Consider the following 64,963-nt stretch of genomic DNA (forward strand, 5'->3'; position numbering starts at 1 on the left):
TATAAGCAGACCAAAGCTGGCAACATTATTTGCACGCATGTTTGTTTATTCTATCGTTGTCGGGCTTTAACCTCAGTCATTGTTTCACTCTACCTTTTTATTTGAATATGAGCACGTGAACAAAAGATCAGGCAATCGAATATTAAATAGCCATTCCCTTGTGTAATCGACTCTTTAACAGCGAAGAAATGTACGTATCGATTTTTTTTCTTATGGCCATTAGTTAGAAGATATACATACCCCTAAGAAGAAGGAATTTCTTTCTTTCTTTTTAACGGATACTAAGAAGAAAGAATTAATTTCGACTGACGTGCACAGTGTTTATTTGAAAACCTCTTACAAGTTATTTGTCCAAAATGAACACTTAGGACTTGTTTGGTATGAAAGAAATGGAAGTGAGAAGAGGAGAAAAAATTTTAATGAACTCGATTTAAAAAATTAAAGAAGTGGAGTTTTAAAATTTTAATAAAGAAAGATATAATATAAAAGAATAATAAGAATAATTAAAAACTTTTAACACTACCATTTTTTTTAAAAAAATAAACTCATTAAAATTTTTTCTCTCCTCCCCTCCGTTTTACTCATACCAAATGGACCTTTATTCTCCATTTTCGTAAGTATTTTTATAATCCACAAACTACCAACCATTGTTATATATCATCGTGACTGCATGAATTAAATAATGGAGCTAAGCATGAGAAAATCTTACTAATGATATTTTCCATGATCAAGAATCCAAGAAACAACCAATTATATATGAGTACCAACTGTCATTCTCCTTAAACAGCAACTAGAATTCTATTATAATATATATCTCCTCAACAACAAAATCGATGAAACAGGCTTACAAGTAGATTCTGTTGAAGACTGTATTTGCCACGTAGTCTACTTCTAATCGATCAAGCTTTGTCTTTTTCCGATCGTAAGTTTGAAAACCCTGAAGATGGCTGATCTCTCTTCTTTTTTCTATGGTCTAAATGAGTTGTACAAGAAGACAACCTGATTCCTTTTATATCTTTTCATGTTCTTCATCACTGCCCACGACTCTAGCCATATAACAGATTTTGGTCAATGAACTATATTTTCACATGCAAAAGGTTCGATGAACCCCCCATACACACACACACACACACGGGTAATTAAGTAATAGTTAACAATGTTTATATAATTAACAACTCACCAGACAGCCAATCACTTTAAACTAGCAAGCTACAGTGCTCCTTAATTAAGCACCCACTTAACGTGAAAACAAAAGTGACCTGTATATATATTAGAGTAGCTAGCTATTAGACTAAAATGTTCCAATTTCTGGCAAAAAAAAAAAACATGTTTCAATTTACACGCTCTGTGAAGTATATTTACAGCGGGTTTATCGGCTAGCCATCGCACGGAAACAAGCTGGATTTCACATGTGTGTGTTTGTGCGTGTGTAATCTGACAATGCTCACCCACAGAGATTGCATCTCTAATATATCTTCATTAATTATATTAATTCTTGACTGATTCTTCTGGATGGCTTTGATTTTCCTGGATTTATCGAAAAAGACAAATTAATGAATCAGTTGCGAGAAAAAGCCTTTAAAGCTCTTTAATTTCCTAGCGCTGTCTGAGCCAGTTGTATTTTTCCTGGCACCTTAAAGATCGGACGTACGTGATGGATTGTAGCTTTATCTCTTCTATGTTCGTTAATAAAATAAAAGAAAAAACAAGAACGTTCGATAGAGCGAAAGAGATCTGATTTCTTTAAAACAAGATTAAAGTTTTGAACGTGAATTAAAATAATTATCATCAACTGATGCGTCTAACAATTTTTTTTGGATTAAGGCGTAAACTTGCGCTGAAAAAGCTTTCACTCAAGAGCTCTCAGCACCCAATAGTTTTTTTTTATTTATACTAATACGATTTTAAGCTTCTGAAATAAATTTCCACCTTCATCATTTTTAAAATTTAGACCTTAACCCTTTTTTTTTTTACCACAGCGATGGCGAAATTCCGTTGATGAGAATCTGACGATTCTTAATACTCCTTGGTCCTAATCCTATAAGACCCAATTGACTTATTTGAGGAGATTAAGGAAGTAAGTTAAGTTGGTTATTTATAATAAATAAGTGTTGTCATTCCTAAAATATCCTTACTAATTAAGTATATTGGTTAAAACTATCATTATTAGAAGGATTATCTTGGAAAAAAATGCATAAATATAAGAGAGAAAATGGATTGGGTCTTATAATTAGGACCAAATAAAAAGTCAAATTGGGTCTTATAATAAGGACCGGAGGAGTAATACATTTTCGTCCGCGCGCGCGCACATAAATAACGCATACACGATGAAGTTACCCACCTACGTACTTGAAAAACCCAACTAGCTAGATGTTTTTGGGGCATCAGCAAGATACAGACTAACGTTAATATCTAAACTGGGCTCGTGAGTACTTCGATTTGTTTCATGATCTTATTTGAATCAGTTAAATGTTTATAAGTTAAGACAGCTTGTGCTATAAAATATTGATCCTTGGATCGATTTTAAACGTATATATCCATGCAAGCATATTATATTGTCATTGACGAGAGTTTGGACTGGGAATTCAAAAAACAATTTATTGTAAAATAAGTTTTTTTCATATGTTTCAAGACGGAAGATATATTGGAAAAGGTGGAGACAAATAAGTATTGAAAAACTTTATTGCCTTATTATTTATCTGAACGTACGAGTTACTCACTGAGAAGTTTATTTTAATCTTAGACATAAAACTTTAATATTCTTTATTTCTTGCATTTATTATTAGTTTTCCGAACTATATATACTTGTTGGATTGCACACATTAGAATAATTCCCAATGTAAATGATTAAAATTATGGTCTTACAGATATGTTAAAAAATTAAAATCAACACATATTTTTAATAAATTAATAACAATTTTATTACTGTATATGAATTAATTATCTAGCTTATATATTTGGAACTGCAAGGAGTATATATACATGACATTTTTGCTTTTCTGTTCAAAGTGGGGGAATAAAAAAGAAGAAGAAGAAGAAAGTGGCTTTGAATGATGAAGGTGGTGGGTGAGACGAGATATCTAATATGCTAAGCACCCCATATATATTTAATTTCTATTAAAAAGCAGCAAATTTTCCTGATCTCCAAAAAGGACAAAGCTTAGATTACATTGCTGTGTGACCACCCTACAAAGAGCCGCTCGACTGAACCGATGAACTCATGAAACAGTTCACAACTCACAGGAATCAAGATCAACGTATCTTGGGAAAAAACCAGTAGGTACAACAGAAACTAATAGCGAGCCATTGATCTTTATTAATTAGTGAGAATCCCATAAGATTGGTCTTCTCTAGAATCTCACAGTTAAATCAAAACACGTTACTTGAGTTAAAACAAATGTGTTTTTCCCCCTTTAATTAGTTTTTAATATAATGTTGCACTGGCCACTAAGTCATTATATATAAGTAGTATTAATTGGCATTGGTCCGTGAAAAACTAGTATTTCTTTTTCTTCAAGTGGTTCAGAAGACTACAAAGTGTTATCTGTTGGTGAAGGTGGGGGAGACAGCTATTCCAATTATATGTGAGACGTAAAAGCGTGTTGTTGTATACTGTATAATTTAAACTAGTTCGACCAGAAATAATGCTCCCAATTTGAGGCATAAATTATCGGGAGGGACGACTTTATAATTCTCACGCACTCAATTTTATAATTGATTTTAATTTTATCGGCAAGTTAATTCGGGCACCAAAATTTATTCGACCCGTGCAAGTTTATAGGAGTTTATAGATTTTTTGTTTTGGAATGCAAGATTATTTATGGACTTGAAACTGTCTATAAAACATCATCAACATCGAAGGAATCACACACACACACGCATGTCCATATATAATTAGAATTTAAATATTCTAAATCTTATTATTCGAAATTTATAAAATATGATGGTCATTTACATCTAAGATTCTGAGTAACACGTACCATTTAGATGATCCGAAATATTGATATATAATGTATCACGGCCTATACTTGGAAAATTTCCATAATTACGTATCATCTGTGTAAGTTATTTGGTTTGTATGGAGACTACTTATTATTTATCCATATAATGTGATAGGATGATAGTGATTGATAGTTATGATCATCTGAAGATCTGTAAACAACATTTCGTCCCAGACTGTGCAAAAGTGGAAGGAAAATTTTATAATAGAAAGGGCAGCAACATTTGTTACGTTAATGATGATGAGAATAGAATTTAGATAGGAAACATATATAAATATATTGGGTTTATTAATTTTGTGTATATATGTTGTTATATTTGTAGCCATGCGTGATATTACTATTATAGTATTTTTGTGTTGGGCGAAATGTTATTATTAAAGCATTCAATCACTTGATAATGTCTCTGAAAGGACAACATCCGTTGACATTTTATACAAATAATAACAGAATTATCAATATATGATTGCAAACCTATCATTATTATGGCCCAATTTTTTTTTATATATGACTCGTTTTATTATTGCAGAAATTAGTGAGAAGAATTGGATTTTGATTTAAACTAAATCCATTATCTAGAGACACAAAAACTTGAAGATTTGGATCAAATTCAATAATTTTTTTAATCACAAATCATTTAGAATTTCAAGTGTTTAAATCTACCTGAGTTATATGTTTTGAATTTTAACCGTCCACTTTCTCGTTTCAACCCTCGTGCCTCCTCTTCCCGTTTCGCCTTCGTCCTTTCGATGTCTCGCCCTCGTATCTTTTTTTGTGCTAAACCGTTCTCTTCCATGCACCAAAGATTCGAGTCGAAAGAAAGGAATGGAATTTAAAATTATTATGGTGCAGTTTTACATCTAATATTATTTCTCATGCACATTCAATACCCTGATATTTAGTGGTGCAACTCTACTTATAATTTTTTTGTGCAATTCTACCCATGATATTTTTATTCTAGTACATGAAAAATAAAAACAGGGAAAAAATTGCACCTAAAACAAATTATCGATAAAATTGCACCAAAAAGTTATTAATAAAATTATACCACTAAAAAAATTGAGAAGGTAATATGCATCTGAACACTGATATTAGGGATAAAATTGCCTGTCTAACTTAAAATTATTTATACAATGTAACCAAACAAAACATTTTAAATGTAGGATTTTAAATCATCCCAGTGCAGCAATGCAAAGGTGTTCTGCTTTCTAGTTAAATTTATAAAAGAATGGAGAGAATGCGAAGAAGAAGCAGACGACGACGAAAGTTTCCTTCGTTTAATTTGACAATTGACCATTTCATGGCAAAAGGCAACCACTGAATCCATTTGAATTGCACGGACACATGTATTGACGAAATTCCAACACATATGTACCTGTTTCTAAGACTATTTTGTTCTCTTACAACAAGTTGGGAATTCACGTGTGGCGTCATGTTCCATTGACTGCACGAAATTCCAACACCTGTATCCCTGTTTCTTATATCGTTTTCAAACTCAATATTTCTTCAAATTGTGAGTTGGGTGGGCTATGGGTGTATAAATGTGTTATTATTTCTTAATATAAGTACTACTAAGCTAATTTGGATAGACTGAGATAAAATTAGATAAATCAATTAATTAATTATAACTTGTATGACCTAATCTTTTTAAAATATTTATGTGTAACATTACAATGTACATTAGTTGATAAGTTAGATGTATTAGTTAAGAAAAATAATAAATATAAAAGATAAAATTGATTGACATTGGTTAAGAAAAAATGATAAATATAAGAGATAAAATAATTAATATTTTATATTTATGATTAAATTAAATTCTTAACCAGCTTCTATATTAAGGAGCATAGGGAGCGTTAAGTTATTTGATATTGTGTTTTATTTAACAGTTATGCAAATTGTGAGAGGCTCTTAATTAAAATTTTGTGTCGATGAATTAATAAGCAATTAAAATGAACATCTGAATTCTTGTTAGCTAAAATTTCTTAATAAAATTTTAAGCGCAATTGAGGTATTTGCATTCGTTATTAATTTAATTTAATTACCCTATAGACTAAAACTCCACTAGCTCCATTCTGATAAGCTGGGTTACGAAACGACGCATATATTTCATGCAGTTTATTATTTTTTTTGAGCAAAAATTTCATGCAGTTTAATTGCCCCCACTTTCATGAGTGAAATTCCCGATAAATAAAGTGATGAGAAGCCAGAAACCATGCATGGTACAATGCATCGATCTGTCAACATTACATTAGTTGGCCCCCATTGACGGTGATTGCCTATCTTTGGACACCCCCCCCCCACCCCAAAAAAAACACTGTATCAGCAAATCCCCAAATGCCTAAACGACAAAACATTTTAGTCTTGTCTGATATGACAACCGTGAAGTTTCAAAAAACCAAGTTTCTTTTAATGATTTGGTGTTATTGACCGAGTCCACACATCGCCCCGTTCATTATATTCATGCAACACCTCTAATTCTAATTATAAAAACTAATTAATTAATTTGATAAAATTAAAAAAATAAATTGAGTTAGTTATTTATTCTAAATAGGTGTTATTTTTTTTAAAATATTCTTACTAATTAAGTGTATTGGTTAGAACTATCATTATCAGAAACACTACTTAAAAAAAAAATAAATATGAGAGATAAAGTCGATTAAAATCTTATATTTAGGATCAAAATAAAAGTCAAATAAAATTTATAATTTATCTTCACTTATAACGTATATCAATGTGTGTGTATGCAGCAAGTCCCTGATTATTAATGGTAAAGTTCGGTCTAGGCATCACAGACTTAAAACCTGTTTATAAGCAGCTTTTCATATAAAATTTTTTTGTCTCGACGGCTTGCATATACACATTTATTGATCATAAATCCAAACAAGTTTTCAGAGGAACTTATGTTATAACCTGTCTCGGAATATAAAACGACACAGCCAAATGGATTATTTCAATTGAATATACCATCATTTTCTTTTAAATGAAGGCAAGCATGTAAATATAAAAAGAGAAAGGACATTCACCGGGGGAAAAAAAACAGAGAAAGAAGGGTGGATTTGATTGAGATATTGTGGGCTGTGAAAGGTGGTTTCAATAATACCACCAGGAAACTGCCCATGCTCTCTCTCTCTCTCTCTCTACGTACGGACCATTTTCAGCCACGTAATGTCCCAGCCATAGTTTTTCCCACTGTGCTCCTCGTGCTCTCTTCGATCTTGTCTTCTCTTCATTTTTTTTCCCCTACTTGATCATTCTTATTTCCTCATGTGTCCGTCAACCCTTCCAACTTTTTCTCTCTGATCAATGTACCTGCACTTTGTTTCATCTTTCAAGCAATTCAAATTGATGTTTGTACTTCATTTCGTGTCTTAATAATTGAACACAATACAATATGACATTAAACTCTATAACTAAATGACTAAATGTCATAACGGCAAAGAAAAAGACACGTACGTCCAAGATACTCTTATATGTACTATATATATATTTAATATAATGCATATTTGAAAATTAACACGTAAAAGAAAAACAGGGGGAACCACATTGGATTTGGCAGATGGTTTTCTGTGTGCGGCTTCTTGAGAGAGTACATGCACATAAATAGTGTATGCATGTGTGGGCATTAAGTTATATATAAATAGACTAATATTAAATCTCGAAAAGCCTCCATTTTGTAGGGTCTCTCTATATATATTATTGATATGAACAGGCGACAGAGATGAGAGAGGAAAGCAGTATAATGGCTGTTTATGGGTTTGAGCGATGAGTCATTTGTTGTCGGCTTAATGAAAATCTGCAATGAAACTTTTGGTGGTTTTTGAAGGATATAATGTCATCAATCTTCTCTTAATTAAATATCACTAACATGACAAAACGGAATTATATTCCTCGCAGCAATTTATAAGGAGATTCCCTGAAAAACACACCCTGCATTCTCTTTCTCTCGTTCCTTATTTTCTGCGTTATTCTTCTGAAACAAAACAGCCCATCCAAACTGGCAAATTATAATTTGTTTTTCAATAAAGCTGCTGTTATTTTATTTGTCCACGTCTGTGAGAATCTGTCTGTTCACTGAGTTATTATTAGGAGATCGGCTTGTTCTTATTTGTAAAATTTTGTCACTTACAGGGGATTACTATACGATACGTAATTTATTTTTATTTTTATTTCCAGAGAATGAATGTTGCCGAGAACTATCAGCCCGGCCTACCGTTGATTAGTTAAATATTTGCATTGGTCTGTTGAGTTAAATGATTGACTTGAAGACTCCCATTAATTACAATCATTATAACAAATAATGGAGCTGGCTGCTGAGGAAAATTCACAGGAAGCTACGGGAAAGTCACGAACTAGACAAAACACAATGACCATTTAAATTCCAAACTATTACTAATTAATTAACAAAAGTCGAAACATGAAATGCATGGTAAAATCGAGAGGCATCACATAACTCCCCACTTTCCTTACTTAATTTTTTTTGAAGCGCTGAAATTAATTCCAGAAAAGCAAGTTCGCATCTAATCATTTCATACTCTTTTTCAACAAAGTTTTCGTGAAATCCGTTGTGTGTCCTGGTTATTTATTGCTACAGCAGGTTCCCTTAGCTTGCTTTTCATCATTTCGTTTAGTCTTATATTTTATGCATAAATAAACAACCACCACTCATATTGGACTTTTCACGTGCCCGTCATTTTCTCGTACGATGTTCATTATTTAAGTAGCAGGCAAGGGACGTTCCGAGGTGGAATATGAATTCTTTTCCTATTTATCGACTATGCACAACTCTGTGTGTGTTAGAATATGATTCATTTACTATATACTTATGTCATTTTACTGAATAAAAATACGATTATCTCTCTCTCTCTCTATCTATCTATCTATATATATATATATATATATATGAGGAAAGATGAATATATAACAAAATTCATGGCTAATTGTTTATATATGCATGGCTAGCTAGTGTGATTCCTGTAGGCACATATTCTACCTAAACAATTCTTGTATGCCCGGTATTTATGAAGCCATTTTCACATGCCAGCTAGGTGAGTATATAGACTTAACCCCACGCACGTGGTAGAAAATGTTAACTTATTCGCAGGAAAATTACCCAGTTTTACACACCAAGTACGGTTGGGATGAGCCTAAAGAAACTATGAAAAACGAAACCAAATAAAAAATAAAAAAAGAACAAACGGGGCTTTTATTTTTATTTTTTTTTGTTGTATAATGTGGTTGGCATTATACTAACTCAAATCATTTGCTGGTAAAAAAAACTCAAATCATTATTATAAGAGCTAATTCAGGGTTGAATTTAGTTATAGACACATGATCTCAATTTACCCTATTCTGTCTTTCGTATTTAAAATATTCTTATAGATCATTTCTGTTAAGAGAACTTTTATCTAAGTATCGTAATGATTAAAAACTGTATTTTATGAAAATTAACTTATATATTTATTGTAAATAACTTAAAATTAATTTATTTCCTGATTAAGTATTTAGGAGTAGTGGAGATAGTATTAATTTGCGAAATGATTTTTTGTTAGGGAAGTCTACAAATCAATAGCACGTGGCTCAGATTCCTCCAGGTTGAAGTTATTCCCAAAAAAAAACAGAGAATTTGGGTTTTATCTTTTCCTGAGAATGGCATTTTCAGAAACATCAGAACCTTGAATCGTTTTCGTCACCGAGAAACCCGAGAATTCTATCCTCTTCTCCAATAATAAAGCTACAACCATAGCTCCATTAAGAAATATCAATGACATCTCAGAGATTAGGATGCTCATCCAATAGTCAGAAATATTCATGTTGCAAATCAGGGATCCTAGCATGGTATAGGATGATAGACTTCTCCGTATATGTTATAAAAAAAATCTAAGGCCAAAACGCCTGTGAAATCACTTGGATTTTAATTTTGTGAATAATACTACCTCCAATCTTTAATATAAGCGTAAGTTTGACATTTAATTTGATCTTGAATATAAGATCTTAATCCACTTTATCTTTTATATTTATCCATTTTTCCCTTCTAAGGTAGCCAATGTTTTATCAAACGGTAGATCTAGCTAATACACATGACCAACAATAGTATTTTAAGAAAAACAACACCTATTCATTACAAATAGTTAACTTAACTAATTTTTTTAATTTATTCAAATTAATGAATTAGCTTTTATTTTATATTAATGATATGAGATAGTATGGTCTAGAATAAGAATCGATTCCGTCAGTCCATAATTTACGTGCAAATCAAGAGGCTTGTGCTTCAAAGAGCGATGTGGAGGAGTCAAATTTGTAAGGATGTGAAAGAGGTTTATGTCTAGACGTGGTAGTTAGTTTTAGAAACCCTAACAACCGAGAAAAACCGCTATCATTACAACGGCGATAATAACAACAACGACGATAATTAGTGTTTTTTGTCTTCTACTAGGTGGGAGCGACAGGAGCTGAAGAGACGCAGAAAAGCTACCTACAGAGCAGAGAGCCCTACAAGAAGACAACTTGTCGATCCCCATTGGTTTCACAACACGAGCCAAAAGGCAAATCTATAGAATTGACTTGTGCGCTACTGTTTGCTTATTCGTTATACGAAAAATCCACATACATAAGCCAGACCTTGTACATTTATATATGAATTTACTTTATTATTAGTATATTGCTGTGTGTATGTATATATATAATCTTATTATACGCTGAGAATGAAGGATATATAAATAGATTGTTGTGTAGATTTTTTCTTTCTTGTATAGGGGATAGCATGAACAAGTTGCTAAAGTATAATGGATAGGAAAGGTGGGAGTGCAGAAGGAACAAAAATAGATCACCAACTCATTTGAATTTGTGAGCTAAGCCAAAGTTTTGTGGCAATGAAGGGTGGGACCCAACTCAGAAAAACTTCTTCCTTTCCTGACTATTTATATCTGAGAGCTTTTAACATACAAAGAACCTGCCAAGGCGAGGGTAATAACTCCATGCTTTTGGGTTCCACACAGATGCGAGGGTCAAAGTTGTCTTTGAAAGTTTGTCAATTAAATATTTGGTTTAATTTTTTCATGATCGCTCAGATTTCGGTGAAAAAGACACAATGAACGACCCTTCCCGAAGAGAGAGAGAGAGAGAGAGAGAGAGAGAGATGATAGAAAGCAGATTCCATTTCAGACATAGGCAAGTAGGTGCTAATAGATACAAAATAATACGTAATACATAATGCATACAATATTAATCAATTTGGCAGAAGCGCTACCCTGAGCCACTATAAATCTCCAACTTGGCCCTGCGTGTTCTCATAGTGTTCCCTAGACAAATCAGCAATTTCAATAGCCAGAGAAACACAGACCGCGAGAGAGAGAGAGAGAGAGGAGGAGGAGGAGGAGGAGAAGGACAAGAGGAGAAATGGAGGTGTCTGGATATGATTTCTTGGAGGAATTACTAGCTCTAAGAAGAGAAGCATGGGACACAATTCCAAGTCCAAATGAAGAAAACCGGTTCTTCTTCCCCAGTGCTTATAATAGTTTGGACTGCTTTGATCCAAACTCTTTTGCTTTTCTCCCAAATTCTTTCTCTGATCAACAGCTACCTCAAAACTACAACAACCATAGTACCTTCAACGAAATCTACAGCTCATTACTTGATGAGTTCTCTGCACCCCAGATCATCGATTCGTCACCGCCCTACACCACTCTCGATACTACTACTTCACTTAGCCCCCCTTCTTTTCCGGTTCAAGAAGAGAATAACCCCTTCTCGTCCATGATGGAGGAAGAGGGTTTGTTTGGAGAAGAGTTTCAGAGTTTGGATCTTAAAAGGACATGTAAGAGAGAGCCTATCAGCCATTCTCCTGAAATGCCAGTTTTCAACATGGGCACCTGTAATTTGGAAGGAAAGAATCGACCCGCCAAGAAACTGCTGCGACAGCCTTCCAAGAATCTAATGGCTGAGAGGAGGAGAAGAAAGAGGCTAAATGATCGTCTCTCCATGCTAAGATCTATTGTCCCCAAGATTAGTAAGGTGAGGGAGCAGTAAGTTAGCTAATGTTCAAAATTTTTCGTTAAACGCATTATCCCACTGGTGTCGTTTTGCAGAACTAATAATCATTGCTTTTGCTCGATGTTCTTTACAGATGGATAGAACATCTATACTTGGGGACACGATAGACTACATGAAAGAACTTCTGGAGAAGATTAAAGATTTGCAGCAAGAAATAGACTTGGATTCAAACATGGTGGGCGTTTTGAAGGATGCGAGACCAAATGAAATCACAGCAAGAAATTCACCCAAGGTACGGACTTTTAGTTCCAGTATTCACCGCCAACATCCTTGTTTAGTTTTAACGCAGTCAAAATCTGCATTGAAAGATCCCAACTTATTTATTTCACTTATCACAGTTTGATGTGGAGAGAAGGAATGTGGACACGAGGGTTGAAATATGCTGTGCAGGGAAGCCAGGCTTGTTGCTATCTGCAGTGAACACCTTGGAAGCCTTCGGGCTTGAGATTCAGCAATGTGTTATCAGCTGCTTCAATGATTTCACGATGCAGGCTTCTTGCTCAGAGGTACATTACTTACTTATTTATTTACGTGTGTTACTTTAATTTAACATCCTTTAGTATTCCAGTAACACATTTAAATATGGAACAGGAACTGGAGCACAGGACGATACTGGGTTCGGGAGATATAAAGCAAGCGTTATTTAGAAGCGCGGGATATGGAGGAAGATGTTTGTGAGGACAAGAAGTATATGAAGAAAGGAAAGACAGAAACTACTGGACTTCATAGCTTTTATGCATTAGGAGAAGGGACTTTTGACTATTTGATTCCGAAGAGGTTTATGAGTGAAAGGTATAGCTAATTGAATTCTTTTCTTTCTTTGATCCATAAAAATGGTAGATCATCATTTCTTCATCAGAAGCAACATAATGCCTTCTGTTTTAGTCGGCTTTTCTCTCTCATACGTCCGTTTTTGGTCAATTGGGCAGTGGTTTTGAAGGACTCATGCCAATGATTTCAATCTAAGACTGTGGGGGGAATTCGAATTGTATCTGTTTATGTGAATGTGATGAAATTTATGAATGATAAAAAAATAGTTATTGCCCGTGAATTCCGTTATGTTTAGCACTATGAGATTTATATGCGAAGGGACGGGCCACGATGATCTGCATATACTGTAACAAGAGTAAAGTTCCATTTTTTTCCTTCTTCCCTTTTACATGTGGCTCTTCGTCCTTCTTTTTTTTTTTCACCCTTATTATTTAGTGCAAGGACATTCTTGAACAGTATGTTGCCATCAAAATTATTCAGTGAGCTTCAAGACCCAACTAGCTAGAATCTGAGTTATATATGACGAGACCTGACTCAAGAAATGCGGGAGCTGTATACACGTGAGCTCAACTCCAAAGATACAGCCAATACAATTGACCGGGCATAATGGAACTTACTTATAACTGAACTTCAAAACTTATTGTAACTCATCCATAAACAATGGCATTATCAACATCAGAACACATATGTGCCGTAATTACCCATGTTCATTTACTCGATATGGTATCAAGTTTAATTAGCCAGCACTGTCATTTCTTAGAGATGTATGGCCTTCGTTTGGTTGAACGTCAGCCAGTTCCATCTTAATTATTGGAGGCTGGTGTTATGATTATTCATGGTCTCAAGTTAAAAGTTATAAGATGAACTGCAGCTATATTGTTGGGTTGCTCAATCAAGTTCTTACATATCTTCAAACCCGCAAGAAATGAACAGAAAAATTTAGTAAAATGGGATTCGAAAACCATAAGTTTTTCGAAAGTAATTAGCGACGACCATCCAGCATATCTGAGAAAGGTTTTCTTCCCCCCCCCCCATACAAAGGAAAGTCTCCATGCCATACCATTTGGAGCAAATCTCACAAATTTAGTTGTAAACACAGAAAAAAAATAATTGTAAATATATTATGAATTATGAAAATTTTATAAATTATACATATCCGAAACTCGGTTATAAATACCAAAAACTTAGTTACATATGAATTCGTAGGATCTTGCACTTAAGTTTTAAGCATTTACAATTGAGTTGCCAAATTTATAATTAATTTTTTAAAATTTGAAAAACTTCCATAGATCATGAAACATTCGCAATTAATTAATCTTTTAAATTTTGTAATTAAGCTATTTGTTCTAATCACGGGAGGGTATTTTATTCATTAACCTTATCCTTCACTGTCATTTTATAAATTCATGGTCTTCAATATTATTTTTCTCTTCCATTGGTCCCTACATATCCTTCTCTTCTCTCCCTACGCATTTTGCCTGATTGAAGCGAAAGAGGGTGCGTCTCTGTGCAGAAATGAAAAGCCCATGGGATTCTGACGATGGAAAGGAGCACTACCAAAAAGCTTTATTTAGCAAAGAGGGCATCCTGATTATAATGCTTTCCACCTCAGAGTCCCAAACTTGATCGATATAGACCATGACGACCTAATTTCAATGTACACTCAGCGCATGAAAAAATTGCTGGTTTATTTAATTTATTAAATATTAGAAGCTCAGGTCAACAAAAGGCAATATATGGCATGAGTGATATTTGCAATAAAAAATGGTATGATTTGGGGAAGTAAAGGATACGTTGGCGCAAAATGAAGGGGCGAGGAAGGAGAGGCTTTTTTATAAGTGGCCGTGCTTAACACTTGTACACCCCTCCACTTCCCCGAAAGCTATGCGCTTGTCAAAAGTCTCACCTCTCACGCATCCACCCACCACTTTGTGACTACCACCATACCCAACATCACATTTACACATGTTGCCATTTTCACAAGGCCAAAACGCAGGTCCTGCTCCTACATCACTCGTTCCGCTTTCCAATTCCATTCTCCCAATATGCTCCCTTCTTATGCAGACTTAAGTTTAAAGTGGGAAAACTTTGATCCAAACAGTGTGTGAGTCTTGTATCGAGGATCTTCACAAGTGTGGTGTGGTTTATAAGTCAATAGTTATTTCTCATTATACGTCAGTCTTTTGGGATTATACTCTCCTTTTGAACTTGTGTTCATGATAAAAAAATTTTATCAACAGAAGGTCGAGTTAAGTGCCCTGATATGGAGCTGTTAGGAATATTGACTCTCAGTAAAGATTTTTCTTTTTAATAAGTTGGTTTTCTGAGATTTAAGTTTATGACAATTTAATTCACCTCTCATCTTCCTCTTATAGCTTAATGACAGGGAAGGTGATTTTAGAGTTGACGAGAATGTTTTGTTGCAAATTCTGAAGGCTTTAATTAGCTTTGTTTTCTTAGCTTATCATCATGTACTTTCTGTTCCATTATTAGCTAATTAGTAATCAATTAATTAGGCTCAGGTGGATATCTGCCTCCTATACATTAAAAGAGACAGCTCTAATCAATTCCCCAAGGCTCTTCCCCTCCAACTCATTAGGCCATGAAAATCTTAACAAGCAAGACAAGCCAGCCTTAGAGAGAAGGCAAAATTTTCCCCTTAACTAAACATATAAAACTGTCGTACATAGGCAGGACTACGAAGACTCTTTTCTTCTCCGTACGAAACGGAAATTGTACCATTCATATTGCCATGCCTGATCACCACACGCGCTCATCAAAACACACGCACACTCAATAATAAATAAACATGTCACACTCAAACCTCCACTAAACCACATAGTGCCCCATCATCGTCATCACATCAGGCAACAGCGCCATCAATGTAAAGCAACTCCCTTGCTCTCTTTTCTCTTTTACTTTGGTCTCGTTTGGCAGAGCAGTAGAAATCTCTTATAAGGGGGTGTTTGGATAGAAACACAACCATGGTTTCAGAAGTGCTTTTATGAATTACGAAGTAAATATGTGGAGGAGGTTACCTCGTTTTGCAGAAAAGTACTTCTGAAACCACGGTTTTGGAGCACCCAAACAGAGCCTAAGTACATTTCACGTAAATTGAGATAAAATTCATCTCACATACTTACCTCATATTTCGTAAATCACTATTGAAAGGCAGCTTATAAACTATTTATAAGCTGTTCCAAACGGGTCCTTTATGAATCTTCCTCTTTTATTTAACGCCTTGTTGTCAAGCATTTGACATGAGGAGGATGGAGATTGACGACACATCATCGGCCAGAGTCTCCATAGGCTTCCCTCTGGGTTTGGCTCTTCTCTTCACCTTGTTCTTCTTCATTTGCTGCTTCTTCTGCTGCTGCCTGCACTGGGATAAAATTCAAGCTCTGCTTCGTTCTTACGGCCTTATTTACACCACTCATCACTCTCACTCATCTCCAGATTTACCTTCCTCTCACCACAAACCTGCGCCTCCTCCTGTGGTATATCCGTGGTCCTTTTAGTATCATCATTGGTTATTACTTGATAATCTCTTGTTCATGCCCAGAAAAAGAAACAAAAACGTTGTTGATTTTTGTGGCAGGTGATGAAACAGAGCGAGGTTCAGAGCTTGCCTGTATTGATGCCAGGAGATGAGGTTCCAAGGTTCATAGCCATGGCGTGTCCTTGTAATCCTCCCAAACACGAAAAGATTACGATTCAAGTTCACAAACATGATCCTACTGATCTTTGCAGTGGCGCTTGAATCCAGACTCGGGATTTTCTTGAAGATGATATAGGTCACGGAAGTTTAAAGATTAAGCCCAACAAACGCCAAGAGTTCTTCTACACATGCTTTACCGTAAGATAGCTCTGGATCACTGTGACCAAGGCAGGGAGGTTAATGCAGGAAGTGAGGAAAAAAAATTTCTGAAGGGAAAAATTGTCATGGGGTGGATGAAACAACATGATGTTGCCCCAAATCTACCTCGATCTCTTTTCCGTTTGCCAAGCTTTACAGCACTTTTATGTAAATAAAAACTATTGCTGTTTGTTTTGTAGTTCTGGGTTGATTGCTCAGAATTATAGATATTTATACACAATATAATTCTTTGATGCGAGACTTAAACGTCGCCTTTCTGAGAGAGTTGAGCGCAAATACGCAATTGAAATACTAATGGCGGCAAAGCAAGAAAAAGAGCTTTCAGTGGTGTTATCAGATTGGAGACTAATTTGATGAAGATTAGGACCTGTGTGGTAGAATTTTTATGAGTCTGATTATTTATCTGTGAAGTTCGCACGAATCATTTTCCATAATCACTTGTTTGAATTCCAGAATCCAAGTTTTAGGCCAGACCAAAAAAGAAAAAACTAAGTCGACTGTAGTGGGTGCAAGAGAAACAATCACCCTGTTTTCTCTGTACAGAACAACGCGTTATGTTTTTATGGTTAACCACGGCCACTGCTCCATCCAGTGAAATATGAAATTCATTTAGAACTGACAATATAATTTTTTTCTACTCTAATTTTGATTCTCGCTGGCCAATAAGACATTGTCATCATTAAAACTTGAAATTGATTTGGAATCTTCAGCAACTATAATGCAGGGTGCTTGGTAAAACGTTGATTCTGGTCAAAATCACATCTTGACCAGATGATGTACCGGCGAATTCACCACAATTTCAAATGCTTCATGATAAGTTTACTCCGCAGAAACCCTAAAGTGGGCAAAATCTGTCAATTTGAGACTTGTGATTGCCATACCTTTCAAATTCAAGACTAAACACACCCGGTTAATTTTGAAGAGAAGGGGGATTAAAATCAATATAGCAAATATGAATAATGAATAATGTAAAGCTTGAATAGTATTATGGTCTTAGCCGCAACTATGTTCCTTACTTCTAGTCTCTTTAGGCTAGTTAATTTCGCTTGAGTAACTAATAGGAGTTGGATCTAACGGACAGAGTTAATTCCTTATAATATGACAAATTAGGGTTTGGATTCATGTTGGGAAAGGTGATACCAGACAATACTTGAAATAAAATTGATTTTAACATGGATATATTTGTGCCTAACAAGAGCAAGTAAAAGCAAAATTCATCAAGCTCTTCTATCAAAAGAAGAAGAAAAAAATAATAGAATGAAATTCAATTTTGACATTATTAAAATCAAAATAGTCCCAAGTCCCACAACAAGTTAACTCAAACATCAACAATTCATATCACAATTCACAAATACGAGCAATCATAGCGAAGTAGTTTAGTCATTGATGATTTTCCGCTTTGGTGAAGAACAAATTAAACAAGGACAAGCCTTGTATACAATTTATTCCCATATTTATTATCAGACCAATTCACCAAGATATAACAAATGTTTGATCTCTTCCATTAACACAGCGGGTGTATGATCCGAATAGAGACAATTTAATTTATAAATGGAAAAAAATATGTATTCCTCACATTTTAGCCTTTTATTTCACCAGGCATATGTATTCTTTTATAGGAGGCGCCTCTAAAGAGAATTCGAATAGCTCCTTCCACTAAATAGTTGATGAATATAAAGGTCTCTTTTTGGAGGTATTTGGATATTTCTAGAAGTGCTTTTTAAAAGTACTTCTTTGATCAAGACAAACTTCTTCACATATTTACTTTGTACACCGTAAAATTATCTTTAAAATCATTATCTGGTTTCTATCCAAATATCTTTTTAGTTGGAAGACTTATGCTTCATTTGAATGGAAGGAAAAGTTAGGAGGAAAGAAAATAGAAGGAGAGAAAACAGAGAGAAGAAAAAACTAGAAAAAAATTATCTTTCTTTCTGTTTAGATAAACAAGAGAAAATAGAAAGAAAAGAAAATAAGCAAATATATGAATGACTAAAAGACCATTATTCTTATATGAAAATATATCATGTTATAAATTAAATTAAATATCATAATAAAAAAATCATATTAGTGTTAATATCATTAAATAATTTAAAACCAAATTATTTGATAAAAATTTATTACCATGTGATTATATTGTAAAAAACAAATAATTTAGTAAAAAAATTCTTTTTAAAGCTACAAATTTAAAAAAAAAAAGTGGATAATTTTTTAAAAATCAAGCATAATAAAATGACATAAATAAATTACGTACTATTTAATATTATTAATAAATAGTAAAAATTCAATATAAAAGGTGAAAAGGATGAAGAAATCATGTATATATATAGATTTGTGTGAATTTCCTGTATTGTTTATTGAATGTGAAAGAATGGAGTTCTCGTGTAGTTTTTGATTTTGGCCGCAATATAATGAGATAATTTTGTTGAATTATAAAGTAGTCATAAGTAAAATTAAAAAGAAAAACTTGCATTAAAGATAGAATGTGATATTATTGGACTAAATTTGAAGAGAGCATATGGAGAATATGAGTTTTCTTCTCATTTTCTCTTTATATGTAAAGAGAAAAGTTGGAGAGAAAATAAAGTGGGTCCCACATTCTATTTTCTCTCCTACTTTTCTTTCCTCTCACTTTTCTCCCCTCATCTAAACAAAGAAAAACTCATTTCTTCTCCTATTTTCCCCCTTCATTTTCTTTCCTCCTCTATTTTCTCTCCATCCCAACATGGTCAATGAAAATATGGCGAGTTCTATGCATATATTTTAAATCAAGGTATAGGCTTATGGCTGAGTTCAGGCCTATTGGGCATTTTCTGACTCTGGGCTTTTGGGCTTGTTAGGCTCATCGTTGTCTGGGCCATAAAAGTGGACCCTTGCACGCTCAACCTACCTGGCCACCTCACTTTTCATGCCGGCCTCAGGGATCAAGGTCCAGATTGTGTGTCTAATGATCCCGCATCAAGCTGAAATAGTATTGTGATCTTATACATTTGTTTTGTGTCAAACTCCATTTTTCTTATTTTCCTTGTTTCACACTGTGTTCTTGTTAAATTTAATAAAGAGGCCTATTCCTCCATCTTGCAGAGGAGCACCTCACTTTCGCTGAGAAAGTTTAGTCCATGCACTTTCTTTTACGTCAATGTGCTTTTGATTGAAATCTTCATCAGAAAAGTTAATTAATTGAAAATAAAGATTTTCATTCTCTTCTCTTATGCCTAATCATTATAATTATGCTTGGCGCTGGCAAAAACAAATTATAATTATATTTGGCCAATCCCAAAAAGGAAAAAAGGGGGAAAGCTATGATTACTACTTAGTATTCTTACCTGCCATATGTATCATTTTATAAACAACCAAAGTAGGTCCTGATCATAGCCTATGTGTTTTTAATACTTGATGAAGATGTTGATTTGATTGCGTCTCTTACATACTGGGGCCAACTATGTCCATAATTTGGCTAAATAAATATATTTTTGTTGTACTGTGTTTTTCACAACAAACAATATAATATCCGATGATAACAACGAATCAGAATTCACTGGGTAAGTCCTCCAAAGTGTGTAGCTAGGGATAATAAGTAAGCTGGGGCTATTGCAATGGCAGTATCCCGCAAGATCTGCTTCATAAATAGTGGTGGCTATTCATCGAACAAAATCGTTTTTAAATGGAACTGTGAGGTTTGGAAGCAGCTTTTGAACAAATTAAATGGAATCATCACAGAAGTGATTATTATTTATTGTGTTTGTTTTCAACGTTAAAGTTGAAGCCGCACGAGTTCTTTTGCTTTGATATTGTCCAGCCTTTTAAAAATACTTTTGCTAGAATTGCTTCCCATGCTCTTTTTCACTTTATTACAGCATTATTATTAAACATGCCAAATTCTGGTATTATTAACACGCATAATCAGTATTTCTTAAGTGACATCTTTAAAACGTTTAAAATTAATGTAATATTTTTTATATTTTTGTTATCTTAACACGTTCAGATGAAGCGGGAAGCAAGATAAAAGCGAATTTTAACATTCTTAATATCGTAAGGAAAACAAATATTCGTCTTAAAATCTATATTATTTACATAATTAATTCTGGATGATAAAAATTGTTAGTTCTTGTTAAGTAGAAGCGGTGGTTAAATTTATAGAGGAAAAAAAAAATAACATGAGAAAGAGACAATTATTGGAGCTTAGTGCATGAGACACAACATAAATCTCATCTCTCTCGTATATCTGTCTCATAAATTTAGCTTGCGGAGAATCTCTGTCATTTTGCTTGCTGCTTAACAAAGTTTTCTCTCTCATGGTAATCCACTGGACTTAAATCATTTTGTCAACAATTATTATATGTTATTGTTATTATAGTTATAACGTGTAGGTGTAGAGTGCATTATGTTTGCTCTTTGCTGCTCCGAATAATTTATTTATGCAGTACATACATTTTTTTTTTTTAAAAGGGAGCTTCTGTCTTAAAATTTCGAGCTTTGACAATATGTTTTAAGTTTTAACTATACATCACTCCTCATCTTTATTGCAAAAACAATCACTTTATGTTGGAATATTTTTTATATTTTATTTTTGTGGCATATTAGGCCCAACGGGAATGGATTTTTATATGAGCTTAATTATTTGATTATAGTTGGTTGTCTTAATTTACTGTCAAAAAAAAAAAAAGGGAACAGCTTACAATCAAAGGCTTAAAATCAAGCCTAAAGTTGCGGTTAAGGAACTATTTATAAACCTTTTGGTTCGTTCACGAGCCACTATCTCGATTATATATCATTATTTTATCAGAAAAGGAGAAACATTATCATTATTCTCGAGCTAATGGGATGATAAAGCGGGGACAAACATCAAGTGAAAGGCAAAATAATATAATGACAAACGATTACTTTGGCTGACTGTATAGTTTATTTTGAAGTCCACATTGATCATGAAAATAAATTTTAATGCAGTAAAAAAAAATCGCATGTAGATATGGGGAGATAAAGCAAAGACAAACATCAAATAATGCTACACCTTCGATCTTTAATATAATAGCTAATGATAACTAATTGATTAATCTGAACAAATTAAAAAAATTAGTTAAGCTAATTATTTCTAATAAATAGATATTGTCTTTTTAAAATACTATTACTAATCATGTGTATTAGTTAGAATTACTGTGCGATGAAGTCTTTAAAATGTACAACTACTATAAGTACTAACTTACATATAGGACCAAATTAAAAATAAATTGGACTCTTATATTTAAAATTAAATTAAAAGTCAAAGTAAATCTTATATTAAAAACTGAAGATAGTAATATATTATATATATAATGACAAAGCGCAAACAAATATTAAAGGAATGATGGAACCAAAATCGTACATTGTTTAGTGTTTAAACTCTCTTGGAATTTTTGTCAGAAGAATATTGAAGAAATAAAAACCAAAGAACGGGCAATAAAAAGACGTAGAGCAAACCAAAATAAATATAAAAGAAAATTGCATAGGAACCGATAAAAATCAAATATTTATTGCACGACAACCCCGCGTCATTAATATTGATACCATTCATAAACTTTAAATTTAGAGGGGATATCGTTTACTATATAAATTTTAATTTAGATTTTTTAAATATTTAATGTATTTTTTATATTTTTGTCCTTAATTATTTATTCTCTCTTTTTTTTATACTTTCTCTTATCACACTTCTAACACATTCTTTCATTCTTTTTTATTTATTATAAGAATATATTTATAAACAAAAATATATTTTTAATCTATCTATTAATTTAACTAATTATTCATTATTAGTAAATTAGTTATTTAAAATTTATAATAATTGTAATAATAACAGTAAAGGGTTAGACCAAGCACGTGCCTGGCAGGAGTCAAAATTGACGAGACAGCCGAATGATGAGTATACCCAGACAGAGTAAAGTAGCAACGGACAGAGCTTTCCTCTTCCACCCTTATAATTTCATACCTGACCCGCCATGAAACCTCTTTAAGAAGCGTGAACGCATTAAGGAAACGTTTAATTAAAACCACTCATGAATTGACCGAGATGAATAACTATAACAGAATAATTTATATAATTATTTAATGGGATCATGTAATGTTTTTTCCTTTAAAATACTAGCTAGGCTAAAAGCCTAATAATAATTAAGCATTAGAGTCTATTTCCTGATGGATTAAGATTTAGCATTCGTTTGGTGGTTCTGATAAGATGATGCGTCGCTCATTTTCCTTGACACGAGCTTAGTCGCTGGCGAATTAGCAAATTATGGAGGTTAAAAAATTGATTAAATCCGATAAATATATAAAAAAATATATATTTAATATTCACAGAAAGGATTATTAAGGGAGGAAATGAATGAAAAACTAATGCAGACACATATAATTAACCAAGGATCATCAGCTGCTCGATATACGCTAGTTTCTTTTAACGAATCCGAAGACAGTAGTACTACTTCCTCCGGTCCTAATTATAAAAACTAGTTGATTAATTTGAGGAGATTAAAAAAAGAAGTTAAGTTAGTTATTTATAATAAATAGGTATTGTTTTTTTTAAATATTCTTGTTAATCAAGTGTATTAGTTAAAACTATCATTGTTAAAATGACTATATTAGGAAAAAATACATAAATATAAGAGATAAAGTGGATTAGGGTCTTATATTTAAGACCAAAACAAAAGTCAAACAAAGTCTTATATTAGGGACCGGAGGTAGTATTATTTTAATATATTTTTTACTCTTTTTTTAGAAAAAATTACACGCAGGTCCCATAGAAAACAAATAATTCTGAAAAAATCTTTGAAAATCTCCAAATGCTTCCTAAGTTTCCAGGGACCTCAGAGCAAAAAATTAAAATTGTAAAATTACCTACTTGCTCTCACTGAATGACAACATGCACAGTTACAGTTACAACCTACACAGCAGTCAATTACAACATTTTCCATCAATGAGGGCAAGTAGGTAATTTCACAATTTTAATTTTTTTCTCTGAAGTCCTTGGAGACTTAGGAAGTATTTTGGGATTTTGAGAGACTTTTTCAAAATTAATTACTTTTTGTGGAACCTGTGTGTAATTTTTTTTTTTTTATCTCTCTTTTTCAGTTTATACAAAATTATGTAAAAAGCACACAAAAAATTGCGGAGCTGATTCGGTCTCAAGGGGATGGGCACGCTGGGAAAAAGAGAAGTAGTTTCGGTGTTCATCATTTTGAAGAGTACTCTAAACTTATCAAATATGGATCGTCTATATATGATTTGAGCGGTGCATATTTGAAATTTTTAATTAATTATTTTAAATAGAAAAAACTATTTTTTAAAAAAAATGATAGTTAAGAGATTATTTTTATTTCAGATTTCATCCATATTAAAATAATTATTTTTAATAAATAAAAAAAATCAAATCCTGACTATTCAAATGAGATATAAACTATCCAGATCTAATAAGTTTAAAGTGCTCGTGAAAGCGATAACCATTAACTGGTTCCGGGGAAAAGAGCTAAAGAGGGCGCGAAGCTGGCGTGCGCGTGGCGTCACAGAGAAATTAGAAAATGGGGCGAGATGATGAGGATGTTGAAGATCCAACGGCTCAGAAGCCGAAACATCATAATTAACATGCAGAATAGTAAATTTACATGATGCCCCGGTGCGTCTCCCGTGCTTAACAGCAAAGCGTGCCCAGGTGCCCATCAATTATGCTTCCCAAAATCAGCAGAACAAAAGAATTTCACCACAGAAAAGACGGCAAACTAATATCGAGATTATTGTTTCTTCCAAAAAATAACGATCTTTTTTTTTCCTAAACGCTTTGCTTATTTCTTTGAATGTAATTATTTATTTCTTGAATTTAATTCACTTTATTTTTTAATTAACATAAGTTTTATGAAGCTTAATATAATTATATGCGTGTGTGAAAAGATAATAAATTTAATTTTTTGGCCATCACAAATTTATTGGTTAACCTGTGCAGATAAAAAATGGATGAGATCATTTAAAAGCATATGTATACATAAAATTTTACATAGCAAAAATATATGTGAATTGATTAGATGGAAGGTGTTGGCTTAAAAGCTAGATTTAAATAAAATATAAAATTTTTTAAAAAGCATACTATATTTTTTATAAGTAGAACGAGCAAACGTAACCCTATTGAGGATAAATGTGAACTCTTCCAAGATATTGAAGAGAAAGAGTACCTATCCTAACTAAGATGCCGTGTGTACAAGAATAAGGATTCTAATCCCATACTCTTTCTTAGGCAACAATAACCCATGCCACTTAAATCAACCTGAGTTATATTATTTCCTCCGTCCTTAAATAGAAGTAATTGGAAAACACGCAAATTAAGAAGATCACAGCAACATCTATATATTAATACCTCCGGTCCTAATTATAAGAGCCAATTGACTAATTTGAAGAGATTAAGGATGTAAGTTGAGTTAGTTATTTGTCTTAAATAAGTGTTATTTTTTCTAAAATATCCTTATTAATCAAATGTACTAACTAAAATTATCATTGTTAGAAGGGTTATTTTGAAAAAAAAAAAGTATAAATATAACAGACAAAGTGGATCGGAGTCTTATATTAAGAATTGGATGTAGTATTATGTAAAAATATTTTAAAAGCATTTATCCTCCATTTAAAGTCATAATATCCTAAACTCGAGTCATTTACCCTATTTAAAAGGGATATTTTTAGAACTACGTATTAGTTGTCACTTAAAACATTTTATCAGACTTATATTTGCTAGGTGGGGAAGTATAATTTTAATGAAATGGAGAGAAAAAAATCACATATTTAATTTAAAATAATGGAAAGAAAAAGAAAATATGTTACTAAATCCAGGCTATGGAAATGGAAGCCATGCACACGCGTGCAGTCACATATTGACATGAAAAAGCGACAGCATGATGGGGTTTCGCCCGGGGCCCGCCGTCCTAACCGCAGAGGAGAAAAGGCAGTTGGGAGAGAGGTGATTGAGCGGTGAGAGTGACGCGCGAGGAGGAGAGCGTGGAGGGGATGTGTGAGAGTAAGTGAAGGATGTCAGGTGTCGCGTTCTGAACCCGGCAAGTCAAAATTAAAAGCCGCTTTCTTGTCCCCCAACGCGTCGTCTCTCTTTCCCTTGTTTTTCTCTGCCCCCCTCTACCCACTTCCCCCCACCCCTATTTTGCACTCCTTCAACCAAATATTCCTCTTCTGATTTACTCAAAAAACATTATTCTTGTGATTTTTAATATAGAATTTAATTATTAAGTTAATTTAAGTTATAAATATAAATTTTATTTTATATATTTATTATTTTTTAAAATTATCCCTATAGATACTTTCTCAATCATAATTAAGTAGAAGAGAGAAAGGATATTAAGAAAAATGATTATAATGTTTTAGGAAAAACATGTCATATTTCTTATGATTAATTAAGTTACCTAACTTTTTTAATCTAATCAAATCAGTTAAATAGATCTTATATTAAGGACTAAATAGTATTATATAATTAAAAAAATAAATACATCCCTCGCCCCCGCTTATTCCTTTTATATTTATGAAAAAATGATCCCTAAATATTTTTAAGATTCAACGGTACTAAAAAGTTGAAAACATCAGAATGACTTGTTTTTTTATTAATTTTCCCCTTGAGATATAAGATAATTTTCTTAACATCCCACGAGTTTTTTATTACTAATTTTTAAAAGCATTGATGGTGTGTGTGTGTATTTTTGGGGCCAGTTTGGATGGGTCATCCTCAGCTTTGCTACGGTGTGCTGGGCAAAGGATCGAGAATAAAAAGGTGTTTGGCTAACCCTATAAGCACTTCTCATAAGTATTTTTTTACAAATCGTGACAAACTCTTTTATATATTTATTTTGTATACCGTAAAAACACTTCTGAAATTATAATTTTATTTTTACCCAAACACTCTCAAAAGGGGTCGGAGAAGTTGTGGATGGATGGAATATATGGATTTCCTTATCTGTCCCGGGAGAGGGAAAATGATGCGGGGTCTAATGACGTGAAAGTATAAGAGGGGGGAGCCATGCATGTGAAGGGGTGGGGGCATTTGCGGAATTAAATAAGGGTTGTGTGTATAATGTTGAAGAAGGAATCTTGCCACTTTTGAAAAAAAGATAAACAGATAAAAGGTGCAGTAATGAGTGTGGTGGTTGAAATTACTGTCATATTTCCATATGTGGCTAAGCACGGTATATTTTTCTTTCATCCCACTCTTTTGTTTTTTACCTTCCCCTGCGATCAAATAAAAAGTCACACTATAATTAAAGCTAATCGCAAATAAAACAATAAAATGCAATAAATAAATCATAAATGAACAAACATCATATAATAAATTGACAGCGCATCATGACATTCACTGGGCATGTTTTACAGAACTCAAAGCCCAGCTTGACTGGGACATTGGATTGGCTTTTTAAAAGTAATTTTGTGTTGTGTAAGGTAAGTACGTGAACTTATATAAAAGCATTTTTCTTAAATACTTTTTAAGGGGGTTTTGGGATTTAAAAAGTATTTTTACGTAAATCGATATAAAATATTTCTTGTATATTTATTTCCTGTAAAATTATTTTTATTCAGATTCCACTCAAACATTCCAAATCTAATTTCCCAGTTATGTAAGCAGAGAATGAGTATCAGTGTGTGTATACACACCAATGCACACGTATGCATCCTAAGCATATACTCTGCTTAAAAACGAGAACTTAAAAAGTAAAGGGTCATATTTGGAATAAGCTAATTAATGTGTTTGCAGCTTACTATGAAGCAATTAAATGTAAAACGATTAATGAGCTTGCTCCGGTTTCTAAAATTGACGGGTATTTGTCAACATATGTCCTTTACATTGTGTGTGTGTTTATTGGCATGCGAAATTATAACCGTTGCTGTTGTTGTCATGATGATATGCTCCATTGAAGGCCGCATGGTGAAACAGGCCGTGAGGAGGTGATGCTAGGGGTAAAAGTGCCAATTAATTTACACAATCCTCAATTGGCTCCTCTTACTTTTTTTTTTTGGGGGTCAAAGGCTCCTCTTCGAAATTTACCGTAATGCATCACATATTTAAATCTAACCTCATCTTAATATATTTGTAGAAGAATTAGGGAAACAATTCCTTATTAGGAATTTTATTAACGAGGATAGTCCAAATCAGATTATTAATTCCAAGTGTATATAAAATTTGCAACATATATATTAATATTCTTTTGTATATAAAAGTCTATCATATTCTTCTAGTCGATAAAAACTTTCAAGGGGAATTTTCTTCCAGTTTTCTCAATAACTTTCATGCCCGCTTATCGGCTTGCCTTCTATGGATAAATACTACTTCTTATTTTTAATAATAGAACTATTTTAATTTTTAGTTTAGTCTTAAATATAACATCTTAATTCACCTTGTCTTTAATATTTTTTTATTTTTAAAAACTAATTTTTATAGTAGTTACATATATTTAAATGTTTTATCAAATATTGAAGCCAATACACTTGATTATCAATAGTATTTAAGAAAAAAGTATCTGTTTATTATAAATAATCAACTCAACAAATTTTCTTAATGTATTCAAATTAATTAATTAGTTTTTATATTAATGATAAGGGATAATATATTTTTTTAAGCAAACTACTACCTCGGGTCTTTAATATAAGACATTGTTTGACTTTTATTTTGGTCATAATTACAAGACCACAATCCATTTTATCTCTCATATTTATATATTCTTTTCCAAGATAATTCCTCTAATAATGGTAGTTCTAGCCAATAAACTTGATTAGCAGGGATATTTTAGAAAAGACAACACCTATTTATTACAAATAACTAACTTAATTTATTATTTAATATTTTTAAATTAGTCAACTAATTCTTATAATTAGTAGCGGAGGAAGTATTAACAAGTATAATTGATTCTCCGACTTCTTGTATAAATTCACTCGCCACGTGTATAGAAACAGAAATAGTGGGGGCCTTGTTGTAGTTGCCAGATCATCCCACACTAATAATGGAGGAATATGAGAGGAACAAAGCATGCAAAAATATATCCTATGCCCGTGGCCATATTTCCACTTTAGGGTGTAATCACTTTGCACTTCCCATTTCTTGTCAAAAGATTCTCCAGTACTCCTCAATATGGTTCTGTCAAATAAGAAAATAAATACACTAATTTTTTAACCCAAAAAAAAATTAGACTTTCCCAGCAATAAAACATTCCACGCATATTTTAGAGGGGCAGATCCTCTAACAGTAACATTCCACCACAATTACAAATTATTCCCGGAAAAACCATATTATTTGATACTCCCTCCGGTTCTTAATATAAGATTTTGTTTAACTTTTATTTTAGTTTTAAATACAAGACATCAATCTATTTTATCTATCATATTTATACATTTTTTTCAAGATAGTCCTTCTAACAATAATAATTCTAACCAATATACTTAATTAGCAAAAATATTTTAGAAAAGACAACATCTATTTATTACAAATAACTAACTTAATTTTTATTAATTTTTTTAAATTAATTAATTAGTTCTTGTAATTAGAACTTGAATTGCCTGAGAAAAACCTCTTGCCCTGGAAATTCAACCAAGACACGAAATATCCCCAGACGTCGTGCGATGAGTCGAAACCCACTGTTTGTTTGTCTGTACTGGCTTCTTAAAATTTTAATTTGAAAAATAAATAAAATAACGAGGCTAAATCGTTATCGCTATTTGCTTAAAACCATTTGGTTTTCAAACAGGCTTCGCTCATTTTTGTTTTCATGAAAAGGACATTTATGGGGTTTTCTGTTTTTAGGCAATATATTTATCAGGGTTGAAAACATCGTCATTAAAATTGTGAAAACTCATTAGTAATATTTAATATGAGGAAATTGCTTACAACTCATAAATAAGTGAACCCATATAGGTGGGATCAAAGAATACCATTTTCTCATGGTATTTTTTAATCCTAAGTGACAACTAATCCGATATACCAAATACTCTTAATGGATTTTTTTTAAATTTTAATTCTAATTTTTATCTTTTATTTTTAATGCTTCATACTAAATGTTACATTTGTTTCACTGTAATATATTTTTCTAGTTTTTAATATAAGACCTAACTAATTAATTTGAGTAGATTAAGAATATTAGTTAAAATAGTTAATATGAGATTTTTTTTAAAACATCTTAAATATCTTCTTTAACTTCCTCCCTCTCCTATTTTATTATTATTGGGAGAATATTAATAAGAATATCAATAGGACTGATTTAAAAAAATGATGAATATATAAAATATATATTATATATAAGATTAATATTAACTTTCAAAAATAACTCCTATATCAAACACAGGAGCAAAGTGTGTATATATACTACTTCTGGTTTTAGTTATAAAAGTTTGGTTGTAGTCTATAAATATAAATAAATACAGGATGGGTGGCTGTATGTATGTAATGTGTGGCTTGGCAAAAAAAAAAAATGTATGTAATGTGTGGCGTCATTCCTAAAACAGGATTAGACTTTTTTTTTTTTTGGACTCAAAAACAGGATTAGACTTTGATGCGCGAGTTCCCTCAATTGTTCGGCGGTTATTATTAAAACTTAAAGCAACGCAATAAATTTGGAATTAATACATCAATTTATATACCTTTTAGCCCAAACATCAATAAATGTAATTGACGTAATTAGACAACCTTTCCGTTGTCACCCTCAGATAAATGGATCACGGTACTCTTAATTTAGGATTGATTTACTATAAATCTCACTATATGCTCATAATAATGTACTAATTTATGAGTACTAATCATATTATTCATAAATTATGAGTAGGATTACTTATTTCTCAAAATTTATATAATATGCTAGAAAATATTTCCTATTTAACAGAGTACGAAAAAACATAAACAAATAAAAGGAACAAAATGGTTCATTTCTAACTTGGTACAAATTCACAGGAAATGCCGCAATTGAAAATTAAAAAGGAGAGCAATATAAGGGGAGGTGTATTTTTTTCAAGACACTTTTTCTTTTTTATTAAAGCCCTTATTTTAATGCATTGAGCTTCACATCGGACAGCAAATAAGCTTTTGTTACGTTGTCACAAATGGAGGGTCCTTAGCTCCGTCCTCTCTCTCTCTCTCTCTCTCTCTCTCTCTCTCTCACAGCTACTCTCTGTGTATGCTCACTCAATCGCTCATCTCTTCTTCCGTTTCTTCTTCATCTTTCTGATCTGCTAATTGTACAGGTAAAGCGTTGCAATCTTTCATTTACAAGTCTTGCTTCCAAGTTTTGTTTTCTTTTCCTGGTCAAACCAAGCAATTGCCCGCCGATTTTCTTGCTATTTCCTGCAAACCTTACTGTTCCTCGCTCCTGCTTTTGCTTTCCAGGCCACTTGGTGTGATTTCATTTTTCATTTCCTCATATTTTACTCTCAACAAATGATTAACATTCCGAACTAAGTTTTTCATTATCTGCAAAATTCTTTTTGGAGATTTGGTCCTTTTTCTTTTCTTTTTGGGATGAGGGGTATTGCTCTTCATCTTAGCTTTTTGTTTTCTGATCGACCAAACTAAGAATAGTGGTTGCCTGGAGGGGTTGGTGCTTCTTCTTCACTGGATTTCTGTATCTCTTACTATCATTCTGGGTTTGCTAGTTTCTACTATTTAACTCCGTTGTCAGCATATGTGCGAATCTTCTACCTGTAAGGTCTTTTGCTGCTCCAGGACGATTTAACAAAGAGTGGGATCATAAATCATAATTTCCTCTCTTTATCTTTAATGGAACTTATCCTACGGGTCATTCTCCTTTAGTTGTTTTCCTGTAACTCCTGATAAATTCACTCTACCAAAAAAAAAAAAAAAAACCTAACATGTATACTCTGGGTATTCATATTGGATTTTATATCGGTGACTGTTGCTTGTTTCCAAAAGAAAATATTTTGCGCACAAAGGTGGTGCTTCTATAGGTCATGGAAATTTTGAGAATCAAGCTACTGAGACTGATTATAAGAAAAATTGAGGAGCAGCCGGCTGTTATTTTAATTCTTTTTGTTCCATGTATTCTTTTCTTTAAACTTGGAAGTTTCTGGTTGCGGGATACCATTAAATTACTGAAACATTCGTTGCTTTTTCTGAACAATGCCAAGTGTTGTGGTGTTTGGTAGGCCATACAAAATTGGGTGACTACCGCTTGAATTGTGATGTCTGCGCCGCTGCTCGGCATAGGCGAGGAAGAAGGTAAAACCAATGCTACTTTGCTGGTTTCCTCAACTGCGGCTGAAAATGGACTCCTCAATGCCACAGAGTTAAAAGAACGCAACTATATGGGATTATCTGATTCTTCTTCTGTGGACAGCTCAGTCCTGTCCTTCTCAGATGAGACTAAAAGTAACCTAAACCTAAAAGCCACAGAGCTGAGGCTTGGCCTTCCAGGATCTCAGTCTCCTGACCGGGACTCAGATCTCTGCTTGAGAAGCTCAGCTCAGCTGAATGAGAAACCCTTGTTTCCATTGCGCCCATTGACTGATGATCACCACTCTTCAACAAAGACTGCTGTTTTGGGCAGCAAGAGAGGGTTCTCAGATGCCATGAATGGTTTCTCAGAGGTAAATACTGGTTTAATTTAAGGATGCGTGTTTGTTAAATGCTGGGCCTCGCACTAAAAGCCCCCGGTGAATCTATATGCAGGCAAAATTTCTTGCTGATTCAGAGGCCAATAATGTACTGTCCCCCAGGCCTTCTCATAACATGGGATTGAAAACTAGTGGTGTGCTTGAGAATCTCGGGGCTCAAGCCAAAGCCAAAGAAGTAACACCAACAAAGGCAAAACTTGAGAGGCCTCATTCTGTCAAGGAAACTAGAGCAAACCTCGAAGGTTCTGCCAATAACAATAGCAATGCACCAGCTACCAAGTAAGCAGAAAGTAGGAACAAAAATTAATTTTGGGCCATGAGGCACCAATACTAACAGTCTTTGTAGCTCGTGCTGTATCATGTATCTGTCATCATGGATCCCTCTCCGGGGCTAAGCTATGGAAGTGATCTCTAATCATCCTTGTGTGTTGTGGCACAGGGCCCAAGTTGTGGGTTGGCCTCCTATAAGATCATTCAGGAAGAATTCACTGGCTACTACTTCAAAGAATACTGAAGAAGGAGATGGAAAAGCAGGATCTGGTGCGCTGTTCATCAAAGTCAGTATGGATGGTGCTCCATATTTAAGGAAGGTAGATTTGAAGAACTACTCCGCATATCCAGAACTTTCATCTGCACTGGAGAAGATGTTCAGCTGTTTTACCATAGGTAAGAAATTAATTAATTATACATGACCTCATCTAGCACTTAAAAAAAAATTCTTGATCTGTTTGCATGGATCCAGTTACTGCGTATTTTCATTGTGTTTTCAGGTCAATATGGCTCTCATGGAACTCTAGGCAGGGAGATTTTAAATGAAAGCAAGCTGAAGGATCTGCTTCATGGGTCTGAATATGTTCTAACCTATGAGGACAAAGAGGGGGACTGGATGCTTGTGGGTGATGTTCCGTGGGAGTAAGTTCCGACATGTCAATGCATTTGTTTTCTTTTAGCTGGTAGTTCTTTATAGAAAGAACAAACCTTTTTAGACATAAGAAGTTTGTAAAATAAAAGCATGTTGGGTGTAACATTGTCGATCTTTTCATATTATTATGTGGTGAAATTTTAGTGTTCTTAAGGCTGGTTCCATCTATAGATTCTCGTGATTCTAAGCTGACATTTGGCGTGAAAAGTTGGTATTATGCCATACTTGCAACTTATAATGCTCATCTAAAGTAGAGATGAATTCAAAGTATCATGCATATCATGCATGCGCTGATCAAAGCAAAGTAATCTCACGAGCTCTAGCCTTTTATATCAAGCTATTGTTCCATAACATTGTTGTCTGTGGATGTTATGCCTGATGGCTGAAGAATTTAATGTGTAACTAATGACCTGTTGATCTGAGGGAAATGGGTTCCCCTTTTGAGGATTAGCAAATTTAATAGCGTGCGATGGCTGATGTTTTTGCTTGCCACAAATTATCTTTTGTAAGAGAAAGTCAAAACAGAGTTGCACCACATTAGCGTTATTGTAATACTTGTTATCAATTATGAATCTCATATTTCAACAATTTGCAGGATGTTCATTGATACATGCAGGAGGCTGAGGATCATGAAAAGTTCCGATGCCATTGGTCTTGGTTAGTATTTCGTTCACATCCATCTATGATTTAAGCTGGACCTATCTGAGTCTGAATAAGGTGCTAGTGAATTATATCAGAAGAGTCGAAAGGATCTTGCATGTAACCAATTTGCACAGTTAAATAATTAAACATTCAAAAAGGAGTTGAAAGAAAACCTTTCCGTCATAGATCAAAGTAAAAAGAAAGTTACTCCAGTGTGTGGCAGACTTGTAAGGCCGTCCAAGGGTCACCTGTCACTAAAGGATATAATTTCTAAATCCTGCATTGAGAAATCAACTGTGTCCATATGCTTCAGTTTGTTTTCTGCCACGATATGAGCTACATTGAACACCACCAGTTTTTTCCGCCCCTTTCAAAATCACCACATTTGATTCGAATTCGTTATATTTGAGCCGCTTGCAGCTCCAAGGGCCGTGGAAAAAAGCAAGAGTAGGAGCTAGGCAGCCTCACTCATCACGTTCTATCCAACTGTCTTTCTGATTGAAAGCTTCAAACTAGGCGGTAAAGCGAACAAGGACATGAATCGGATTTGCATCAAGCTGCCTTACTTATTCCTATTTACTGTTTGTGTGTTTCCTATTGTCATGCCATTTATGTTCAGTAACTTTTTGATTCAAGACTGTCCGACACGTTATGAAACCCCCCGCAAGACATTTATTATGGGAGTGCTTATGCTGTTATATCCTACGTGCCTAAGTTCCTGATGTGAGATGCAGGAATCTCTAGTATGTAAATTGCATTGTTGCTTCGACACGTCTTGTATGTTTTGTGTGATGAAAACAGACCACCCAGTTATGTGTGTCTGTCATTTACCTGTTTTACCGTTTCACGATTATTTATTATAACATTTTTATTACCTATCAATGTCACATGTTTGGTAGCATTTTGAATCTAAGAACTGACACAACCAAAGGGTAGAAATTCCGAAGCCTGAGCTTTACTGTTCCTTTTTTTTTTTTTACGGTGTTAATTTTTTTTTTTCACAATATAAAAAACGTTGTGTTTGGTGATGCTTTTGAGTAAGGCCATAAAATATTGAGATATTGTCACGATTTTAGATATTTTTGTCGGGGGTTTCCCAAGCCACGCATGTGATTTGCAAATTCCGTTTCATTAAACAGTGTCGAGATATGGATGATTCTGAAGTCCACCGTGGAGGAATCCGAATTCTTGGAATGCCCAGTTTCTACGTTGAGACTGGGTATTGAATGTGAATCATGTGAGATCTGATAAAACTTGCCATTTGTGACGTTATAATCCTTAATTTCAACAGTTCGGAGCAAGAATTGTGTGGAATTAAAGCGCGCGAGTATGCACTTGGCTTGGCTCTCGTCTTCTGGTCCTTTTTTTTTTTTTTAAGACGACAGCGTATCATTTTCTAACCGTCAATATTGATCTCTCTCAAGATGACCAAAGTAAAATCTGAACCGCTCCCAAACTGAATTTATTTCATACACAAAGCTTCACCGAATCTTTATTAACATTTTCTTAAATTTCAATCTGGCTCCTTAAATTTACTAATTTCACTTTGTCCATAAATACGGTAGCATCTATTATCTTAATTTTATTTATGATGCATCTAGTATCTTGATATTATTTTTTTAGTGCTTTCAGCACTCTAAATCATAAATAAGATTATGATTTTAGATGCAATTAAAAGATAACACCAAGTTGTTTATCCATTAATCGTTTTCTTTCAACTCCGTGTCCTTGTTTATTCTTGTATTCCACTTTTATTTTTCTTCAATTTGATACTTTAATTTATAAAAATTTTGGAACCATTCTAATGTTTCTACTTTCTTTCCACAGCTCACAAGTTGAATGGGCTTATCGTATCCGTTGGGTAGCCCAGACAGGTCCTAGTTCCGATATCAGAACACCACCACTCATTATCCCGATGTCTCAACTTGATCCTGCTCTAAACTAGGGGATCGACACATATGTTTTCAAATATTAAGAATGACGTAGATAACTCTCTCTCTCTCTCTCTATATATATATACTTCTTCGGTCCTTAATATAAGACTCAATTGTTGAGTTAGTTTTCGTCTTAAATACAAGACCCATTTCTCATATTTATCAATTTTCTTTAAATTACCTTATAGATACTCCTTTAACCATAATCAAGTAGAAGAGGGAGAGGGAGTATTAAGAAAAATAATTATGGTGTTTTAGGAAAAATGTGTCACTTTTCTTATAATTAACTAACTTACCTAACTTTCTTAATCTAATCAAATTAGTTAAACATGTCTTATATTAAGGACCAGAAGTAGTATATATATATATATTACCTCCGGTCCTTAATATAAGACCCTGTTTGACTCTTATTTTAGTCCTAAATATAAGACTCTAATCCATTTTATCTCTCATATTTATACATTTTTTTGAGAGTAGCCCTTCTAATAATGATAGTTTTAGTCAATACATTTGATTAGCAAGGATATTTTAGAAAAGACAACACTTACTTAGGACAAATAACTAACTCAACTTACTTCATTAATCTCTTCAAATAAGTCAATTGGCTCTTATAATTAGAACCGGAGGTAGTATATATGAACTTCTATTCATTATAACACTCTAAAAGTTTACTGTTGAAACTTCTCCCCTCAAAGATTAGTGGGGCAGCCTGTTTGATTTATTTATTTTAAAAAGACTGCATGCAAAATGATGAAATACCCAATGCCCAAACAATTATATAACGACTAAATTAAAGAGAGTCAAGATAAGCACTTGATCCATAATATTATGCATTTGTTTAAAATGTCAGAACGAATCAAGTTCTGCTATATTAATATGCATATTGTTCATTCCCATGTGGATTGCCAAATATTTTTTCTTCCCATAAGTCAACTTGCTAATACATGCCACCCTCATTATACATCTTCCCGCATTTTTAATTATATTTAAAAAAACTTCGTATAAACTAAATGCACATTAAATAACTGAGTTCCCCATCGCCTTATTAATCAAATTCGATCAGAGCGGGTTGATGTTTCTTTACAACTTAAAATATAGTTGTAAAAACAGGGAGAGAGAACAATGTTATTCCCAGAAAATCGTCCAGGAACCCATCTAGAAAGGTTTGTCAATTATATTATGTACTCCTCCAATCCTTATTATAAGACCCCATTTGACTTTTTATTTGGTCCTAATTATAAGACCCCAATCCATTTTATCTCTTATATTTATGCATTTTTTTCCAAGATAATCCTTCTAATAATGATAGTTTTAGCTAATATACTTAATTAGCAATGATGTTTTAGGAATGACAACACTTATTTATTATAAATAACCAACTTAACTTACTTCCTTAATCTCCTCAAATAAGTCAATTGGGTCTTATAATTAGGACCAGAAGAGTATTATAGAGCTAGATTGGCGGTTGACCATATCAATCATATAATTAATGTAAAGGCCACACACATGGTGATGAGATTGGGGGGTCTGGGAATATCTCAGAAAATATAATAAAATAAAATAAATTTGTAGTGGATTGAAGAAATTGGGCGCAAAATAATGATATGCAGGTTCATGAGCAGAGGGAAATAAGAATTTTACAAGAAAGCTCTTACGAAACTGAAAATTAAAAATTTAGGAGAAAGAATATTTAGTAGTAATGAGAAGAGGCAAGACAAGGGGCCTTAATAATCAACCCTCCTCTGTTTTGGGCGGGCTTTAATTCCCTTGCTTTGCTTGTTTCCGTTAATTAAGTGGTTAATTGCATATCATCTAAATGTGCGTGGGCGCGCTAGTGGGTATTTAATAATAATATTAATCAAATTCCCTCATTTAATTGCTACCACCATTATCAAGTTGACTTTTATAAGTCATTGCTTACGGCAATTGAGATCTCCAGTCCCTAATATTTTAAGCTTTCTCACTGTATTTACTCATGTCGTCCAAGCCATTATATATGGAGAAGTTTCACCTTCTGGGAAGCAATGGGATCCTCTTCTTCCTCTTCCTGTCTTTTCTTGGCCCTTCAGATTATGCATAACTTACCCAACTTGAAATGAAACCTGTGAGCGACTAAGAAAGCTTATGAAGTCAATTATTGTGTTGGGTTTCTAAAGTCAAGCTTTAATTTGGAGCAGGTTAATCTCAATTAACGTAACGTACATCTCAACCTAATGGTGTCTGTGCTAAAAACAAAAAGAACGTTACAAATATATGCTTAGTGCGCAAACGCCTACCTTTGCCTTTTTAACAGTTCGATGAGAAGAAGGCCAAGTCAATTTCAAGAATTAAAGTTTAGATTTTTAGTATTTAAAATGAGATTTGATTAAAAGTCAGCAACTTTAGCAAATTCTTTGAATTTAGATGCCACTGACCCCAGGTCATTACTGTTTAGGTATGCGATAACGATATAGTGACTTTGAGTCCACATATCAATATTTTTATTGCAATTAGAGCTTAAATCTCATGCAACCAGTTCAGTCATATGATCAATTAAAAGAAAAAAACTAAATTAATCAGTTGGGCATATCACTTCACTTAAATGCAATTATGATCGGTGATGGTGATAACGCCAATTACACTACAAAATAGACCTTCTATTTAGGATCCGAAGAGCATAAGTTTTTGCTGAATTTACAGTCACATTTTTTTTTAATTACTCACTTGGTCACTTCTAATGTACTTCTCTGATCTTAAATATAAGACCCATTTTGTAATATAAGTTCTCTATAAAATGGTCTTATATTTAGGACCGGAAGATTATATATTTATTTAATAAATTTAATGAAATTACTCATATTGATGACAAAAAAAAGTTAAATTTGATGGAACACATCATCCGATGCTGTGTGTAATTGCATATACCATCAGAAATTATTTGGACCATACACGCATATTGACTTGTATAAATTAACATATTGCATTGCACATGACTAAGATGTGGAGTTATTACTACTTTGTGTTATCGTAATTATTGTTGTTATAATATTTGTACAAAATTCAATGATATATGTGCTTCGTGATTAGTTGGCCATAATTAAAAAAAGAGAGACATAAATAATTAACAAGGTCATGGCATGTAACCAATAATGGCACTTGCAACATCAAATCTCATCAACCTTGAACCGAAGTCTCCCTGTTAAAAACCCTTAACACGTAAACTTTTAATAACATCAGTAGATATATATTGTTTTCCAATTGAATTAAATGTCTCTACAAATAATGGATCTATCACGAATTGCACAACCTTTTTTTTTTTTCATTTTAAGTTTTCTTGTTTGGAAGTGTACTGCGAGATCACAAATCAATTCTTTTTAAATACTGTATATCTCGAATGAAAGGACATTCAATCGAATATGTTAAAATAATAATAATAATAATGTTAAGGACATTGTATTGCATGCCCGCACAAAAGCTTGCTACAACCTACTCTCGTTGCTTAATATAAAAGTCATTTGAGAGGTTAAATTTGATGCTAAACATAAGATTTTGAATTATTTTGTCCCTTAAAATTATAATTTTTTTAAAAAATATTTCTATTGATTGTGAAGGGTTCCCGCCAATAAATAATTTCAATGTAGATAATTAAATATGATGATTTAAGAAAGTTATCATACTTCTGTTACAAATAACTATTTTAAATAATTTTTTTAATATCTCTAAATTAATTATCTACCTCTCATATTAATATGAGAGTAAGTTATAGCTTTTTGAATTGTAAGAAATGCATTAACGTTGGTAAATTCTCAAAAGACTCAATATTGTTGTGTTACTAGTAAAATTCATATCAACCGGACGAAATACGTATAATAAGATGTATGTTTGTTGTATTTGTATTGAAATACAACTTTTGTTACTTTAATAATTAAATCCAGTTAGCATCTCTAATTAGTTTCGTTTTCAACATATCATGAAGATGGCGGGCTGCCAAAAGGAAACACGGATCATGGTGTGAGAAAGAAAGATTTAAGAAAATGTCTGGTCTCTCTCTCTCTATATATATGTATAATAGGAATAGGAGGTAGTAGTATTAAAGATTCTCATGCACTGTATACGCGATCTCTTCCATATGGGCTTGTCAAATCACGTGCATGCCCAGCCCTACGCATTCTATGGCAGCCCTTCCATATCTTTCCTTGATCTTAGATAAATACTGGCAAGATTTTTAAATTTAAAAAAAAAACATGATTCTTCTCTAAAATTAAGTATGTGAATAAAATATTACTAGGATAATAACAGTTACGTCTCTAGTCTCTACCAAATTTTCTTGAAAAATGATTTGTGAATATCAATTTAAATAATTGCAAATTAAAGAATCTTATATGTAAATAATATGCTCAAATTTCCAATGTAACTCTTAACCTATTTCTCATATTTAATTACATATTATCGTTTTTGGCATGATAAAGATTGGATTGGATAAGTTGTTTCATGAGCTTATCGAGGTCAACACATCCGCCTCACAGCGAGTGACCGCTCAAATAGTGATTTTAATTAAAAAGATTCACAAATTATTCGTCAATAGATTTTTTACATCAGAATAAAATTCAAATTCTAAAATATCAAACGAATTAATTCTTTTATAAATTGTTTTGATGCTATTTATTTTTTCCTCATTCACTTTTACATGCAGCTGAATGCGAGAGAATGAATCTCGCATTATGAGAATTATGGTTAATATTGAAAAGCATTGCAATCTCTTAACAAAATTAATTACTTAATCTACCTTTAATTTTCCTTCTTGAACCCCGTGAAGTTAGTTAATTAGCTCACTGATTTTTTTTTTTTTTGGCTATGAAGCGTACTTATAATTTTAAACAGGAAGGTATGTGTACAGTGAATGAACAAAACTACTCCATCGACCGGTACAGTGCATTGATCCAATTGAAAATTAAAAAAAAAAAACTATATGCAGGACATCCATAGGGCCATTAAAAGTTTAATTGACCAGTTAAATAAACAAAGTGAATTCCTTGATCTCAGATCTACGGTTATGTTTCATTTCGACACGTGTCAGCAGGATCGATGAGAGTACAAAGTTTAGTGGTCGTAAAACATGATTAAAATAGGGTTTAGCATGCTAATCTTGAGCATGGCGTCACATGTCAATGATTGGCACAGAATCTTAACCTCTTTAATTACGGTGCTGCCCCCGTCTCCTCTTTCTCTGATTTGGGCTTCCAATACCAAATTTATTGAACAAATGTAACTGCCGTTTTGGATGCCTCCCCATTTCCTTCTAATTATCAATAAACTATGAGTCTCCTTTACATATTAGTCAAAAAGGTGCATGGTGTTTGGTCATGTTAGCCTTCGTTTATAATATTTCTTTTTTGTTAATTTAATACCCATCATCTTTAAAATATTCAATGATTGTGCATTATTATATTCAAGCAAATCAACCCCCTTCCTACTCTCTCTCTCTCTCTCTCTCTCTCTATATATATATATATAAAATGTACATGACTACATTATATCGGTTGGGGCCTGGTGACAAAAGGGAATGCATTCGTATAAACCCACGTCTCACTTGATTATATTGTCTCTGACCATTATGAGTTGATAATTAAGGTTGAAAATCAACCAAGGATACTGCTCATATATAATTAACAATTTTACTCCATGCCTAATCCACATTTTATGACTTGAGTTACCTATAACGCCCATTAATGATCGTTTAATCTATCGATATCCTTAACACACACAGATCACTTGAACCTGGCAGCGCAACACCAGAGATGCAGATGAATTCTTTTAATTTTAATTAGGCAATAATACACAAAATACAGAGGGACTTTTTTAAACTAAGTCAATATTAGTACACGTAATTGGCTTAATCAATAATGGATATATACATGGAGGGGGGGAGGGAGAGAGGCAGATAGATAAATTCAACAGGAAAAGCGTTGCATGAGCCTTGAAGGAAGCTTTTAAGTTTGGATCTCGAGAAAGAAAAGAGTGACTAGAAAGAAATGGAGGGTGCGTGTAATGAAATTTCTCAAAAGACAAAGAGAAGAATCCTTTTGCCTCTCCTTAATTCTTAAAACGATCAGCGCCGGTATATGTGTGTGTACATATGAATACATACATACATTGATATAAAAAATAGAGGAGGGCTGTATTTTAATTGCACATGGAAGCGATGGATGACACGGTATTCGAGCATGGCCCATCCCATATGGGGATGAAACATGGGATGCTATGACGCACGCTCCAAAACGACTGCGTTGCACTCGATACACGTGGATCCTGATTCCCCCCTGCTCAAAGCCAGAGTCTGAACTGCCGCTTTATACGCATCCGGGAGATGTCATTGTGGTTATGCCAATCTAGCTAGATTTATAACTCACTTATTCTCACGTAAAGAAATATGTTAAATTGATAAAATTTTTAAATATATTCTTATTAAATTTCTTTTACCTCTCCATTGATGACCGTCATATCCCTGCCTCCTTGTTTTATTTCCAACTATATTTAAATGAGGTAAAATTAAAAAATCATCCTAAATATCATGTAAGAGATTTATATTCAGGATAAAAAAAATGTTCCCTACAAAATAATTTACAATAAGGACAGAAGACAGGAGTAGCATTTAGTTAGTGGGGAGCTGAAGTCATAGCAGGCTGATCAATGATCAATTTGTCACGTGATCGTTGCGAAATTTAAAAATAATTAATTAATATTAAATGGTGATTGACGGGGGAAGCCAAATCCGGTGCATATAGATATGAGCAGACTCACAAAATGCCTGGGTACTTGCAATATGGTAACTGTTGGAATCGCATTCATTGTCATTTGTTGACCTTCTTAATAATAATAATAATAATATATGTGTGTGTGTATGTGTTTATATGCATGCAGGTCCACTGGTTATCTGCTAACATGCACTTCCTTTGTTCATTTCTTATCTATGAAGTTGAGCTTTTAGGGTCAGATTTTGATCTGGTCGGTCCAATTATTGAACACCGTACCGGACTCGACCATCCACTCGGTTAATTCATCTTTTATTTGATTGGAACCTAACGGCCACTCCATTTCCGCTTGTTTCCTAGTCAAGGTTTTTCATCAACGGAATGCTTCCACTTCTGTACATGGATAATTCTCGCTGCGATTCTCAAAATAATATTTATCCCACGGTCCCCAATAAAATTCCAAGGCAGACAGAGATGCATATACAAAACAAGCAAAATAATTACCCCTAGTCGCAACCACGTCGGATGGTTTGTTTTTTTATTTAGGGTGTTTGGAACACTTTAAAAATATTTTTTTGCAAACCAAAACAAATTTTTTATATATTTATTTTGTATACTATAAAATTATTTTTTAAATTATGATTTAGTTTTAATCTAAATATTTTCCCATAAAAAAAATGCAAAACATCTCCTGTCATGCCATCATGTGACTGGGTGAAATTCTCACCCTCGACGGAAACGTTGTTCGAGAAGGCTTGAAAAAGTGAAAAACAATCTTCAAAAGTGGCCGGGAGCTGCCTAACTCGGTTAAAATAATCACAGCATGAAGGAAAAGGCGAATAAATTCAAAGATTAGGTCTAAAGTATATAAGTACTAATAGTTTAATGTATTCGGGGCGACGAGTTGACAATTGACAAATGCGGGTTTTCCATTTTCCAAGGAGGCCGAAACGTCAGCAATCAGAAGCTCAAAACGGCGTTCAATAGGGTGTCGTCGGAATAATTGACTAATTGATGACATTGCAGTCAAATCAGCTGCTGGGGGTCACACTGTCCTTTTGGGGAAGGTACTACCACCCTCCCCCACCTCCTCGGTTTTGAAGAAGAAACCCACTTTCAAAGGAATGCTTCGATCTGGTGCCTTCCCATTTGTTACTGACCAGGCCCCCTTCGGCTTCCCAAGTCCGGCTTCAACCACTATTAGTAGCGTTCAATGATCCCTGTCGTTCAAATTTAAAGAGCGGAATATCCAGCCCAAAAAAAAAAAGACTAAATGTAAAAAGAGGGACGGGAACGGTTGTAGGTGAGGCTCCGGGCACGTAGGTCTCCGAACCACTGACACGCACTGAAAGGGCTGGGCTATGTTGCGGGACGACTCATCTGCGATCCAATTTTGTTTGTTTCTGATTTTTATGCACACCTTCTCTGCTCCCCTACGCTAATTAATGCTCCTTGTACCCGATATTTTTCCTCACATCAAAAGGAGAGAGTATTTCATGCATCTTTTATATGGGTTATTTTGTTCAACTTATTATATGAGTACTTTACTCCCAGCATATGCATTTTAGGACGTCCTAGTTGTTATTGTACTAGTACATGTTTATATGTTTATAAAACATAATAAATTTATTTTTGCACAATTGTCTTGAATTTGGCATAATTCAAAGAAGGGTGTGTTTGGAATCACATCTGAACCTTCAAATTGACTTCTCTACCGGTAAAAGGAGCTTTTTTGATTTAGGATGTGTTTGGAATCACATTTTTGTAATCTGACTTTTGTCACTGAAACGGACTTATACAATAAGCTCAAAAAAGCTGTTTTTATCTAACCTAACGTCTGTAAAAGTTAGATTGCAAAAAAAGTTACTTCTTCACGGCTAATCCAAACACACCCCAAATGGAGTTGAAACGGAGTTCCAAGTTACCAGTACCAATACTTCATAAGGCGGAACATGAATGGACAGAGGAGCAAGAGCAGTTGCGTGAAAATACTTATAGAGGGGCGAAACCTCGAGAGTCCACGAGGGGGCAGTGCTCTGCATGCATGCATTGTCACAGTCAATGGTTGATTGTAGTAATAATTGGGTGGGAATTTGGAGCAGGCTGGGGCGCGCTCAACGGGATCCGACGGTGGAAAGTAGTTAGGATCAGGAGGACCCGTGACAAATCCAACGGCAGTTAATGAACGACCACTGGATTTCGACGAGCGAGGGAGTATGGAGGGCGCTTTCAGCCGGGGCTGATGAAGTTAACCGTGGACAGGAATTGATAATCCTACACAGAGCTGGGGAATCGCAATACAGAACTGCAGGGGCACGTGTCCTCGTGGAGGAATCCGCAGCATGAGGCATGTAGGCGCGATCACTTCAGTTTTAGTTATTTTTGCAACCTCACAGGTCGGTGATTAACTGTAATGAATTGGTTCTGGAAAGAGAGAGAGAGAGAGAGAGAGGACGTTGACAGGATACTTGGCGACCTAACCAACACGTGCCAGTACTGTGGGTAAAGTCGTTTTATCTTTTTTTGGGTAAATCATTAGTATTATGGAAATTAATCCGTGATTTGGATATGATGGATTGCATTATCTTTGCTCGATTGGAAAATGATGCCCTACATATAAAGATGCGAGGTAACGTGGCCTTCTTCATTTTTGTGCATTTCAATTTTCTAGCGAGGGAGGACGCATCTCTCCTTCTCTCGCTCTCTCTCTTTCCCTCTCTAGGCATTTATTTGCTCAGATTTTCTCAGCCTTTTTCATTAAGTGCGAAAGCGAGGAGGCAAAAAGTGAGACCAAAAACCTGTGTGTTTAGGCCTGGAGTTAGATATCGTAGAATCGCTTTAGCCTTGTCTCTTTGGCTTTTATCTTCGTCTGATCCCAAGCCTTATATCACTAAATTCGATCTTGCCCTTTTGTTGTCCCGTGCGGCATCTTCAGATCGATCAAAAATAGAACAAAACAAAACTTCCTTTTCCTTCTTCCCCTCTGGTAAGCATGAATAAAAAGGCATAGATAGAGATAGAAGCGAATAAAGGTTCGGTACTTCGTGCTAAAGGAAAAGGTTCAGCTGAGCGAGTACTGCAGAATTCTCATTGTTTTCGGTTTGTGAGGGGGAAAATGGGAACTGGATGGAGAAGAGCCTTTTGCACTCGTGACCCGGAATCTGCCATATCCGATAAGCAGCACAGGGGCACGAGTCCAAGCCCCAGCCCCAGAAGCTGTGTTCGATTGGGTTTTCTCTCCGGCGGGGGCAATCCTTCCACCCCGCGCTTGCAGCAGCAATCTCAAGCCGTGTCTAGTCCGAGCTTGCGTTGCCGGACACTTTCAGAAGCAGCAAACGTGAATGACAGCCCCAGATTTCAAAGCAAAATACTCCCAGGGCAACCAAGTCCCCCAAAACCAGTTCAACCTCAAATCCCGCATCGCCGCGTTCTCCTTTGAAGTTATCTCTCTTCAGGAACAGCTTCAAATTCCGGGTAAGTTATTCCTGATTCTGAGTGCTATGGTTTTCTTCAATTGCATCAATGGGGTGAGATCTATTGGCTTAATGGATTTGTTTTGTCTTTTCTGGTTTCCTATCCTGCAGAGTAGTTGTGGAATCTGCTTGAATAGCGTAAAAACCGGTCAGGGAACGGCCATTTACACTGCAGAATGTACTCATGCCTTTCACTTTCCCTGTATCGCCGATTATGTACGCAAACATGGAAGCCTCGTCTGCCCCGTCTGCAACGCTACCTGGAAAGACGTGCCTCTGCTAGCCGCACACAAGAACCACGCCACAGAATCCGCCGAAAAGAACGACATCGTGGTTGACAAGAACGTCGTAAAACCAAATGCCACCCAGAAGACTACAGAAAACTCATCCTCAGTTTTCAGAACCCAGCTTGTTGAACCGCCCCAACAATTACCACAGAAGCACCCAAAGCAATTTGATTGTTACAGGTCCTACGACGATGACGAGCCGCTTCTGTCTCCCACATCCGGTGGTCGCATCATTCCAATACCTGAAGCCGACGAAAACGCCGAAGAAGGCGAAGACGACGTTGAAGAATTTCAGGGATTTTTTGCCAATGCAAAATCTTCATCCTCAATCAAATCTTACTCTGATGACCTGCAAATAAGCGACAAAGATTCCAGGAACGTTCAGGTGAAGTTGATCCCCGAGTGTGCCGTAGTGTCAGTCTCCCGGACCCACGAGACTTACGCTTTGGTTTTGAAAGTGAAGGCTCCTCCGCCTCCTCCTGCAGCGCGCAGTGGCAATAACAGTATGACGCCGCGTCTTGGTCAGTCGCAGCGAGCTCCCATAGATCTCGTAACGGTTCTTGACGTTGGTGCGAGCATGACAGGCGCGAAGCTGCACATGCTTAAGCGCGCGATGCGTTTGGTCATTTCCTCACTCAGTCCAGCCGACAGGCTCTCCATAGTGGCTTTCTCGGCCACTTCCAAGCGGCTCTTACCCTTGAGAAGAATGACGGCTCAAGGACAGCGCGTGGCTCGGCGCATAATCGATCGGCTTGTCCCTGGCCATGGCACTTGTGTGGGCGATGCTCTGAGAAAAGCCGCAAAAGTGCTGGAGGACCGGAGGGAGAGAAACCCGGTTGCCAGCGTGATGCTCCTATCGGACGGTCAGGACGAACGAGTTCACAGCAGTAACGTCAACAACCAACGGAAATCCTCGAACCACGCGTCCTCGACCCGATTCGCCCACATTGAGATTCCGGTTCATGCTTTCGGGTTCGGAAAAAAGAGTGGCTTCAGCCACGAGCCGGCCGAGGATGCATTTGCCAAGTGCGTCGGTGGGCTGTTGAGTGTTGTTGTACAGGACTTGAGAATTCAGCTCGGCTTCCAGTCGGGCTCATCGGCGGCTGAAATCAGCGGCATCTATTTATGCGGCGGTCGAACAACAGCAATGAGCTCAGGCAGCGTACGGCTCGGCGACTTGTACGCGGAGGAGGAGAGGGAGTTACTGGTGGAGCTGAGAGTTCCAACGTCGGCACTGGGGACCCACCACGTGATGAGGGTACGGTGCTTGTATAAGGACCCCGCTTCTCAGGAGATCGTATCGAGTAGGGAACAGGCCCTACTGGTTCCGCCACCTCAGGGCACGCGAAGCGAACGCTTGAGGAATTTCTTCATATCCACTCGAGCCATAGCCGAGTCTCGCCGGCTCGTGGACTACAACGACTTCACCAGCGCTCATCATTTACTGGCTTCGGCTCGTGCGCTCTTGATGCAGGCCAAGTCGAGCTCAGCTGAGGAGCACGTGCGTGCGTTGGAAGCTGAGCTGGCAGAGCTTCATTGGCGCACTCAGAACACGACGGAGCAGCAGATGATGACGCAGGAACGCAGGCGAGGGAGCGAGAGGGAGATGACGAGCTTGGTGGATGATAATGGTGAGCCGCTCACGCCGACGTCGGCTTGGAGAGCTGCTGAGAAGCTGGCTAAGGTGGCCATCATGAAGAAGTCATTGAACAGAGTCAGCGACTTGCACGGCTTCGAAAACGCTAGGTTTTAATTTTTTTCCCACAAAACAAAGGCTTAGTTCTCTTTTCTCTTTCTTTTTAAAAAATATTATCTGGAAAATAAAGTATAAAATTGCAGAAGTAGAGAGAGAGAGAGAGAGAGTGAAAAAAAAAAAAAAAGAAACATTTAGTGATGGGGTGTGAGAGGAGGAATGGGTGGGGGGGCGTGTTGTGTAAATGATGAAGATATGATGCGATGAGAGGTTTTTGTGGGATTAAATGATTGCTTTGGGATTTTCATTGGTGTGTGTGGGAACTGAGAGGATGAGAAAATGAAAATTCACCACCTGATTCCAAACACTATCTGTACGCTTCTCAAACGGTAACCTCCTTGGGATTATATCCTGGCATAACATATCAACGCTTTTATTTGTTTTGCTAATTTTTAATTAACCAGACGGGTGGGTCGAATAATGAAGATTCTTGCCCCTATTTAAATGGAAAATAAATGGGGAGGAAGAAGTTAAGACGGCGGGTGGCTGGCTTGCAGCAATAATAATGGACAAATGATTAGATTCCATCTCGCAGTTTGATGCCTTGGATCGCTTTGTTGTTATTAACGCTGAAACCTTTTTTAAAAAAATAAATAAAGGAGGTGGTCCCCTCTTGTTACAACTCACCACAGACTACAATAACAGATTTGGGGCCCATCTTTGTGTTTCTTTATCCCACCACCGCGTCTTCTCTACAAGAACAAACACTACCAAGTCACTTACAATTTAATTTTTAACTAGATGCTGTGCTGCGTTAAAAGGTCTCCACCCGATGCGATGCTTTAAATGAGCGAAACAGGCAAATACCACAGGAAAATTTGTAGTAATTCTCGACATGCCTGATCTAAGCTTCTTCTGAACGATCAAGCTTGGTTCGAGATGTGGCATTTAATTTGCAGCGTAAGAAATTCTTAAAACTTTCAATTTAAATATTGACATTTGCTACCTCTGAAGCTTGGACGCTGCATCAAACAACGTGCAATAGGAGGGCACTGAAAGCTCCTTTCTTATAATTGACAATTCAATGAGTTACTGCTTCGAACTGTCTCTTTCGGCTGCAGCTACTTGCCCCAGTTTTGACAACAATTTCCAGCTAATTTCTTGGTACGCATTTGTACATACGATACGAATTCATTGTCAACATTAAACATCGATACTCCATTTATATCGTTTGGTGATCATTAATGTAACTGCTAACCGATGATGGATTCCAGCATCTGTGTCACTTGTCCCCTAAATTACGCTGTCCTTTGTCTTTAGGCGTGTGTTCCCAATAGCCTCTATAAGCTCTGTTTGGTTAGATGCTGGAAATGAAAGTAGCAAAAGAAAAAAAGGAGAGAAAGTGAAGGCATAAATATGAAATTTTGTTTTACATGATATGTATTTGATGTTGTTTATAACTTTTGTATTCTTGTTCGTTGTTAACATAAGAATTAAAATGAAAGAGACCGTAGTGTGAAAATGCAGCACATCGCCTGTGTTGTCAATCAGTGTTATTCCACGAAAAGATCAAACAAACAAATGGATTTGATTGGTGGCTCAATTCATGTGACGTGGTGCTGAGGGACCATTCATCTCTAGACAGTGCCATGGTCCTCCACGTTATTATTCCCTCTGAGTTTCCGATTGTAGGGTGCCTGAAGCATCCACGCTTCATGTCCACGGATTCTTTCACCACCACACGCCCTCACTCCAAAAGAAATGAACAAACACAGATTCTTCTTCCCTGATCTTTGCTTTGGTTCAGAGGTACCCTTCCCCCCAACTACCACAGAAAGCGTCCGGACTCCAGAGAGATGGCATAGCCAATCCCATTTGCTGGGATTTTGCAAGTTTCGGATTCCAGGGATCAATTTGATGCATTGATCATTCGGGCTACAATGTGAGATTCACCTAATTCCCCGTCAAAGGTGGAACATGATTAGCCTTCTCAAAACTCATCCGAAACATACAGGAAACCCGCCCACATCCATGTATTGATATTGATCGAATGGTCAGCTGCAATATTGTTTAAATTACACGATCTTGAGAAAGCATAAAAACTTTATTTGAACAACCAGAGCGGAGAACCAGCGTCAAGAAAGACGCTCAAAAACCAGTCTCATCTCAGTATGTGACCTCGCTAAATTACAATTAGGACCCTCAATACAAGGGGAAGCATCTCTCGCCAACACAACTCCTTTATGTGGTATAGTACAATCAAAATGGCAACGGAATAACATTGCACAAATGAGAAAAACCCAAAACCCCAAACAAGCTACGCCAAGCAGACACTAGAGAGCAAATATGGGTTTAGGTTCCCCGGGGAGGCTTCTCCTGTTTCAACTATGCAACTGAAGATTCTCATTCCTAAAAGGGCGAGAGTGTTCCCCCATTTTTGAATAGAGGAAATCAATAAGTGTGATCAGCATAATTGGAGTCAGATATTACTTCTGACTTTGTTCCACCTTGGCTCGAATCTTCTGCTCCAAAATTGATACTTCTGTCTCAAGACTGAACATTCTATTCAAAGCATGCATGTTCTCAAGGGTCTCACTAAGAGTCCGACTGTCACTCCCATCACATCTCAGGTGTTGCATTGGACCATGGAGCAGCTTATTCACTATGCCCCGGCTAAGGTCATCCACAGCTCTCCTTGTCTTCTTTGGGATATCATCTCCCATCTTACTTAGGCATTTCTCAAGCTCAGCAGCCCTGATTCTTTCAGCATAAGCCCTCAACTTCTTGATGGTAGGAACAGTTTCCAGAGAGTCCCTCCAAGCTTCGAATTGTTTTGATTCCTCGACAATGATTGCCTGAGCCTCCATTGCTTTTCTCAGCCGATCTTCTTTATTAGCAGCCACAACCTCTTTGAGGTCATCGACATTGTAAACTCGCACAGAATCCACATCTGAGACACAAGAACCTACATTGCGAGGAACAGAGATATCAATAAAAAGACGAAGCCCCCCAACATCTTGACTTGCAGAAGGAAGGTCCTGCACATGATCTTTCAAGAACAAGGGGCTTTCTGATGCAGTGCTGGTAAAAACGACATCTGCTTGACCAGCACAGGAGAGCATTTCTGAAAGGGGTTGATATACAATTTCAACACCCTTCATTTCTTCACGGATCGCTGCAACTCTCTCCTCAGTTCTATTAACAACCACCATCTTAGTGCAACCTTTCGCCACCAAATGTTTGATTACAAGCTTTCCCATCTTGCCAGCTCCAATAACCAACATCCTGGCCTTATCATGTGAGGCTTCTGGTAGTTTCATCAAGGCCAACTCAACAGCAGCTGAGCTTACAGAAACTGCACCAGCAGCAATATTAGTTTCAGTTCTAACCCTCTTCCCCACAGTAATTGCATGTTTGAACAGCCCACTGATGTTTCTCCCAAAGCCATTAATGCCCTGCCCAACTTTAACTACCTGCTTGACCTGCGCAAGGATTTGACCTTCTCCCAATACAAGAGAGTCAAGGCCTGCAGATACTTCAAAAGATGCTCTGTAGCATCTTTGTTGTAAAGCAAGAATCGATGCTGGCAAAGCTCAGAAACAGGGACCCCACTTTTCTGCAAATAACAGAATTATTCAACATGATTATTGCAATTGGATATTAATATATTACCAAATGCGAACTCGGGACTTACCTTTGACATCCATTCAGTGACCTCTTTGACACCACGGTGCTGGGACAAAGCAACGACATATATCTCCATTCTGTTGCAGGTGCTCAGCACAGCTGCTTCTTCAATATGATTCAGACCACACAGCTCTCCAATGGCTTGAGGCCATTCTGCTTCTGGAATGGCAAGCTTTTCTCGCATTTCCACAGGTGTACTGTGCACACTGAGCCCAATGACCACAATGCTGCTTCTTTCCTTTGTATATCCTGATATGGTTAATTGTGTAAAATATTTAAACACTGTAGCCTTCTCGTGACTATCTGGGAAAAGAACTGTTTATTTGATGATGGATGATAGCCTCGTGTTTCTCATGTGTGGGTTTCATTTAAAAACTCTATGTAATCATGGTTTGTAGTAAAATTTGTCACAGGACTTTGGATTTCGCCATAATCCTCTCAGAGAAAAACCGATGGATGTATGGCAATAATGATGAAGAAAAGCCTGTATAATTGAATATTCACTTTGTGATCTTTTTACGTCATAAAAAGGGGGTAATAAATAGCAACACTGCACAACAAATTTGAAAAACAATGTGAAAAAGCCGTCAGAAAAATATATAAAAAAAAAAAGGTCTTCTTGAGGAGTTCCATAATTTAAGATGTAAAGATTTTGAGCAAGAATGAAAGTACAAGCGAGGACCCAAGAAGAATTTGTTCCTCTTTTACGATGGTATAATTGTATGGATGACATTTATATATTTCCGGGTGAATCGCGGAGCTACTGTGTTTGAGTTAAAAATTTCAAACCTTAAACACAACCATAAATCCCAATCCAATTGTAATGATTTACAAAACAACATAATCTTCCAACTAGTGATACAATTTTAGATTTTGTGGATTAAAAGGGCATAATGCAAAGATATTCTCAGCGATGTCTTATAGTCAACTGCCCGAAATCAAATCAGAAGAGCCAGACCAATGCCCGTGGTTGACATTACTGCTAACACAAAATTAACATTAAAAAAAAATGTAAGTCCAGCTTTTTATGCAGTTGTCAAGAGCAAAGTGAACGTTTTCCTTAAGGCGAACGGTACACTACTTTCCAGCCTAAAATTTTTCATTCTTTCTCCGTGCATGATGAGCTGTTCTTGGCTCTAACAACTAAGATTATAAACGAGAATCGTTACAGAAGACAAATAAGAGCATTCGCTCTCATCTTATAACACTCTTCATTTTGTAACTGGGAACTAGTAATGTAAACGATTGGAAAGAATCAAACCTCAATTTGGATTCAAATTAAAAATCTCAAAGTACCAAACTATTGCAATCTAGTAACTGAGTTGCGGAAACAAATTTATCAGTTCAGGGAGAAAAAAAAAAAGAAACTATCCAATGGGCCTTGTCATCGTAACATTAACTGAAAATCAAGAACAAGACTTACTGTCAGCAGCAGAAGTCTTGAGCTGCTCAAGAGCAGAGACGCTGGTGCCATTACTCGGATCATCGGCCTTGATCAACACCTCAGGAACAGCGTCGCAGCGAATTATTCCTCTCTGAATCAGGGTCTTTTTAATTGAACCGGGTTTGCCAAATTCCGAAAAACGGGTAGCAGAGGAAGCCCTCGACGCAGGGGAAGAAGATTTCAGCAACAAGGCCTCCAATTTGGCACCAGAGAAGCTGGTTGAAACAGCCATTGAGACTGCGTCAAACCCTAACCCAAGATTGCAGAGAGGAATAATGGGAAACTGAAAGACGAAGGCAAGAGGCGAAAATGTCTCAGCAAGGAATCGTTTTGGTAGTTGTTGTGTTGAACGAATTCCCAAGGAGCTGTTCGGATGTGAGGCTAAACTAATGAAAGGGTAGATCGAGAAACGCGTGGAGGGGTTGGTGCCAAACGAAGTAAAGATTGTGCCTTGAACTTGGGTCTTACGGAAATGCCACACGCCGCATTATTGGGCCGAGGGACACGTTGTGATTTCTCTGAATTCTGATTGGCCAACGAGCATGCCTTTTATCCACACTCCCAATCTGACCCTTCTTGTTCTATCCCTTACAAGCTGCTCCCGATCTCTTGTGGACCCCGTTCTCCCTCAAATCGAAGATTTCAGGCTCTACATTTTCAGCCTCCAGTTACAATTTTTTTGCGCAAAAAAAAGAAAAAAAATGCATGCAATCAAATATCGTTATGTTAAATGATATTTTTGAAAATGATTGATAGCCTGTGTTCTTTTTTGGTCGTAAGTTAGGCTTGTTTGTGTGTGTGTGTGTGTGTTTGTAAGATAATAACGTTATAATGGTTAGCCTAATATTAATATATTGGTTAGTCTCCAACAATGTCAGTAATTTCCAAGCAAAACGACCGATAGTAATGAAATGTGCTAGTAATAGAAGTAAGAATTTCAATGGGAGAAATAATGAAACTAGTATGGACGACACGTAGTATGGTTACAGAGCTTGCTGTTTAGTTGTTGGAAATTGTTGGTGTTTCTCATTTGGCATATAAAAAAATCACAAACAAAAAAGAGAGGGTGAACGTTCTTCCGATAAGACGGAGGGGTAAAGGTTAAAATAATGTTATGATATCACAAGGAGTCGAAAACCATTAAGCTAATATTTAAAATAATAAAAGGCGCATGAAATCATTCAACGGAGGAATAGATTGGGTGAGAGTTGCTCGTGAAGTGAACATGTGGTGCAGATTGCCTTCTAGGATTTCATGGCCTCGTGTTCGCCACAAGCATGATAAAGTCGCGGACTGGGTGGGGTCATTGAAATATAATAAACGGATTATCTTTCTATCAACTTACAAGAGAATTCCTTTGATAACCCCCAAAAAAAAAAATCAACAGAATTGGATCTAATAGACGGAGTTAGTCATTTATAATATGATAAATCAAGATTCAAATTTTTATTAAAAGAGGTACTCACATATAGTGTCTTATAATATCTTGAATAGAATTGCTTTTAAAATTTAGTAAGAGGATCCCTGTGCCTATTAAAAAAAAAAAAAAAGCATAGAAGAGAATCGATTAAGTAGTTAAGGCATTGTCAAACTTAAAAGGATGTCTTGTCCTCGGACAGCTCACTCACTGGGCCACGCCCACTTTTCTAAAGCCTATTGCCCTTTTTGGTAACAAAAACAATAAGTATATGGAACCTAAATTGCTGTTGTTGGGTAGTTATCAAATCCAACTATCGGGGCTTCACATTTATTAGCCCTTTGGGTTTTGGTCTCCACGCCCACAAAAATAATTGTGTAAGTTGGTGGATGCATGATGGCAAGACTTTCTATGTTCTTTTTTTGGTTCAAAGATTCTCGATTATTAAATTGGGTAAAGAAATGCACAAGTATGAAATTCATCGGCAGTGGAAGTGGCGGTCGTAATGGGTTGGCCGTGATAATCCCAAGGCAGAGGGCAGAGATGCATGGCACAACGCTGGTGAGAGCTGAGACCATTGAAGAGCTGCATTCTCTTGAAAAGAGCGTTCCTATCACCCCCCCCCCCCCAAACTGACTCTTCGCTTCCAGCGACACACCTGAACATATCAGGTCCATACATATAGTAACCCATTATCATTTCATCACGTTAATAAATGCTATAGCACTTGGTTTTGACCAGAGACGGGGCCAAAGATAGTGAAAGGCAGAGAGACACGTTCATCAAACGCAGACGTTTGGAGTTTGATGTCAGTGATAGTGCTCCCAAATTCACACACGTTCTCTGCAATCTCTCCCCTGCTGCTAATCATAGCTTGCATTCAAGTCTCAATTCTTGTGATGCAGCATTAAAACACTAGACGGTGCGTGGACTGTGCACGCACTTTAATTTTAACTTTTTTGGTTCTTGAACCATTATGATTCCGATCTTGTGAACCTTTGAACTTGCTGATACCCGTGGATCAGATAGCTCATAGCTTTAGATAAGAAGAAAGGAAGTATCAGTTTCTGTGATTGCTATTGCACACATTCCTAATGTTACTACTCATCCCAAGAATGTGATGCATTTTATGGGTGGCTACACTGCCTTGGACCCTGGTATTCACATAACCTTCCATTTCATTCAACACCCGCGTGATAGAGATGGAGCCTCAGGTGACATTGATTCTCTGCATGTTTTGGAGCTGCATTTATGATGACGCATCCCAACAAAGAATAAGAACAGGAAATATTTTAGTTGAAGGAAGCCACAGACTGAAATTTCCGGAACAATAAATCCGACACAGATGAACATGACCGTCATTCGTCAGCCCCCTTCAATCAAGTACAACACCAGCAACAACTTAAAAACAGTATCATATGTCAACATAAATAGAAGCTCCATTTTCCTGCTCATGATTTGATAGAGTTAAACATCCCTAGCCATTACGCATATGCAATTATCAACATAAAATACATATACCCCAATCATCTGTACGGGTCTCATGTCTTTCTATCAAATACATGTACATTTTCACAACAATAACCCTGTAAATTTGTTCGTGAGCATAGTCCTCATTTTATTTTCACTGACATATCTAATGACTCTAAAACCTGGGCGTTACATTTTCAGCTTTTGCAACACCGAACTGCTAAGATTCTGTTGATGTAGTCGCATCATCTTTGTGCTTGATCATACCAGAATCCACAAGAATAGGAACCTCTGCGGCGAGCCATGGGGCAAGCCCCAAGCAAAGGGCATGTGCTATGCCAAATCTAGGGCTGCAGAAGGTGAGAATAGAAATACTTCAGATTATTGCTTTTAGTAAAATAGACAATGAAATGGTTCCAACTGCCAAGGTAATCTCCATTTAAAAGTCGCAATTTGATCATGACAGGTAGAAGACGCATCTCAAAGGACCCTCTCTCTCTCACTCACACATCACACCTAAGGTCATTATCAGGAAAATATCATTGCACTTCAACTAATGATTGATACAATCTCAAATCACCATTGGATCGCAACACAGGGATTGAGATAGTGAGGTTCACTATAGAATTATGATAAAATAGATCATGTATCAAAATTCAAATCAACCTATCTTTCTATGCCCTTGCATCAAGAGCTCGGACATGTTCCGCCAAGAAACAATACCAAGTTATCAATCTTCCAACTTTTCCATTGAATGAATTTATTTTGTGATCGAAATAAAGTAATGCGAGTAGAAGATCTAATCACTCCCACAGCAAGCACCGGCTGGGCATGAAACGAAAAGGTAAGATGAAATTACCAGTTTTTGGCCCAGAGGGGCTTGAAGTGCACGGTCAAGCAAATCTTCCCTCCTCTATACATCTGAAACGCCCATCCAAAAGATCCGTGTCATTGAATTGGAAAAAAAAAAAAAAAACGGGCGGCAAATTTTTTGGGGAAAAGATCTAACAAGGGAGAAACCAAAATAAACCTTCTGGGTCTTGCCATCAAGCTGAGGAAGCTCGAGTTCTGGTGCGGTGGAAGGATAGGTGATGGGGATATCAAATTGGAGGTCGAATTCATACTTGAGGAGGTTGTAGACATACCAGCATTTGCCGGTCCAACGTGTTCCTTCAGGATTGGCGGCGGAGATCCGAAACCAATCGTTGTCGTTGGACTTGTTCATCTGGGTGTAAGCTATCAGAGCCTTGTATTCCTCCTTCAGTCTCTGCGTCCATGCCGCACCGTCTCTTGGACCCGCCTTCGTTGTAAGGAGAGGGATTTGAGTCAGTGTCGACTTTGTGTTGGGGTCCCAACCCTCCATTCTCTTCCTCGCTTCCTCCTCACGCGCAGCTTTCTGGTTTTCGGGGATCGATTTCGATTTTCGAATTTCTCCTCCCTTCAAGGCTTTGATCTTTCCACCGAAAAGCCAAAAACCCTAAAAAAGTTTTAATTTTTTTTGTAAACAAAAGCGTAAGTAAATATATAAATTTTAGGATACATGGGAATGATGTTTGTTACCTTACATTGGCATTTATATGGGAGTTTTTTTTTTGAAAAAATTAGAGAGAAGGACCAAAAAAATCTATATTTATTATGAATCTTAAAAATTATAATTATTTAAAAATACCATAAATAAAAATATAAATATGCAGACGCCAAATTCTTCTTAATCACCTATATTTCCACTAACTATGCTTTAAATATTTGACAGTTGCTATTGATATCTACACTATTTTTATTTATCAGGAATAAAACGTACTCAAAATTTTTAACCAAAAATAAAGTTTTCATTAGCAAATAAGACGAGGGCAAATTCTTCATCTCCACCTTTTCTCAACCCAGTTCGTCCCATTAAATATATTATAATAAAAGACTATATATTTAATTACTTTTAAAATTATATTAAGTAATTTCTAAAAAATAGTCATATATAGTAAATGAGCAAAAACGTTGATTATATAGACAGACAAAGATATACTCCTCTAGTCCTATTTATAGGATAGAGAGATAAGATTTTTTTTAATCCTATTTATGAGTCACTTCATTAAATTTTTATTATGAACGTGCTATATTGTCCTTCATTTATTATAGTGTAAATAGTTTTTTTTAAAAAAATGTATGTATTAAACAAAGATAAAGTTGAAAAGTTGTTATGTTTTAATAAAGAATTAATACAGTTTAAAGTTTTTCTGTCTATGTGAAATATGTTGGAAACGCCTTATAAATAGGATTAATGGAGTATAAAATTTGCAAAATAATTAATAATAAATTATTTTTATGTTTTTAATCAAAATCAAAATAAAAATTATTTTTCATAACATATTTCAACATGCATAAATTTTTATAAAAATTTTAAATTCATTTAATATAATTTCTTTTAAAACACTGCTTCTAATTTAATGTTATAGAAAAATAAAATTAGATTCATATATAAAATTTAACTTTTTGGAAAAGGAAATTAGAACACGTATTATTAAATTTTAGTGATCAAATTTAAGTAAATATTATATATATAATTATATTGTACAATTTTTATAATGTATACTCCACAATAAACAGTTATTATATATAATTAAATAGTAGATTGAATAAAAAATAATTATTATTTTAGCTACTAATTGTCAAGTAATTGAGATGTAGTTGCCTAGAATCATAAACCCACTCAGAATTCCTAGTATCATTCATTTATATGGGATGCCCTGCTACTTTCCCCCAGGGACCAGTCCTTCATCCGATCCTAGTTCCTTGCGAGGGAGTATAAGGAGGTTTATTTGGGGTAGTTTAGTATTAGTACATTTGTATTTTAGTTTTTGTGTCTTCCTAAGTAATTAGGAGTTCTAAGATCATCCACAGTAAATATTATTTCTTTTAGGTCTTTTGTTCTAATTTCTTCTTCTTCTTTTTTCCCCTTCTGGCCAAGCACTTCACATTACATACTGGTCTATTACAAGCCACTCACCAGAGAGTAATTCTATTAAATATCATGCATGACATAGTGGTTCTGTATTAATTTAGTATATTATTAGGAAGATTTAACAGATGTTTTTGATATTTTGAAATATCCTAGGAGTCTTTTAAATTCATTAGCAGTTTATATTATTTTTATATTATGATTTATTATTTTAGAAACGTTCTGGTTAAAAAAAATTATTTTAGAAACATGAGTTGTCAAATAGGATTAATGATAATATCTTATTATATTCTCGATTTGAATTTAAGTAATGGCATCTTATTCTTGACATATTTTTTAAACTTTGAAGTCTCATTAGGATTAGAAATTTTATCTATTTAAAGAGTCAATTGTATTCCGTTATCATCAAGTAATCATGTTATGAAGTCATAAATAAGAATTTCTTTTACAAATACTTACTCGTGTTTTTATATCAATACGGTCTAATCAACTCAAGTCTTAAACCAGAACAGGGGATCGTGGTTGAAGAATGAAGGGTAAGCTGAGTGAAGTAGGAAGAGAAATAGTTGCTCCGCAGTTTGTTTTGGCTTCCTGAAGTTATGGACGTAATCTGGCTTTTCCAGGTCTCTTCCTAAAGTATATAACGGCGCAGAGTCGGAGTCATCTGATCCGATTTTGTTTTAGGAGACGTTAGTGAAACTGAAATTTCGCAGCACTGTAGAATCTCGTTTAACTTGTTGCTGCAATTAAGTGCTATCACATGTCAACGAGGACACATGAACTTAGCTGTTGTTGGACCTTCCAATGATGAAGTTTAAGTCCATATTTAATGAAATACTGCCATCAAGTCTGGCCACAAAAGAATAAAGTATCATACTTGACGACAACAAAATAGAACTGTGTGCAACTGAAAAACAATAACCTGTTTGGCTTGCACTGAGAAGTGATATTGCCCAATGGAATGCACTCGCTCGAGAATTCCATAGGGTCAGTCAATAATATGCTGCATCGTTCCAAAATCAATCAAATTATATCTCACACATGCTCATCATGGAAATGGCAGCATCTGGATTTTTCAGAAGCAGCCAATCCTTGGGATAAGCTTCCAAATGGAGATGCCAGTTCATCATTTCAGAACAGCCAGCAGGCAGACCTTCCGTCTCACTCTCATCTTCCAACAATTGAAGATAATATTAGGCTTAGAGTATAAAACTGTGATCTGACCAAATATGAGGACATCTGAACTGATTCACTGGGTATCCCAGAGTAAAGACGCACGAACTGTGAAGCATACTGCAAGGCCTCCTTCGTTAAGCCCAAAACAACCCCCTCTTGGCCCAAATAACTTAGATGGGCCAGTAAACTTAACTGATGAATCTAAAGCCGATTTCTTATCCCCTTCCTTCAGCTCAGACGGATATCCAGAGATAATCCATGTAGGCCGTACAATTGCAAAACTCTGGTCAACAGTCACCAGTTTGGGATCAGTATCTATCACACACGTGATATCTTTTCTCGCTTGGTCCCAAAGAAGGGAAGGGTTTCTCTTTGATCCCTTGGAAAGGTGTTCCTCAATTGGCCGATCTTTGTTCCTTATTCATTCTAACAACAATGAAACTATCGATACGTGTGATGTACAATGTTTCCGTTATGGAATTGAATGCCGACGCAGCTTATAATTCTGGGCTTCCAAGACTCGAGTTGGAATAGTTGAGACGCAGTATATATGCTGATGATTCTGTGTGTGCTTCCGTATCACTTATTTCCAACACTTGTCACAATAATTAGGTCAGCTAGCCTCGTTGATTATTCCATGTCAAAGTAGAAAAAACGAATTGAAGATGATTAGCTGAATTCTAGGCAGCTGATTAAGAATCATCCATCCAAGTTCCAGGTTGCTGGCTGTCTGGCTGTCCATTCGAAAGTCACAAACTTTGATAGTGTTTGGCTGTTACCATTCAAACTTGAATTTGTGCAGCAATTGAATTGATTCGGTGCTGCGATTCCGTGACACAAATTGCTAGCCAGGCAAGCATATAATGATGGTGTTGTGGCTAATAGGAAGCAAGAATTACATTTCATGTTTCATAGTGCATAGTGATATTGGTGTGTTGTGTCACTGTTGTGGGATGGCGTTTTTGAACAGATAACTGTGCATCACATTGCCCCTTTGACTCTCTCATTCATGTGTCTCCATGTATAGGAGTGAGCCCCCACTCACAGAGGGACAGAGAAAGAGAGAGATAAGTGGTGGCACGGCAAATTTCTTAGAATGTGTTTGTGTTTTTTCTTTTGTGTGCTTTTTGAATATTGGAGATTAGTTGCACTATGTTTGAACATCGCATTGATTGGTGGTGCTTACTCTATATAGAGCTTCTTGGAGGACTCTGTCTTTTTCCTTCTTTTCACTTTTCCTTTCCGACTCGTGAGTCGGTCGTTTGATAAACACTAATAAATTATTTTGGTAGTGCAGCTTCAGAAGGTGACGGACCATATAGTCAATAGCAACACCACAAATGGGAAACTGATCGTACAATAGAAATTAAAAATGAAAATGTCAAACCCCTCCACTCTCCGCCACTACACAAGTAATTCATTTGGTCAAGGCATCTTCTCTTTTGATATATAGTGGTGTATATATATATATAGTTTGATAGCAAAAACATATATATCCACGTGTTTTGCATAAAGATCTGTATCTAATTTGTACTCTAGCTAGCTGCTGCTTATTCTTTTGGCAGTTAAATTATAACATTCTTTTTCTTTGGTAGTGCCTCGTCCTAGAAGTGCCATGGTGGGTTCCTATCACGGCTTTGAATGTTGACTTTTTGCATCGACCCATTTTAAAAATTAGTGCACACACACACAGAGAGGGGGTGGGCCCAAAAAACTTTGTTCGTTTATGGTCTTCTTGGGTTTTGAGGGGAATTAAATGCTGTTGTTGAGACATGCCAAGATGAAAGAGGGAGGCACAGTATATTATGTATACACAAGGGTCGCGAAAAGGGGCAGTAGGGGTGGGGATGAAATAGCCCTAAAGATGGAACCCTTGTGCCCTACAAATGACAATACGTGTTCCCTCACTAGGGTACTGCCATACTCACATTAGCTTTCCTGGCTAAGTGTCAGTGCTTTAATGAATTGAATGGCATAAACGGTCAAATAGCCCATGCAAAATTATTATTGTACGCGACAAATATTCAGGGACCTCCCATCTCCTAAGTGTCAGTATAAACTTTGGGAATATATAATAACTTAAATTAGATATATATATATATATTCTCTCTAATGTCCATCCATGATACACCACACAAACTTTGATTTTAAGTAGTGAGAATGTACTGATATTATGATTATGGACTGAGGTTGGTGCGAGCTATAGAAGTGGGGTTTCTGTAGTGATATTATATCATATATGTGTGTTGAATTGAGAATGTTATTAGAGAGGGAGGGAGAGTGAGGGTGTATATATATAAATGAGGGAAAGTGGTCATTATAGGGAGCCATTGATGAAGGGTAGCAGAAAGCTATGATTATTTTGGCATTAAATGTATGGTTGATAGCAATATACCATCTTTTCCGTGCCAACTTGATACTGCCTCGATTCACTCTTTTTCCCCCCATTTTCATAGTGGGATGCTACTCCTTCTCTTAAACTAACATATCTTCCAAACCTATCTGTGACTGTGTCAATGGGCGGCTAGCTGCATTATAATTAAAACCACAGAGTCTGTGGTTTATATAAACCTACTTTGGAATTAGGAAAAGATATGTGTAGTAAATTAAGGGAAAAGAAGGGGGGGGTGGGGAGAGTACGACTGGAGAGTGTGGAATTATATAATAATGGAAGAAGAACGAGTGAAAAGCAGAGATGGAGACGGGAATTGATTAATATTGTGGTATCTGTGAAGCGAACAATATTATTACGAAGTAGCCACACACGAATGTAGACCAGAAATGAACACATTTCAGTGACAACCTTTAGCAGGGCCTTTCATCATTAAATAAGTAGGACCAAAACCTTTGCTCTTCACACATATATAATTGTGGGGGCTATCTTACTTTTTATTGCCGGCATATCTCTCGTCTATCTATCTTTTCAACCTCACCAACATAAGTACCCAAAAGCAGCACTTGGATCTCTTGATTATATATAAGTGGACTGGTCTAACTAGGATATCGATTCATATATTATAAATTAAGCAAAATAATAGAAGTATTAAATTATGCTGGTAAGTATGAGGTGGATTTATGTGCGTGTGCTGGGTTCGGTGAGTGACAAGACGTCGGCATATATACCAATAGCCAGAGGTAGAGGCAATTAATTGATGTACATAGGAGGTTTGACTTCCAAGTGCATTACCAACCTCGCAAAGAGGGGGGGGAAAAAAAAGAGCACGTTGAACTGATTCTTTAGTCTTTTTGTTTGATTATACCTCACTTGATTTTTATATACATGTGCATGGCTTATCCCTTGTTGTTTTAGGTGAGTTCTTTTTGGATAGCATGTGAAAGCACCTTGGCCAAATGGGGCGGCTTCAATTCAGCTGCTTCCTCCTTTACGTCTTTTCATCTTTCTGTGATGAAAAGTGCTTATTATATTAAATCGGCAGGCTACATATATTTATACACACACACACACACATACATAATGCTAGCTCCTCTTAACCTTTCCTCTTAAAAAGGCATTGAACTCTTCATATGTTTTCTTCCAAGAGACTTTTAGATGAGAATCTGATGCATTTACTAATAACTGCTATCAGTAACCAATTAAACAGCAGGCGAAATTCAAGTTCATGACCGGCTATGATTAACTTCATATTAATTTAGGTTAAAGTGTTTTTTTAAAAAAAACAGTCTAGTCATACTAAAAAAAAAATACTTTTCGGTCTCTAATAGGACCAAGTGAGAGTAAATCTGATTTAACTATACGCGATTAGATATATATGAGATTATATGTAAATACAAGAAAGCTCTGTAGCATGCGTTCACATGGATAAAGATACGGATGCAGTGCTTGATTAAGAGATTATTATAGTGTGAGATAATATAAACATGTTTTTCTTTTTTGGCCTGAATACGAGTTCCATTAAAATAGGGGAAAAAAAAGAAATAGTAGCACATAGTTAAGAAAAGAACTATAAACTCTTCTCCCCCAATCCACTCCCTCACGTTCAGACCGGAGTAAATAAGAAAAGAGCAGATAAAGGAGCAATACGGTGGAAAAAAAGGGAATCAGAATCAGATTCATACTAGTTAATTGTTTAAATCTTTTTGGTGCATTACCAAGTTACCAACTACGTACTACTAATTAATTAATTTGTGTGCTTTAAGCTGTAAATTAATTACGAATCGCCACCACCATAGGGGAAAACTTGATGTGTCTCGAAGATAAATTTCAGTGCTGTTAAGCGTTAATAATCAAAGTTGCATCAGTATGTGTTAAGTTGGCTGGATTCCGAAATGTTTAATTTAGGCATTGGAGAGAATGAATGTATGATTGAGATGTGAAGTTAGATATATACGGAATATATATGGGGCGTACACACAGCTTTCACTTCTCTGCACCTCCATCATGTCAATCCCTTCTCATCAATTTTTAACTCTGTCTCTCATTTGAATGCGCATACACACACACAACACACAGCTCATTACACCAACAACCAAAAATTATCGAAAGCTACCGTATTTTATATATATATAACTTTAATAATGTGTTTGTGTAACATAATTATGCAAAATTACAAGTTGTTCTATTATATAGGATGGTGCATATAGCTAATTAATTATATATTTATGGTCATTTCCAAATCGAACAAATAAAGTGCGCCATGATTCCGACAAGCATATATAGCATGTCTTGCTTTTGCAAGTTATGGAAAAGAATTAGAATACGCGGAAACCCTGTAGGAAATCTGAGCAATAAATAAAAATATACATATAGAGATATATATATTATATATATATATATGCATGCTGCAGCAGCAGCCATTGTTGGCCACAAAG

General features: G+C 35.6%; 5 protein-coding genes and 1 pseudogene across 5 annotated transcripts; 4 read left to right on the forward strand and 2 right to left on the reverse strand.

Moving 5' to 3' along the window:
* Positions 1-11,311: 11,311 nt before the first annotated feature.
* On the forward strand, positions 11,312-12,930 carry LOC114747753 (transcription factor bHLH93-like). Its single transcript, XM_028936095.1, has 4 exons — positions 11,312-12,008; positions 12,121-12,279; positions 12,386-12,553; positions 12,639-12,930. Exons 1-4 carry the CDS (start codon positions 11,394-11,396, stop codon positions 12,723-12,725), a joined length of 1,029 nt encoding a protein of 342 aa, XP_028791928.1. The 5' UTR covers positions 11,312-11,393; the 3' UTR covers positions 12,726-12,930.
* Positions 12,931-16,024: 3,094 nt separating this feature from the next.
* Positions 16,025-16,684, forward strand: LOC114747751 (uncharacterized protein At5g65660-like). Its single transcript, XM_028936093.1, has 2 exons — positions 16,025-16,315; positions 16,417-16,684. The coding sequence occupies exons 1-2, from the start codon at positions 16,079-16,081 to the stop codon at positions 16,576-16,578; spliced, it is 399 nt and encodes a 132-aa protein (XP_028791926.1). The 5' UTR covers positions 16,025-16,078; the 3' UTR covers positions 16,579-16,684.
* Positions 16,685-30,788: 14,104 nt separating this feature from the next.
* On the forward strand, positions 30,789-33,921 carry LOC114747757 (auxin-responsive protein IAA8-like). The gene is made up of 6 exons (XM_028936097.1): positions 30,789-30,918; positions 31,837-32,277; positions 32,360-32,583; positions 32,744-32,970; positions 33,075-33,216; positions 33,822-33,921. Exons 2-6 carry the CDS (start codon positions 31,873-31,875, stop codon positions 33,886-33,888), a joined length of 1,065 nt encoding a protein of 354 aa, XP_028791930.1. The 5' UTR covers positions 30,789-30,918; positions 31,837-31,872; the 3' UTR covers positions 33,889-33,921.
* An 11,719-nt stretch (positions 33,922-45,640) lies between these two features.
* LOC114747752 (E3 ubiquitin-protein ligase WAV3-like) lies at positions 45,641-48,105 on the forward strand. The gene is given in 3 exon segments (XM_028936094.1): positions 45,641-45,867; positions 45,870-46,007; positions 46,118-48,105. Coding segments are annotated over 3 exon segments (2,286 nt in total). The 5' UTR covers positions 45,641-45,648; the 3' UTR covers positions 48,047-48,105.
* Positions 48,106-49,989: 1,884 nt separating this feature from the next.
* On the reverse strand, positions 49,990-53,545 carry LOC114747755 (glutamyl-tRNA reductase 1, chloroplastic-like; annotated as a pseudogene).
* Positions 53,546-55,913: 2,368 nt separating this feature from the next.
* On the reverse strand, positions 55,914-57,453 carry LOC114747756 (ubiquitin-fold modifier-conjugating enzyme 1). The gene is made up of 3 exons (XM_028936096.1): positions 57,035-57,453; positions 56,864-56,925; positions 55,914-56,354 (listed from the first exon to the last, which is right to left on the reverse strand). Exons 1-3 carry the CDS (start codon positions 57,365-57,367, stop codon positions 56,225-56,227), a joined length of 525 nt encoding a protein of 174 aa, XP_028791929.1. The 5' UTR covers positions 57,368-57,453; the 3' UTR covers positions 55,914-56,224.
* Between the last annotated feature and the right edge of the window lie 7,510 nt (positions 57,454-64,963).

The sequence above is a fragment of the Neltuma alba genome, unplaced genomic scaffold, assembly GCF_004799145.2.
Source record: "Neltuma alba isolate B1F8T4 unplaced genomic scaffold, ASM479914v2 tig00005440_pilon, whole genome shotgun sequence".
Taxonomy (NCBI): Eukaryota; Viridiplantae; Streptophyta; class Magnoliopsida; order Fabales; family Fabaceae; genus Neltuma; species Neltuma alba.

Excerpts from the sequence above, each read along its gene's own strand:
- LOC114747753 (XM_028936095.1), top strand. The coding sequence starts at position 11,394 with ATGGAGGTGTCTGGATATGATTTCTTGGAGGAATTACTAGCTCTAAGA. Across the intron at positions 12,009-12,120 it reads TTGTCCCCAAGATTAGTAAG|ATGGATAGAACATCTATACT; the intron begins GTGAGGGAGCAG and ends TGTTCTTTACAG. Across the intron at positions 12,280-12,385 it reads CAGCAAGAAATTCACCCAAG|TTTGATGTGGAGAGAAGGAA; the intron begins GTACGGACTTTT and ends CACTTATCACAG.
- LOC114747756 (XM_028936096.1), bottom strand. The coding sequence starts at position 57,367 with ATGGAGGGTTGGGACCCCAACACAAAGTCGACACTGACTCAAATCCCT. Across the intron at positions 56,926-57,034 it reads TTGATGGCAAGACCCAGAAG|ATGTATAGAGGAGGGAAGAT; the intron begins GTTTATTTTGGT and ends TGGGCGTTTCAG. Across the intron at positions 56,355-56,863 it reads CCCCTCTGGGCCAAAAACTG|CCCTAGATTTGGCATAGCAC; the intron begins GTAATTTCATCT and ends CACCTTCTGCAG.
- LOC114747757 (XM_028936097.1), top strand. The coding sequence starts at position 31,873 with ATGTCTGCGCCGCTGCTCGGCATAGGCGAGGAAGAAGGTAAAACCAAT. Across the intron at positions 32,278-32,359 it reads CCATGAATGGTTTCTCAGAG|GCAAAATTTCTTGCTGATTC; the intron begins GTAAATACTGGT and ends ATCTATATGCAG. Across the intron at positions 32,584-32,743 it reads AGCAATGCACCAGCTACCAA|GGCCCAAGTTGTGGGTTGGC; the intron begins GTAAGCAGAAAG and ends GTTGTGGCACAG.
- LOC114747751 (XM_028936093.1), top strand. The coding sequence starts at position 16,079 with ATGAGGAGGATGGAGATTGACGACACATCATCGGCCAGAGTCTCCATA. Across the intron at positions 16,316-16,416 it reads AACCTGCGCCTCCTCCTGTG|GTGATGAAACAGAGCGAGGT; the intron begins GTATATCCGTGG and ends TTTTTGTGGCAG.